At 34.6% G+C, this 64,824-nt stretch overlaps 1 protein-coding gene across 1 annotated transcript; it reads left to right on the top strand.

The window, feature by feature from the left end:
- Positions 1–27,550: 27,550 nt before the first annotated feature.
- LOC110608051 (indole-3-pyruvate monooxygenase YUCCA6) lies at positions 27,551–30,129 on the top strand. The gene is made up of 4 exons (XM_043955503.1): positions 27,551–28,606; positions 29,145–29,393; positions 29,552–29,674; positions 29,763–30,129. The coding sequence occupies exons 1-4, from the start codon at positions 27,914–27,916 to the stop codon at positions 29,985–29,987; spliced, it is 1,290 nt and encodes a 429-aa protein (XP_043811438.1). The 5' UTR covers positions 27,551–27,913; the 3' UTR covers positions 29,988–30,129.
- The last annotated feature ends 34,695 nt before the right edge of the window (positions 30,130–64,824 follow it).

The raw sequence follows: 64,824 nt of genomic DNA, 5'->3' as shown, positions 1-64,824 counted from the left end.
TGTTTAGGTTATTGTTGAGTTTTTGAGCAATGTGTATTGTATATGTATGTTTGATGTGTTGTAGTTGGGGTTTAGGATAGTTTGAGGCTCCTATGAGCTTATGGAAGTATGTATGCATGTTGTGGAAGTGTTGGTTTTGAGTTGAATGGTTTGGGAGGCTAAATGTGTATTGTGGAGGCTGAGTTCTGCCCTTTGGAAGAACTCAGGTTCGGCAGCCGAAGGGACTTTCGGCCGCCGAACTTGCCTGTGGAGGCAAGCCTTTGGCTGCCGAACCCTGCCCCCGAAAGTGGACTTTCGGCTCTGGAAGGGAGTTTCGGCCGTCGAAGGTGCCGCCGAACATGCATGAGTTTTGTCTATGGAAGGAACCTTCGGCCGCCGAAGGTGCCTGACTTTTGGCTCTGGAGGGACTTTCGGCCGCCGAACCTGCCGCCGAAAGTGCCCTGTTTAGCCTTCCTTTGCATGTTTTCTATGATTGTTTTAAGGTGTTTTAGGGGGTTTTGGGGAGTATTTTAGAGTCATGTTCATGTATGTTTGGTCCCTCATTTGAGTCCACCTGTGTAGGTTCGGACCCGAGGAATCGAGGACCCCAGCAGTGAGATAGCTGCTTCAGTGTCTTGTCAGAGCTAGCCTGAGGTGAGTGGAATGACTCTTTATGTTTCAAAGTAAATAATGAAAGTTTTAGCATGAATCACGCATCATGATTGCCATGAGTTATATTAGGTTGTTTGCATTATAGTTCACGAATATGTTGTATTGCATATCATGTTGATGATGTGGATGAACATTGAATGATCCATTAGCCCTTGTATGGTATGATATGATATGATATGATGATGATACAGTATGGAAGTCCAAGAAGACCCATTCTACGTCCATGGCACTATGTAAGAGAAAGTTCAGGAAGGCCCATTCTACGTCCCTGGCACCTTGGAATGTTATGATATGTTATGTAAGAGAAAGACCAGGACCCATTCTACGTTCTGGCACTATGGAATATGTAGAGGGCTATTGGTGACAAGTTCATCCTTGATGTGACTTGTTTGTGATGTGATGCATTCCATGATAGCATGTATTTTAAATGTTTTATTATTCTGCTCACTGGGCTCTAGTAGCTCACCCCGTTCCCTTAATCCCCCAGGTTTACAGGTACGGGCTAGATCCGAATGTCAGCAAGAGTAAAGTCAAGTTTTATGTAATAGCTAGATGTGGACATGAAAATAATGTAATGTGATGTATAATTCAGTAATGTAATGAAATGATGTTTATTGAGGTTTAGAGTGGTGCTTGACCCTAGTATATTGTTAATCCCCTTTTGAGTACATGATCTTTTAATGAAATGAGTTAATGATATTTATGTAAACCAAACTTATCATATGTTATGTCACCCCATTGGAGTATTTGATGAGGGCTTCAGTGTGGGGTTTAATGTTTATGCTTATGAGTTGTGCATGCACAGGTTAAGTTTAGTAAATGAATGAGAAAGTTCAAAATTTTTATGTATATGTTGATCATGTATGGGATTAAACAGGTGTACAGGTTGTATGTTAGGTTTGCTACGAGTCCCGGCGGCCTTAAGCCGATATGGATTCTAGCGCCGGTAGCGGTCTGAATTTTCGGGTCGTTACAGCCCTAGTCCCTCATATCTATTAGCCCACATAGAATAACAAACCCCGTAATGCCCGAGATTGTGTCCAAATCGTGCCAAATGAAATTAAATGGCCGCCTGATGAAAGAAAAGGTGTAGCACCTCCGTACGTATGACCAACGCGAAAATGACAAGGAAGGTACAAGCGCAAAACAGCGGTTATATGTCAGAAAAAGACAAAAAGAGAAAAGGTAATAAAAGGAAACTAAGGGAGAAAATAAACCAAGTTTACCAAAATATACTTTGAGCTTGACTCATTATTGGATCTCAGACATCCATTGGCATCGTTTGTGAGAACGAAGGGGATCTTATCGTCACTGAAGTTCTTATTCTCATTCACTCATTGAGATCCACATGGCCAATCACGGCAAGAACCATACAAGAATCCCCCAAATGACCTGATCTCGACTCAAGAAGGTCTACAGTTTTCATTCTCTAGCCCAACAACTCTAGTAAATTAGCCTAGGGATGAGCATTCAGTTGGTTCGGTTCAAAACCAAACCGAATTGAATAAATAAAAAATTGAATTGATTTTGGTCAGAAACTGAATTGAACCGAACCAGTTTGATTTAGTTCAGTTTGATCGGTTTGAATTTTTAATAAATTTTTTTATTTTTTACACTTTATTTTTAGTATTTTAAAATTTAATTGGAATATTTTAAGCTTAATATGATCTATTCTCTCTATGTTATTGAAAATAATATACTATTATTACTAATCGGTTCGCTTCGATTTTTTTGATTTTTTCTGATCAAAATCGAACCGAACCGAAATAACTGAAATTTTTAAAATTAAAAACCAAACCAAACCGAATCGAAATGAATAAAAAATCAAATCAAATTTTCAAATTAATTCAGTTCGATCGATTTTTTTGTTTGAACCGAATACTGCTCATCCCTAAATCAGTCACCCATATTGCTTAAACCTTCACCAAGCTCAACCGAGACTGTGCCCGAAACCTCCCTATCTGACCAAGAACTTTAGAGCATGGCTCTCCAGTTTCAGAACACTGTTTATTGGCTAGGCCAGATGCTACAGCAGAGAGGGTTCAGTAACCCGTTGAGTAGACAACCTATAACCGAAGGGATCAATCTCAACGAGCCCCAACCCATATTGACCTATCAAATCAACTAGCAAAGCAGTAGGAGGAAAGAAGGTAGAGACAGGGAAGCAAGTTGGAGAAATGAGCCAACAACCTGAGCGAAAGGAAGGATAGCGAGGGAATTCATTGAGAATGATGGGCCAAGAGCTACTCTTCTAAGCCCGCAGAAGAGTCAGAGAGTGAAGAATTAGAAAGAAACTACCGCTTGGAGAGGAGGCTTAGAAGGGAACTGATCGAACCCAATTTAGGCACATTTTTCATGTTATTGTTAATGATATATTACACATTTTCTACCTAATTTTATGGTTTTGATCTTATTTTGCAGAAAATGGTAGAAAATGTAAAGTTGGTGAAAAATGGCCTAAAAACCCTCAAAATATGGTTTGGCCAAAGATACTTGGTCAAACTACCCTCAAGAAATGGCTAAGGAAGCAATTCAATTCAATGGAAGAAAAGCCAAGAAGACAAGCTGGGGTGCCAAAAGCTATTTGATCAAACAACAGCTCAAACAACCTTTTGGAAATGAAGTGTCTTATTGTTTGACCTACTATTTGCTCAAACAGCTGGTCAAATAGACTTCACAACAGGAAATGAGAAGGAAAATAACAGTGCAAAGTTGCTGTTTGGCCGGCTGTTTGATCAAATAGCTGATCAAACAGTTTTTTCAATAGTGCAGAAACAACTCAGAACTGGCTGTTTGACCGACTATTTAATCAAACAGTTGGTCAAACAGTTTATCAGCAAAAAACAGCAGAAACGCGGGAAAAGCCAAAATCTGAATTTTCAGAGTTCTAACCTATCTCAATCACATCAAGACACATCAGCAACTTATCAAACACCCCCTCAACAGCAACCCTGGCCGCCGGCAGCCCCCTAAGTACACTGGAATACAATTTCAGAAGGAATTAAAGTCCCAATTGGAGAAGAATTCCATCCAATCAAGGGATGACCTAGTATTTCCATTCAGCTATAAATATATAGCCTTCCAGCAGCTAAAAGGAGACATGAGAGAGAGGAGAAATCGAAGAGGGACAGCAACCACAATAGCTGGCTGAAGCTGCCCTAGCAGTCCAAGTTTACTTTTCTTTGTTTTCTTTCTTTAATTCAATGTTAGTTTCAGCCATGAGTGGCTGAAACCCTAATTTCTAGTTAAAAAATTGGTAAAATTTCAGTTTGTTAAATGGATTGGGAGATCTAAACCTAATATGCTCATATTTTATTTATCAATATTTATGCAATTTCATGCTTAATTCTATTGTTACCTTGCTGTTTAGATCAATAAGGCCCATTGATTCTTGATTGCAAAGTGATAATTTGTTAGTTTAGGTAGTTTCAGTCCGTAATTACTTCAATTATTCAAACACAAGTAACTCTCAGTGTAAAACTAAGGAAATTACATAATTTAGCTCAAGATCACCATACATTTGGTTAGCTAGAATTAGGTCTCTCTATTTCTTATTGCAATTAACAGTTGTATGAATCAAAAGGCCCAAGGATGTTCCTTGGCAACTTATTAATTAGCGAACATTTCCTAATTAATCTATGCTTAAGGAGGGATATGGTGGTGAGAAGCGTCTTCCACCCCCATAACTAATTTATGGAACCAAATAACAGAACCTAAGTGTCAATGATCAATCCTAACAACTGAAATGGATCCAATGCTTCAACTAGACTCTCCTCATTGTTGAATTTCGTTTACTTTATTATTTGCTTTACTTTATTGCTTTTAATTCTAGTTTAGTTCATCAAACTTCAAAACCCCCCTTTTATTTTTATTTTCAGTTTATTTACTTGGTCATTGATAGAAGAATAGGTAAGTATCAATTCCCTATGGATACGATCCTTTTACCACTATCTATAATTGTAAAATTGTGGATAACCAAAAAGATTATTTTTGACTGGCCTCGACAACTGCACAGTAAAAAATTGATGCTGTTACCGAGGAATTGATCAAATTAACTTATTTTTCTTTGATGACTAGGGCTGGACATAAGGAAAACCTACTTTACGATCCAAAAATTGAGTGCACATTAAGGCAACTAAGAAGGCAAGCCAATTCGAGGAACCAAGCCTCAAGATAAACTTCATCAACAGCAGCCACCAACCTAGAGGCAGCCATAAACACTGCTGCACAACACACTGCTACTGAAGGAAACATTGCTGCAGTTGCTATAAAACATCCAGAAACAACTACTCAAATAGAGACAGCAACTGCTGTCAAGACTGCCATTGCCTAGACAGATTCAGAAGTTGCTATAGAAACAAAACCAACTCTTGCAGAAATAGAACAGCCTGCATACCAAGCTACTGAACCAGAAATTGAAACTGCTGCAACAATTAAATAAAAAACACCTACTGCAAATCACACTGCTGAAACTGTGATCTGCACTGCTAAATTTGACAAAACAACTGTTGAAATAGCTGCTGAACCAATTGCAACGGCTGCTGAATTTGCTACTACAACAGAAATAAATATGCAACCTGCTGCACCAATTAGAAGACTAGCTGAACCTGGTGTATTTGCTGAAATTGAACCTAAAAATCAAGCCATAAGGGTACCAATGTAACAAGAAAGAACATTAAGGGAATTGGCAACACCTATTGGTGATCAAGCACCTCGTTGTATCACCTATCCACCCTTGACAGCACCCTTTGAGCTAAAAACAGGTTTGATACACCTCCTACCTAAATTCAGAGATTTGGAGAATAAAGATCCCCATAAAAACTTGAAAGAATTTCACATTGTATGCTCAACCATGAGGCCACAAGGCATATATGAAGAACATGTGAAGTTGAGAGCATTCCCTTTCTCTTTAGATGATTATGCAAAGATTGGCTATTTTACCTACCACCCGGTTCAATAACTTCATGGGCTGGTATGGTGAAGGCCTTTTTGAACAAGTATTTTCCAACTTCTAAAGCTATTGGCATAAGAAGAGAGATTAGTGACTAAACAAAAAGAAACTGAAGAATTGTATGAGTATTGGGAGAGATTTAATAGGTTATGCATAAGCTGCCTGCAACATGACATATCAAACAAATCACTCATAGAATACTTCTATGGAGGTTTGTTACTGATAGAGCATAACTTAGACCATATTATCATGATGTTATTGATGTTAATTTACATTTTTTCTGCCTAATTTTGTGGTTTTGATCTTGTTCTGTAGAAAATGGTGTAAAGAGATAATCTGATGAAAATGCTCTTAAAACTGCCTAAAATGGAACAAAGGAGAGCAACCATGCCAAGTTGCAACTAAAGAGGAGGCAAACAAGGAAAATAATTTGAAATTTAAATTTCAAATCTCTAAGAGCATTCAAAATTCAAGATTTAGCTAAATAAGGAAAGTGCCGAATAAGGAAAGTTGCAAACAAGGAAAGTGCAGAGCAGTTTGAAATTCAAATCTTCAAGAAGCCTTTTCCTTATTGAGGAAGCCAAATCTCAAGAAGATGCACTTGCCTCTCAAGCATTCAAAATTCAAATTTCAAAATTCAAAAGAAGGCTCCACCTAATAAGGCAAGTTAGGGCAACACTCCTTGCACATGAAGACCTAGCCACGCGCCTCTCTCCCTTCACAAGCACTTGGGCGGAAGCCACTCTAGGGCAGCCTCTTGGGCAGCAACTTAACAACTTGGGCAGAAAGTAAGACCTAGGTCAGCACCTTAACTCTATAAATACATATCTTCAATGTAACGACCCGAAAATCGGACCGCTACCGGCGCTAGGATCCAGGTCGGCTTAAGGCCGCTGGGACCCGTAGCAAGCCTGACATGCAACCTGTAAACCTGTTTAATCCCATACATGATCAACAACATACATAAAAATTAAAACTTTTCTTTCATTCAAACACCAAACTCAACTTGTGCATGCACTGAACATAGACATAATCATAAACATCGACCCCTCTGTGGGATCTCAACAATGCCCCAATGGCATATACAACATATGTTGAGTTGGTTTACAAAAACATCATAAAAGATCTAGGATCATGCATTAAAAGGGATACCTTACACATAGGTCAAGCACAACCTCTAATCCTCAATATCATTACATTACATAACTATCCATAACTTTACATTTTATCATGTCCACATTCTATCTATTACATACAATGACTTCAATACTCTTGCTGACCTCCTGGTCTACCCTGTACCTGCAAACCTAGGGAAATTTGGGAGAGGGGTGAGCTACTAGAGCCCAATGAGCAGAATAATAAAGCATTTAAAACACATGCTATCATGAAATGCATCACATCACAACTAATCATATCAAGGATGAACTTGTCACCATTTAGCCCTCTACATATTCCAATCATGCCAGGGGCGTAGTGCAGGCCACACCTGGTCTTTCTCTTATACATAACATAACATACATAACCAATGGTGCCAGGGGCGTAGTGCAGGCCACATCCGGTCTTTCTCTTACATAGTGACAGGGGCGTAGTGCAGGCCACACCTGGACTTCCATATCATAGCATCACGTCATAACATATGAGGGCTAATGGATCATTCAACATTCATCCACAACAACAACATATTATGCAATGCAACATATTCGTGATTTCTAATGCAAACAACCTAAAATATCACATGGCATCCGTGATGCATGAACATGCTCAAAATTTATTTATTTACTTGAAACATAAAGAGATTATTCTACTCACCTCTGGCTAGGTCTGACACTGACTGAAGCAGCTGACTCACTGCTGAGGTCCTCGGTTCCTCGGGTCCGAACCTACATAGGTGGACTCAAATGAGGGACCAAACAACTAGAACATAACTCTAAAAACATCCCCCAAAAACCCCCTAAAACACCTCAAATTAATCATGCAAAAACATGCAAAGGAAGGCTGAACAGGGCACTTTCGGCGGCAGGTTCGGCGGTCGAAAGTCCCTCCAGAGCCGAAAGTCAGGCAGGTTCAGAGGCACCTTCGGCGGCCGAAAATCCCAGACAGAGGCGAAACTCGTGTATGTTCGGCGGCACTTTCAGCGGTCGAAACTCCCAGACAGAGACGAAAGTCTCCTTTCGGGGGCAGGCTTCGGCAGCCGAAAGGCTGCCTCCCCAGCCATGTTCGGCAGCCGAAAGTCCTTCGGCTGCCGAACCTGGTTTATGCCAAAGGGCAGAAACTTGGCTCCTCTATGCACATTTGCCTCCAAAACTTCCAAACATGTATAAACCTATTCTACAACACTCATACACAAGCATACAAGCTCCTAGGGGCTTCAAACCATCTAAAACCCCATCTACAACACATCAAACATGCATTGGCAAGCCACATTGTCCAAAAACACAACATTAACTCAAAAACCTAACTATAAGCTAAACATGCATTCTACCCCATAGATCTTCATAAAACTTACTTAAAACATGCATTGAGCTTAAGATTGGCTCTTACCTCGTGAAGATCGAGAGAGAGACGACCTGAACTTGGAGATGGGAGATTCACAATTTCCTTGGGTCTCCAAGCTCAAAACTTGCTCAAAACTTGAAAATCTTCAAAACAAAGCAAAAACTTGTGAAAATCTTGAAAGATCTGAAGGAAAGGACTCAAGATTGGTGAGGGGTGGCGGAGAGCTCACCTTGGCCGACAATGGGGAGAAAAGCTCGCCCATTTCGGCTAAGGAACCCTTTTATAGTGGCTGGCCAGGCCACGTTCGGGGGCCGAACGTGCCTCCGCATGCATGCCATGTTCGGCGGCCGAACTTGAGGTTCGGCAGCCGAACTTGGACTTCCCTCACTTATGCCTTCGGGGGCCTAAGGCACACCCGAAATGCATGCATGTTCGGCGGTCGAATCTTGAGGTTCGGCGGCCGAACCTGAGTTTTCCTCCAAGGTTGTTTTCATGCAAAAACTCATTTCCTTTTCACTTAAAACCATGAAAAACATTAAAACATTTTATGAAAACATGTTTCTACCCTACTAGAGGCTTCCGACATCCGAGATTCCACCAGACGGTAAGAATTCTGATACCGGAGTCTAGCCGGGTATTACATTCTCCCCCCCTTAAAAACATTCGTCCTCGAATGTTCCTCAACTAGCACATGCAAGGCATACAACACATCATACACATAAAACACATGGAACATATAAGAAACTAACCTTAGAAAAGATAAGGGTATTGCTGGAGCATGGACTCCCGTGTCTCCCAAGTGCATTCTTCCAAATTATGGTGGTTCCACAGGACTTTCACCATCGGGATTTCCTTGTTTCTTAGCTTTCTGATCTGGGTGTCTAGGATCCGTACTGGCTGTTCAACATTGGTGAGATCCTCTTGGACCTCCACATCAGGCTCACTAAGAACCTTGCTCGGATCTGACACAAACTTCCTCAACATTGAAACATGGAAAACCGGATGGATTCTTTCCATTGAAGCAGGTAAATCCAGCTTGTACGACACATTCCCAATCTTTTGCAAGACTTCAAAGGGTCCGATGTATTGCGGGGCTAGTTTACCTTTCTTTCCGAACCGAACCACTCCTTTCATTGGAGACACCTTGAGCAATACTAGATCCCCCTCCTGAAACTCTACTTGCCGTCTGCGGATGTCTGCATAACTCTTCTGTCTGCTTGCAGCAGTCTTGATTCTTTCTCTGATTATGGGTACCACTCTGCTGGTAATCTCTACTAGCTCAGGCCCTGCCAAGGCCTTTTCTCCAACCTCTTCCCAGCAAACAGGTGATCTGCACTTCCTTCCATATAAAGCTTCATATGGAGCCATCCCGATGCTATCATGATGGCTGTTATTGTAGGCAAACTCCACCAAAGGTGGATGCTGCCTCCAAGAACCGCCAAAGTCCAGCACACACATTCTAAGCATATCCTCTATTGTCTGGATGGTCCTCTCTGATTGTCCGTCCGTCTGTGGATGGAAAGCAGTGCTAAAATCCAACCTGGTACCCATGGCATTCTGCAGACTCCGCCAAAACCTGGAGGTGAACTGGGGCCCTCTATCGGACACTATAGAAACAGGGACCCCATGCAGCCTGACGATCTCATCAACATACACCTGCGCCAACTTGTCCACAGAATAGCCACTCCTGACAGGGATGAAGTGAGCAGATTTGGTGAGTCTATCCACAATCACCCATATGGAGTCCAATCTGTTGGACGTCGCCGGTAACCCCACTACGAAGTCCATAGCTATATTCTCCCATTTCCACTCTGGAATAGGTAGCGGGTTAAGCATTCCAGCCAGCTTCTGATGTTCCAGCTTCACCCTCTGACACACTTCGCAGGCTGACACAAACTGTGCCACTTCTTTCTTCATCGCTGGCCACCAATAAACTTTCTTCAGATCTTGATACATCTTGGTGGCTCCGGGGTGAACGTTGTATCTTGCATTATGAGCCTCCCTCATAATGTCTCCTTTTAGCCCTATGTCATCTGGTACACACAATCGACTCCCATAGCGGAGGATCCCCTTACTGTCAAATCTGAATTCATTGTCCTTGCCCGACTGAACAGTCCTTGCAATCTTCACTAACTCTGGGTCCTCATGCTGTTTCTGAGCCACCTACTCCAGAAACACAGGTGTCACTCTCATCTGAGCCACTAAAGTACCTGTACCAGACAACTCCAACTGTAGACCTTCATCAACAAGCTTGTAAAACTCCTTCACCACTGGTCTCCTCTCTGCCATGATGTGGGATAGACTACCTAGTGACTTCCGGCTTAGGGCGTCTGCCACGACGTTCGCCTTACCCGGATGATACTGAATCTTGCAATCATAGTCACTCAGCAGCTCTACCCACCTTCTATGTCTCAAGTTCAAATCTCTTTGACTCAGGATGTACTGCAGGCTCTTATGATCCATAAAGATCTCACATTTTACCCCATAGAGGTAGTGCCTCCACATCTTGAGTGCAAAGATTACTGCTGCCATCTCTAGGTCATGCGTGGGGTAATTTAACTCGTGCTTCTTTAGCTGCCTAGAAGCATAAGAAATTACCCTTTCATTCTGCATTAGTACACAACCCAGTCCCATATGGGACGCATCACAAAAGACTGTAAAGTCTTCACCACTAGATGGCAGGGCTAACACTGGTGCTGAAGTCAACCTCTTCTTAAGCTCTTCAAAACTCTCTTCACACTGGTCGGTCCACACAAACTTCTGATTCTTCCTGGTTAGTCTGGTCAGAGGAGCTGCAACTTTTGAGAAGTCCTGGACGAACCTCCTGTAGTAACCTGCCAAACCCAAGAAACTCCTGATCTCCGTCACTGAAGTGGGTCTAGGCCAGTTAGCCACAGCTTCTACCTTCTTGGGGTCCACCTCTATTCCATTCTCTGACACTACATGCCCCAAGAACGAGATGCTCCTCAGCCAGAACTCACACTTGGAGAACTTGGCATATAAGCCATGTTCCCTCAAGGTCTACAGAACCAACCTCAGATGATGGGCATGCTCCTCTGCATTCTTGGAATACACTAAGATATCATCTATGAAGACAATAACAAAGTGATCCAGGTATTGGCTAAACACTCTGTTCATGAGATCCATGAATGCTGCAGGGGCGTTGGTTAACCCGAACGGCATTACAAGGAACTCAAAATGCCCATATCTGGTCCTGAAGGCTGTCTTCGGCACATCTTCTTCCCTTATCCTTAGCTGATGGTACCCCGATCTCAGATCTATTTTGGAGAAACAACCTGCTCCGGCTAGCTGGTCAAATAGATCGTCGATCATAGGCAACGGGTACTTATTCTTGGTAGTGACTTTGTTCAACTGCCTGTAGTCGATACAAAGTCTAAGGGATCCATCCTTCTTTCTCACAAACAAGACTGGTGCACCCCAAGGTGAGGTGCTCGGTCGGATGAAGCCCTTTTCTACTAGTTCTTGCAACTGTTCCTTCAATTCCTTCAACTCAGCTGGAGCCATCCTGTAGGGAGGGATAGAGATCGGTCGGGTTCCAGGCATCAGTTCTATCTCGAACTCTATCTCCCTAGCAGGTGGTAAACTTGGCAGCTCGTCTGGGAACACATCCAAAAACTCTCTGACCACCGGCACCGAGGCAGGCTCTCTAACCTGACTGCTAAGCTCTCTCACATGAGCCAAATACCCCTGACATCCCTTCCTAAGCAACCTACGAGCCTGAAGAGCTGATATCAGACCTCTAGGTGTACCCCTCCTATCTCCTCTGAAGACTACCTCTGACCCATCCTGACCTCTGAACCTGACTACCTTGTCCCTGCAGTCCAAGGTAGCACCATGGGTAGATAACCAGTCCATCCCTAGAATGATGTCAAAATCTGTCAAGTCTAGAACCACAAGGTCGGCGGACAAGCATCTTCCCTCAACAAACACAGGACTACACTGGCAGACTGACTCTGCCACTGATGGATCACATTTGGGTCCACTGACCCAGAGAGGACACTCTAACCCAGAGATCATCAACCCCAACCTCTCAACAGCTCTCGGAGCAATAAAAGAATGAGATGCACCAGGGTCCATCAAGGCATACACATCTGAACAACCAATGACTAAGTTACCTGCCACTACGGTGTTAGATGCATCTGCCTCCTACTGTGTCATTGTGAAGATCCGTGCTGGAGCTGATGGACCTTCACCTCTGAAACCCGCTGAAGAAGAGGCTGCCCCTCTCCCTCTACCTCTGCCACTGGCCTGAGTCGTGGCTGGAGCTGCTGGCTGCGCTACACTACCTGAAGCTGTCTGCTGGGACTGTGCCACCGGGGCTGCTCTTGGACATTCTCGAGACATATGCCCCTCCTGACCACATCTGTAACAGGCTGTTGTCCCAAATCGACATACTCCCCTGTGTGGCTTACCACACCTTGCACAAACTGCATTATCAGCACCAGAGCTTGAGCCACCTCCAAATCCCAGACTGGACTTAACCTTGTTCCAGAACTTGTTCTTCTTCGACTTCCTAGGGCCTCTGTCCCACTTTCTACTACCTGAAGCTGCTGCACTCAGAGAAGAAGAGCCTGGGGTCTTAGAACCAGAAGGTTGTGCCACTGACTGCTTAACTGTCCCCTGAATGATGGCACTGGCCTCCATTTTCCGGGCCATATCCACTATGGCATGGAAGCTCTCCCTATCTGCTGACTGGATCAAGGAGGAATACCTGGAGTGAAGTTTCATGATATACCTCCTTGACTTCTTCTGGTCTGTGTTAAGAGTTTGCCCTGCAAACGGCAACAGCTCCAAGAATCTGTCCGTGAACTCCTCTATACTTATCTCATCGGTCTGCCTCAACTGCTCAAACTCTATCATCTTCAGCTCCCTTGAACTATCGGGAAAAGCCCATCCTGCAAACTCGTTTGCAAACTCCTCCCAAGACATGCTGTCCACTCTCGGGTTCACATAATTCTTGAACCACTCTCGTGCCTTTTTGCATTTTAATGTGAACCCAGCCATCTGAATGGCTCTACTGTCATCTGCCCCTATCTCATCTGTAATTGTTTTGACCCTCTCAAGGTACACAAACGGGTCATCTCCGGTTTCAAACTGGGGAGCACCCAGCTTCATATAGTCGGTCATCTTGACCTTGCTCCCACCATATGAGCTAGGCTTAAGCATATGGGTTGCTGGAACTGTGGGTTCTGCTGATGGTGGAGGAGGTGCAACATTTTCTGAGGTAGAGTTTGCTGGATTTGGATAGTAAGGTGGGGGTGGATACATTGGGTATTGTGAATATGGTGGGTAGTAGGGTGGGTATGGCATCTGAGTGGGATAAGGGGTGAAGCTAGGGTAATCCGACGTACCTCCCATCGAATACCCGGGATTTTGTGAGAAGTGTGGGTAGTGGGGTGGCTGAACAAATCCCGAGACCTGAGTGCCTCCTTGGGACTCTCCCATTCCCTCTTCTGACATACTAACTCCCAGACTGCCATCCCTCCTCTGCTCTACATCCATATCATCCCCCATGTCCTCTAACATTCCTCCCTGAACTGTTCCCCTCACTGATCTGCTTCTACCCAGATCCAGAGACCTTCTAGGGTCTCTTACTGCTCTTTCTCTGTTAGACCTACTAGACATTGCCCTAGGCAATGTAGGAGGATGGGCGCTCGTGCCCTCATCCTCAGGTGGCACTCCAGTCAATCGTGCAGATCGACGAGTTCCTCTCATCCTGTTTTCTGAAAAACAGTACACATCACATAAACGTTAGCATCATATGGTTCATGTGGGCACACATGAACCCGCATCACATACATATCATTCACATCATAGCATTAATGCACATGTATATAATCATGGCATTTCACATCATCATACAAGACAGGACTCCATATCCTATCCTAGTGGACATGACCTTTCCTATTGTGCTTGACCTTCTATAACATCTATGAGCCCGACACTCTAGGTCCGACCATATGAACCTAGGGCTCTGATACCATTCTGTAACGACCCAAAAATCGGACCGCTACCGGCGCTAGGATCCAGATCCGCTTAAGGCCGCCGGGACCCGTAGCAAGCCTGACATGCAACCTGTAAACCTATTTAATCCCATACATGATCAACAACATACATAAAAATTAAAACTTTTCTTTGATTCAAACACCAAACTCAACCTGTGCATACACTGAACATAGACATAATCATAAACATCGACCCCTCTGTGGGATCTCAATAATGCCCCAATGGCATATACAACATATGTTGAGTTGGTTTACATAAATATCATAAAAGATCTAGGATCATACATTAAAAGGGATACCTTACACATAGGTCAAGCACAACCTCTAATCCTCAATATCATTACATTACATAACTATCCATCACTTTACATTTTATCATGTCCACATTCTATCTATTACATACAATGACTTCAATACTCTTGCTGACCTCCTGGTCTACCCTGTATCTGCAAACCTAGGGAAATTTGGGAGAGGGGTGAGCTACTAGAGCCCAGTGAGCAGAATAATAAAGCATTTAAAACACATGCTATCATGAAATGCATCACATCACAACTAATCATATCAAGGATGAACTTGTCACCATTTAGCCCTCTACATATTCCAATCATGCCAGGGGCGTAGTGCAGGCCACACCTAGTCTTTCTCTTATACATAACATAACATACATAAGCAATGGTGCCGGGGGCGTAGTGCAGGCCACATCCGGTCTTTCTCTTACATAGTGCCAGGGGCGTAGTGCAGGCCACACCTGGACTTCCATATCATAGCATCACATCATAACATATGAGGGCTAATGGATCATTCAACATTCATCCACAACAACAACATATTATGCAATGCAACATATTCGTGATTTCTAATGCAAACAACCTAAAATATCACATGGCATCCGTGATGCATGAACATGCTCAAAATTTATTTATTTACTTGAAACATAAAGAGATTATTCTACTCACCTCTGGCTAGGTCTGACACTGACTGAAGCAGCTGACTCACTGCTGAGGTCCTCAGTTCCTCGGGTCCGAACCTACACAGGTGGACTCAAATGAGGGACCAAACAACTAGAACATAACTCTAAAAACATCCCCCAAAAACCCCCTAAAACACTTCAAAGTAATCATGCAAAAACATGCAAAGGAAGGCTGAACAGGGCACTTTCGGCGGCAGGTTCGGCGGCCGAAAGTCCCTCTAGAGCCGAAAGTCAGGCAGGTTCGGCGGCACCTTCGGCGGCCGAAAGTCCCAGACAGAGGCGAAACTCGTGCATGTTCGGCGGCACTTTCAGCGGTCGAAACTCCCAAACAGAGACGAAAGTCTCCTTTCGGGGGCAGGCTTCGGCAGCCGAAAGGCTGCCTCCCCAGCCATGTTCGGCAGCCGAAAGTCCTTCGGCTGCCTAACCTGGTTTATGCCAAAGGGCAGAAACTTGGCTCCTCTATGAACATTTGCCTCCAAAACTTCCAAACATGTATAAACCTATTCTACAACACTCATACACAAGCATACAAGCTTCTAGGGGCTTCAAACCATCTAAAACCCCATCTACAACACATCAAACATGCATTGGTAAGCCACATTGTCCAAAAACACAACATTAACTCAAAAACCTAACTATAAGCTAAACATGCATTCTACCCCATAGATCTTCATAAAACTTACTTAAAACATGCATTGAGCTTAAGATCGGCTCTTACCTCGTGAAGATCGAGAGAGAGACGACCTGAACTCGGAGATGGGAGATTCACAACTTCCTTGGGTCTCCAAGCTCAAAACTTGCTCAAAACTTAAAAATCTTCAAAACAAAGCAAAAACTTGTGAAAATCTTGAAAGATCTGAAGGAAAGGACTCAAGATTGGTGAGGGGTGGCGGAGAGCTCACCTTGGCCGACAATGGGGAGAAAAGCTCGCCCATTTCGGCTAAGGAACCCTTTTATAGTGGCTGGCCAGGCCACGTTCGGGGGCTGAACGTGCCACCGCATGCATGCCATGTTCGGCGGCCGAACCTGGACTTCCCTCACTTATGCCTTCGTGGGCCTAAGGCACACCCGAAATGCATGCATGTTCGGCGACCGAATCTTGAGGTTCGGCGGCCGAACCTAAGTTTTCCTCCAAGGTTGTTTTCATGCAAAAACTCATTTCCTTTTCACTTAAAACCATGAAAAACATTAAAACATTTTATGAAAACATGTTTCTACCCTACTAGAGGCTTCCGACATCCGAGATTCCACCGGACGGTAGGAATTCCGATACCGGAGTCTAGCCGGGTATTACATTCAAGGCTGCCGCACCTCTCCACGCTCTCTCTTCTCTCCAAGGTTCGGCTGGCGCTCTCCTCTCCATTCTCCAAGAGCTTCATCTCTTCTCTTCTTCTACCTTTCTTCTTTATTTTTTGTTTCGTTTCAGCCATGAGTGGTGATAGAGTATAATTTAGCCCATTTTATCATGATATTATTGATGTTAATTTACATGTTTTCTGCTTAATTTAGTGCTTTTGATATTATTTTGCAGAAAATAGTGTAAAGAGATATTTTGGAGAAAATACCCTTAAAACTGCCTTAAATGAAGCAAAGGAGAGCAAGCCTGCCAAGTTGAAATCAAGTGAAGCTAAATAAGGAAAGTTCTAAATAAGGAAAGTGGCAAATAAGGAAAGAACATTCAGCCAAAGCAATTTGAAATTCAAATTTCAAATCTCCAAATAGCCATCTCCTTATTCAAGAAGCCAAATCTCAAGTTGCCATAAATGAAGAGCCAAATAAGGAAAGTATTTTGAATTTCAAATCTTCAAGATTCATATTCAAATTTTGAATTTCAAAATCCAGCTTATTAAGGAAGCTAAATCCAAAGATCACATGCTTGCCACCTTATGCCTTGCACATTCAAAATTCAAATTGCAAAGGAAGGCTCCACCTCCCTTATTTGTGCATGGGCGGCAAGGAAGGTGTGAAGAGGCAGCTTGGGCAGCTTGGGCAGCACCTTGAAAACACTTGGGCAGCAAGCAAGGACCAAAGGACCCACTCCTTGCAATTGAAGACAAGCCACACGCCCACTCCTTCACACATGTGCATGGGCGGCAAGGTAAGTGCAAGTAAAGACCAAGGGCATTTTAGGCAGCCTCTTAAAGATTCATGGACAGCAAAGAAACCCTAGACAACAACTTAAGAACCTTATAAATTCATCCTTAAGGGCTGCCGCACAAAGGGGTGAACACATCTTCACCATTCGGCCAAGGCAAGGAACATATGGCCATGACACGAACGACTTCTATCAACTAATAAACGAGATAGAAAGGCTGATCAAGAGAGGCAATCTCTAGAATTTTGTAAAAAAACCAGAAGGAAAAATGCAACAACAAGGAGCAACAACAAGGAGCAACCGGGGACAGGCCCAGGAGGCAAATTGGAGCGCCAATAAATGACGGCCCTAGTGGAACGATTAACATGATCGTAGGAGGGACTGGAGGCCGTATGAGTTGGAGGGGGAAGAAGAGGGGTAGAAATGAAAATGAAAACAGTGTAGAGGTGATGCGTTGCTGAGCACACCCTAATAACCATCTCTTTCTCCCTAGAAGATGCACAAGGGTACAGATGCCCACGATGATGCCCTAGTCATCGAAGCAGTCATCCATAACTTTCTGGTCCATAAGATACTAGTTGATGACGGTAGCAAAGTGAACCTATTGCACTATCGAGTCTTTCAATAGATGAAAATACCCGAGGAGCAGCTTGTTAGAGATTAAGCCTCAGTCAAAGGGATAGGGGGAACTGTTAGTGTATTTGCCCTAGGCCATTATCATGGACTTTTTTGTATGTCATTTTTATAACAAAAGAGGTTTTATTATCATTATTATTATTTGTTTGCATGTTACATAATAATGATTAACATCCCTAGTTACTTGTTATTATGTTGATAATAATAAAATATAACTAGTATGATTATTGATTGATAGTCATGAGATGATTATGTATATGTTGATATAATTCAATAATCATAGATGCTTGTTAGAGAACAAAGTATTGGATGGACCCGCATTGAGATTACTGCATGGGATATTGTTATAAGTGAATCTCAAAGTAGTTATGTCTTAATCTTTTGACTTGAGATTGTCATAGTTTCCAACATAAAGACTGTTATGTTTTGACATAACCAAACATTATCTTTAATCGGACAATCATAAAGGTTTGAGCATAATAGAAATTATGTAGAGGATATTGAACAATCAAGATAGAATTTGTCCCTCTGTTTGAGAGAGACATCTTCTGGACCCTTCGATAAGTGAGACTGAGAAATGCATGGCCATGCTCAAATGAATTGATAGTGTGATCAATATCATTTGATTTTATCAGTCTACTTAGAGATCGAGAAATCACAAGTTTGAACATTATAAGTTTGACATTGACCATGACTTATGTTCAAACTAGATATCGTGTGACAAAGGGATTAATACATGTTATATTTATTAGGTTTTATCAGACTATATATCCTCATATTAGTTGGGTAGTCATAATGTCTTGCTAGAGGCCGCTTATGATTTATGGACCTTGTGGGACTGGGCCTATTGCTAATTAATGTGAGTTTATTAGGTCACACACAAAATAACGTTGTTTTGTGTTATATTAATGGGCTAAAAGCCCATTAATATAATTAATAATAATAAATATATTATTATTAATATTAATTATTTATTATTATAAGATAATAATATTTAAAAGATTTACAGTCTATCTGTAACAGTTACAAATAAAAGATTTTTAGGTTATCCTTATCAAAACAAACTATCACGTAAGATATTTGAGTATCTGCAAGATTGTGATAGTTGGTTATGAACATAACTCTTTTACGAAAAGAATTGTGGGAAAACAAAAAGACTGAAAATAAATAAAAACTTCTTTTGTGAATTGTGGGAGTAATGTTTTAGTGAAATCATTTTTGAGTTGCAGATTAGGGAGCACATAGCTTATCCATCTTTGAGAGAGCTAGCACTTTAGAAGGATAAAAGACGTTCGTGTGGATACCATTGAGGGTGTTTATTTCAAAAGCAGTACCATCAGTTCGGAATAGTATCTTCTCGTCGAGTCTAATAGGTTAGTCTCTTATTCTTCTTTTTGAAATAAACAAAGCACTCGGATCCTTTGAAGGAAACTAGAGATTTTTATTTTTTCGCTACGTATTTTGGGTTGCAGTAATCTCTGGATTTTCCAACAAGAACCCCAGTAGCAGTAGAAGGTAAAGTGAAGGTAAAGTGAAAGTAGCCCTCACTCTAGGGGAGCCCCTCAGTCACGGACTCACTACGCAGTATTTCTAGTAGTGAAGTTACCTTTGAGCTATAATGTTATTCTCGGAAGACCAATGCTGTATGAGTTTGAAGCAGTGACCAACATTTGGTATCTGACCATAAAGTTTTCAATGGAGTCAGGGGTTAGAGTTGTCCGAAGAAGGCAGGAAGATGCCAGAGCTGTATACCTCGCCACGGTAGAAGAACAATACACCCAGCCGAAAGTAGTAAACCCTAAAGTTGGACCCTTATTGAATGCGACTAGATGTGCTAAAAGGAGTAGATGGAGACCTATCAATTAAAATGGAAAAACTAATAGTCATTACACATTACATCACCTACTGAACCCAAGATAAAGCAAAACCCATATGCTGCAAAAGCGTCAATGGAAAAAATCCCAATATTACCAAATTATAGGCTTTATGCATATCTAATTTTAAAGCTACAGAGTGCAACTTACTGTTCGAAGATTTGAGATAGTGAAAAATCTCATGAGCAATCATAATATTTTCCTAAATATCGTGATGGGAACAAAGGCATTTTAATCTTAAAAAAAAAGGAAATACATCCATGGCTTAAATCTATTCACAATGATTTTGGAAATAATTTTATAAATAAAGTTGTAGAGACTGATAGGATGAAACTTGTGAAATACTAATAGAATTATGACACATAGGGATAAGAACAATATTAGTCTTGTTCATTTCAGAGCATGTAACCTAATTCATAAAAGTGGTGAATCATATTATATAATTATATAAAGACAGGCCAACAATATCCCAATTTTATTGATAAAATAAACCATAAAAGCCATTAGGACCTAGAGCTTTATCGCCACTAATTGAAACACAATTGCTTTAACCTCAACATCAATTATAGGTAATAATAAAGCCTTATTATTATTTGTGTGACCAAAGATGGAATAAGGGAAACAACTTTATCACTACAATGTAAACATCCTGCAATATAAATTTATTAAAAATAACCTTTCATATACAGATAAAGAGCAGAATCCTAATCAACCTAATAACCAACTTAGTCTAAAGATGAGCAATACAATTATACTAATGTTGTTGGATAGCATACAAATGAAAGAATTATGTGTTTTTATCCCCTTATGCAATCATTATATACGAGAATGTTGTTTCCAATATATTTTCTCTTAATGCCATAAAATATGAAGTTGATCTAGCAAATGAATCTAAATAGCTGTATTTGCAGCACCAAAAGAGCTAATATAAATCACTTCCAACTATTGTTGAAGCTAAGTCATCTTACAGTGATCATTATGAAAAGACTACTGATGCCAAGCACTAAGATGGGATTTATAAATGCTGCAGTTTACACAAATAAAAATATTGTAGAACCTCGAAAAGGTGTCTTCCCTGCTTTCAAGATCACTTTAGAATATTAGGGATGCATTAGCCATTTAACTTCAAATCAAAACAAAAATTTATGCTTACCAAAGCTAGCATCATCAAGATCAGAGGATAGTGATCCCACTGCAACAAAAACTCATGAATAACATTAGCTCATAGAAAGCCTTCCTGCCAGTCAATAGATATTAAAGCCTAATTCATAAGTTATTGGATTGCTTGACTCCAGGGGCGGAGGGAAGGTACGGCAAGGGGCACGTGCTGTACCGGCGACTGGAAAATGCTTTGAAGAGAGATGAAGGTGCCGCAGCGGCGCAGCCGGTGCCCTACCAAAGGAAAGCTCCTGGCTCCGCCACTGCTTGACCCCCAAATATTTATTAAACGGTATACAACGAGATTAAAATACTTAAATCCAGCCACCTAAAAAGATCACACTAGACAACCACATAATTTATCGTCTGAATCTTTGATTGTATTAAAATCACTAATACAATACCAGAGCAACGTCAAGTTATTCTATAACAAATATTTAAACCCCAAATAGGATATAGCCATATACAAAAATGGCGTACCATTTTATTTTAATATTAACTATTTGTATAAGATAGTCAATAAAACAATGAGAGGCAATACAAAATTTAACCAAAATAAAGTCATTCCACCATAAAGACAAATCCTCCACTTTATTAACGAAGACAAAACTAAAAGAAAATTCTCCACATTGACATTGTAAGTCTTGCATATATGCACATTACTGTTTGATTTTTTTATTAAGAACACTAGGGACAATAAACGATTAAGGAGACTTTTTTATAAAATATGCATTTTAAATAGGTATAATTATAATATCAAAATTTATATATTTTCAATGTTAAATTAAATAAAATACTTTAAATATGTAACCCTTGCTAATTGGTTAGCTTTATTAGTTATGTAGCTAAATTATTATATTAGTATTTTTTGAGCTTTAATTAAAATATAAATTTGATATTTTATAAATTTGCCAAAAAAATTAATATTATTGGGTAAAAATTAATGATAAACCGTTGCCCATCAACGTTAAAACAATCTAATCAACAGTCTTTTTTTTAATAAAAAAATTAAATAGTTTAATTCTATACATTTTCATTAAATATTTTTAAAACATTGACAAACTAATAAAATTTAAAAATTTTGATTATTTGATAGTAATTTCCCTGTGTTAATTCTAATACACTAGCAATTAGTATGATTATTTTCACTAGACATGGACATGGTATAGTTTGGATTGTGAACCGAACTAAAATTAATCGATCTGGTTAATCAATTTTAATTATTGAATTAGATCAAAATTTTAAATTAGAAGTTAGTTACAGTTCTACTTGTGAATTAGAATTAGAATTAGAGTAAAATCAAAATTGACCGGTTTAAATTGGCTAATCCAGTTTGATTTTTTATTTTTTAAATAAATTATTTTAAAAAATTATATCACTTAACATAAATGTATAAACAAGTTAAATTATCAAATAATTAAATTTTAAATTTATTTTTAATTTATAAAAAATATTAAATGTAATATTCTTTTATTTTTATATTATAGGTATATTATTTTATTTTTTATATTATGTAATAGATACATTTTATAATTTATTTATTTAATAAAATATATACTAGTGATATTTAGGATTTATATTTATTTCCTTACATTTTATTTAAATTTTTTACTTTAAAATTTTTTTTAATCAAAATTGAATTAAGCGTTTATAATTTGAATCGTAAAAAAAATTAAAACTGTGACCACTTTAAAATTAAATCGAATTAAATTAAAATCATTTTGAATCATTTTAAATCAGACTAATTTCGATTTGATTAAAAAAATGTCTAATCTTCCCTATGATTACCACCTTGACAATTAAATCACATTTTCCTTGAAGCATCAATAAGTTAGTTGCATATGAAAGTCAAATTCAAAGTTTTATTAGTTGAATTTCAAATAGTTGACTCGTAAGAGATTCTGTCCAATTGAAATTTAAGGGCACATAATAATTACCCAAATCAAAATGCACATGAATGGAAATCTCTCACATTTTCACTTGGAACCCTTTTTCTCACTTTTAACTATTTTTCCATGATTACAAAATGTCTCATGACTCTTCTGCTCCCTAACCCTAATTTCTATTTTGTGGATATTCATACTCCATAAGCCACAAGTTTGTCCCCCTCCAAATCATAATTACAATTTGACTTGGCCATACTGCAGATTAAATCGGTTGCATATTGAATTATTTATTTATAAGAAAAAAAAATTAAATAATTTTTTAATATCATGTTTTTTTTTATTATATATAATTTGATTTAGAATTTTTATTTTTCTCTTATATGACTCATTTGATTATCATATTTGGAGATTTCTTTTAAGAAGTTTATATATATATTTATATAATTTTCGTAGTTTTTTCTACATTTAAATTATTTATAAAAATATAAATTTATTAGTATCTATAGATCTTTAATTTACATATTTTTTAAATATAAATTTTATTTAAATTAATTTTAGAATTCACAAAAATATAAAATTTTTAATCCTATTTATACTTAAATTATATTTAATTAATGTTACTGTAATTAAATTTATTAAAAATAAAATTGTTAAAAAATATTTTCTTTCTTAAAAACACGTTTCACTTTATTGATTAATTTAACTTTAGTTAACTTTTATATAAAAAGACAAATTTAATATTAAAATTTATTTAATGAAAATTGATGAATATCTAATTAAATATAAAGTATGTTATGATGATATTATATAATATTATAAAAAATAATAAAAAATTATATATAAAAAATTGAATCACATATATAATGAGTATAAATGAAATACTAAAAAATGGTGTATATAAATATCAACCATAATAAATGAATAAATTTAATTACAAATTAAAAATCAATTTATTTAAGTTTTATTATTTTAATTAAGTTTAGTGTTTATATAATTTTAATATTCTTAATCTATACTTAGTTTCACTTAATTAATGTTGTGATTATAATAAAAAAAATAAATCACATATTTATGTTTTTCTCTTTTTTTTTTTGAAAGAGGTATTTATGTTTTTCTAAATCATTACTTTTTTCAAATTTACATGAATTTTTTAATAAAATATTAAAATAAAATTTACTTTTTTAATTTAATAATTTTTAATATAAAATTAAAAATAATAATAACATAATTTTTTAAGAAAATTTTATTTTCAAAAAAAAAATTGAATAATTTTTATTATAATTCAAAATAATATTTTATGATATATGCGTTAGTTATATGCATTACGATTAATCTGTTGGTTCACATTATATTTTTATTTATTTTTAAGTATTTAATACATTTTAATAAAAATATTTATTTATTTTTAATATTTATTTAATTAAATCTTTCCATAAAGATAAAATGTATGATACTATATTATTATGCAATCAAAATTATAATGTGATTACAATTATGATATTTCTGTAATATGGTTATAATTATGATATTTCTGTACTTATAAACTTAATTTGGTGGTAAGTGTATCTGAGTAAATTTGAAAGATCTCAGGTTCTACTCCTTCAATCTCTAATTTTCATTTAAAAAAAATTATGATATTTCTATTGCATTTAAGTAGTATCTCTAAATATTTATCAATATTTTTATTATTATTGAAAAACAATTAGAATTATTGAGACGGATACATGTTTTTTTTTTTTTTTTCAAAAAAAACAACTTGTTTTATAATTTAAAATATGTGAAATATTTAGAAATTCATATGAAAAATAATATGTCTATAAATTACTCAAATGATAGTTGTACAAATGAGTGTATTTATAGATTATTTAAATGATAGTTGTATAAATGATACTTTGACTTGAAATCAATAAGTAATCTTGTATAGAGACGTCTGTATGTTTTGATTTATTTTATGCAAAATGAGAACTCAATCATAAAATTAGTAAATCGGTTAGTGAACTTATAATTTTATTTTTCTATTAATATATTATTTCTTTAATTAATAATTTGTAATATAATATTGTAATTTATATATTTTTCTATATATAATAAACATATACAAAAATACAAGGAGAATGGTCAAGATATAAAATTAATAGATATTATTACTTATAAGTAATTATATTAATAACAATATATAATATTCTTACTCCCAATAATATTTCAGTGAATATCTTTATGTTGAAGATATTTTTTTTTTTTTTTGAAATAGGGGTGGGAGAGTCGAACCTTAGATCTTTCAAGGTTACAGGATGCACTTTCCACCAGACTAAGTCTTGGAGTGCTATGTTGAAGATATTATCTTTGTTCCTTTTCATTTAGAAAAATAATTTTACTAATTTTAAATTCAACAAATTTAAAACTTATTTGAAAAATATTCAAAAAATCATACTTCAATTTGAATTTAATAAGTATATTCTCTTTTTTTTTTTTGTATTTAATTTTAATTTAGTTAAAGATTCTTAATACCTTAAAGGAAGAATTTTTTTAAAATAAAATTTTACCATGTTTATTAATTTTTTTGATCAATTAAAATTTAAAAAATAAAGGCTGGTCAATTTTTCTAATTTATAAGATACAACAATTAAGAAATAAAAATAAAATACTATAAACTGATATTTGTATGATGCATATGTAAAAAAAAATTATTTTAAATAAAAAACTTTAATTAAGATAAAATATAATTACGTTAATTTGGTGTTCTAGCAATAATAACTAAATTTAATTAATTACTAATTATTAATATATTATAATAATATTATGTCATACAAAAATTAGTGAAAATCACATATGAAAAGTCAAATTATGAATTTGTATAATGATGATAAATAATATACGTTCTAAAAACTATTAATAAGAAAATACACAATAACCTTTTTGTAAAATTAGTCTCCTAATTTATTTAATATTTATTTTTGATGACCCCGGGTTCACCACTCCGATACAGGACCAAATCCAAGATGACAACTCTAATTCAAGGGTCAAAATGCCTCTTCAATAAGCCGACCTGGACCACACGGTCTTGAGGTTGGGTCTCCCTTGAGCCTTAGTCTCCCTACACCTAGCTCGGTTCTGAGGCTCAGTGTGATAAGGGACAGCCGACCCATACATTCAGCAGAATTATTTATACGCATGCCAGAGAGAGAATTAAATGACCGTTTAGCATAGAGCAGGCGTCTGGCATTTTCGTACGTACGTATCTATATGACAGAAATAGGTGGTCCAATAATAACGAGACCGTTACATGTCACTAGAAAACAAAAAGAAAAGAATAAAGGGAGAGAAGCACCCTCCTCTCAGATCAAACTGACCCAACCATTATAAATTCTATTTTCTATAGATCTCAGAGTATTAATTTTTATTGTCAATAGTATTTTAATTTATTAATATTGGAGTAGTTTGGATTTGAGAGATTTCGAATTTTTAAATATTATATTATTTTAAAATTTATTTAGATATTTAATAAAAAATATAAAAATTTAATTAAAAAATATAAAATTATAATTATCTAATTTTTGAGTAAAAGTATAAAAATTTAACTAGATTTATTTTTTTAAAAAAAAAACTGAAACCTTTAAGATGAAAATCATGAGAAACCGATTCTTAAGTTAAACTATGATACGGATTAGAAGCAGCCCATGGCGGGTGTGCTTACAACTTCCATATCCAATAGGAAACACGCTACCTAATCTTCTATATTAATTCTACCTGTGATCATTCTAGGATTTCTTCTCCTTCTAACATAAGGTTTTATGGTAATAACAAAATTTTGTTGGGATTAAAAATTTTGAACTTATATTTGAGAAATAGCGACAGCTTTTAAAATTAGAAGTTCCAAAAACTTTCAATTTCAATTCATCAAATTGGTAAATTGAGAATTTTTTTTAAAAAAAAAATTTCAAATACTTAAAATTTTTTAAAATCATGAAAGCCTTATCTTATAAAATTATAACTTAAAAAATTTCAACTTACTTTATCTCCTCTCAAGCATAGTGTCATTCTTGTCTATTAGTAATTCACACCTCCAACCACATCTCCAAGCTTGTGTTGTGACCAGCACAGTGACCTTCTTGCAAGGCTACGTTGTTTCAAGTAGGCTTCCTATACGTACGTTTATTTAATTTTTGGATTTGGTTTCTTTCTTTTTATTTGCCAAGATAATCTTTCATATCTGTTTTACAGTTTATATAATATTAGTAGTTTTTCTATAATACTGTTTCTCATTAGATCTCAATTTTTGTTAAAAAAAATGCAACCAGTCATATTATTATACCTAATTCTTATTGGTTGGTTTATTATTTATTATTTTTTTATAAAAGGATGGAGATTAAATAGATTTATTTACGATTAAAATTCAAGGGTATTACTATTTTTTAGTATTAATTTTATATGTAAATAATATTTATATGTTATTTCTCTCCTTGTATGTATTGTAACACCTTAATTCTCTTCTATTTTTTTATAGAAAAATTTATTTGGACCCACATTGAGGTGTCTTGGATTCAAGGACCATGAATTATTTAAGAATTTCCCATTCCTTAAATAAATTCTTCTCTTAAACAAAAGGAAAATAGATATATTGGACATATCACCACCTCTCTCTTTCACACACGTACACACAAAAGCTAGCATTCATTGTTGAATGCTGAATTTAGCCCTGCTGTAACTCTTAGCTCTTCTTGGTCATCTTCTAGTTTATTGCCCACCATATATTGATCACAACGGCAGATGTTAAAGTAAACAAAAAAAAAAAGATATCTAGAAAAACTAATTTGGATTAGTGGATAAGACCCCCTTAATCCTCTCCAATATTTAAGGTAAAATTCCCATCAAGTGAGACCTAATCTCCCTCTAGATAAGGGAGAAAATTTACCCACTAAATCTGAGCCTAATCCTTCAACTTGGTTACTGATCTCCACTATAAACAGGCTGTTTGGTTGAATGGGTTCTCTACAGTTTTGTTCTTTTTCTTGAACTCTATCACTTATAAAGTTTCAAGTTGAAGCTATACAAGTATTTGATTCTCTTAGTTCTTTTCATTTATATGCATAGATAGATATTGGGTTGTAATAGCAGCAGCAGCAGAAGCAGCAGTGGTTGATCAGTAGTGTTCTTCTTGCAATATTCATTCATGGACTGCTTGAGAGAAATAGAAGGCAAACAAGCTCATGATCCAATATTCATTGACAAGATGAATAAATCATCAAAACGTTGTGTATGCGTCCCTGGTCCGTTGATCGTCGGGGCAGGACCCTCAGGGCTAGCCGTGGCGGCTTGCCTGAAAGAAAGAGGCGTCCCAATTACAGTCATAGAGAGATCCAACTGCGTAGCCTCTTTGTGGCAGTTAAAGACTTATGATCGCCTTCGGCTTCACTTGCCAAAGCAATTCTGCGAGCTTCCTCTCATGGGGTTTCCTACTGAATTCCCAACTTACCCTACGAAGCAACAATTTGTTGACTACTTAGAGAAATATGCAGACAAGTTTGATATTAGGCCGCGGTTCAATGAGACTGTGTCACATGCAGAATTTGATCGAGTTATTGGTTTTTGGCGAGTGAGAACTGTGGGGCCAAAGGTGGAGGAGAAGGAGTATGTATGCCGCTGGTTGGTGGTGGCCACAGGAGAGAATGCAGAGGCGGTGGTACCAAATATTGAAGGAATGGGAGAATTTGAAGGTGATATAAGGCATACAAGTTTGTATAGCAGTGGAGAAGAGTTTAGAGGAAAAAGGGTTTTGGTGGTTGGATGTGGGAATTCAGGAATGGAGGTTTGTTTGGATCTTTGCAACCATAGTGCCAAGCCTTCAGTTGTGGTCAGAGATACAGTGAGCAACTCTTCTTTAACCTTATTAATTGTCTATTTGCCTTTTCCTCTCTCTCTCTCTCTACGCAACGTTTTCTCAGTTCAATTCTACAAACTATTTTTTTTTTTTCAATATAAAATACCCATAATCTTGTTTTTAAAGTCTCTTAAAAATTTCACTCCTATAAATAAACAAATCATATTTTTTTATTTTTTGAAATTTCTAAATAACGCCAGTGAGATTTTCAAGCAAAACTCACCTCAAAACTCTAGCTGCTTGGCCTAATTAATGTACTAATTTCAGGCGGTGGATTCAAGAAAGAAAATATAGCGAGAATGTGACTGAAATATAACAAATAAACAAGCAAAAAATTTTGCTTCAACTTTCACTTTCTTGGTATTCGCAAGAATGCGAGAATCATAAATTATGAATCTTTCTTTGCTTTACCTCGAGAAGCATGGTCTCCAGAAGAGAAAAGACCTGGCGGCTAGAAGGAAGTAAAATTAGCCCATATCATGTTATTAAGATTTTAATTACAAATTTGTGAAATGTGGTGAAGGTGCATGTTCTACCAAAAGAGATGCTCGGAAAATCAACATTTGGGCTGTCGATGTGGTTGCTGAAGTGGCTGCCCATGAGGGTTGTCGACGGGCTGCTGCTGATAGTGTCGAGGATGATGCTCGGAGATACAGCAAAATTGGGATTCGAGCGGCCGCAGTTGGGTCCCCTTGAACTCAAGACCGTGTCCGGAAAGACCCCAGTGTTGGATGTTGGGACACTGGCCAGGATCAAAAGCGGAGACATTAAGGTACTTAGTATCACTTTTCACTCTTTTGCTCTCTCAGGCAGCTATGTGCTTGATGAATCCCTTCCACTCGTTACTGTTTCAAACAATTTCATAGGCTGTTTCTCTTACCCTGGACCTATTTTATTCTTTTTATTGAAAGTTTGACACTACTGGTGTAGGTATGTCCAGGTATCAAGAGACTGAAACGACATAGCGTAGAGTTTGTTAACTGGAAAACGGAGAACTTCGATGCCATTCTCTTAGCAACAGGTTACAAAAGCAATGTACCATCTTGGCTAAAGGTAACCCTTCTTATAAATTTATGGTATTGTCTCACAAAGCTTTTCTTACATGTAAGGAGTAACATGTGGGCTTGAAATGAAATGTCAGGAAGGAGACATGTTCTCGGAGAAAGATGGGTTGCCGAGAAGGCCATTTCCAAATGGATGGAAAGGTGAGCGTGGGCTATATGCAGTGGGGTTCACAAAACGTGGAATTCTTGGTGCTTCAATGGATGCCAAGAGAGTAGCTGAAGATATCGAAAGATGCTGGAAAGCAGAAGCAAAACATTGGATGGTCTTTGCTAGGTCACTTTTGCCACAATCATCATCATAGAAGTTTTGGTTTTTGAGTTCTATATAACCTTGTATATAAAGAGAAAGAGAAAGAAGAGTTGAATTCTTTTGGAGGGTTACAGGAGATTGGAGGGTCTTTTGAGGGCTGCTCCAATAGAGGAAATCAATAAAAGTAAAGGGATAAGCTGCACAATAAGGAAATTAATAAGAGGAGACAATCACAAAAAAAAAAAAAATTTCTTTTTGCAATTACATCTTGTAATCTTTTTTATCAATTAAATTTTGATTTTTTTAATTGCTCTAATTTTTTTTAGTTATCCTGGTGGAATTCTATAGTTATCCTGGTGGAATTGGCAACAAAAGCGTTAATTCTAAAATTTTCTCATATAGCAGGTGAAAAATCAGTATTAGTATTTGATTCCACAAATAAAGTATCAACTAATGTTAAAACAAATAGTTCAATATTTGAGAGTATTTATTGGAGAAAAATACAAAAGAAAAAGTACAATTTTATATTAAAAAAAACCGATTGAAATTATAAGGTATGTTTTTGTATTTTTTTTCATGATGTAAATATCCGCTAGAAGTACTTCCGACTTGATACTTTATTTTTTAGTGGACCGATTCGGTACTTTACTTTTTAAATTTTATTCCTTAATGGACAGATTCGGCATTTTGCTTCTTAAACTTTACTTCTTAGTGAATCAACTCGGCACTTTACTTTTTAATGGACCGATTTGGCACTTTACTTTTTAATGAATCGATCGATTCAGTTAAAATAAGATAATACGTGCACTTATAAAAAAATAAAGCAGTTTAGTTTGTAATTGCATCAACGTCTCTAAGAGTTTGTGGGGGACTTGAGAGACTCTATACATGTTGTACATTACCATTTTTCTCTAATTAGATATTGACTTTTTAGGAGATGGGTAGGTTTTTGCTATTCATTTGCTAAGTGATATGATTGTGCTATAAACCTTTTAATTTCATCATCTCCAAGGGATTGGGAACTTACTTTAGACAGTATATAACATTCTGATGTTATATATCTCAATTTTAGGGTAAAGAAACATGACTTCTATTGGAATACTGAATTACCATTTTCTTTTTTCTTCTCTTGCAATACAATTTTTTTCCCCTTTTTCTCCTTGCTTGTTTTCTTAAGGGCCCTTCAGGCAGTAGTTTATTGATTATAGTAGCAGCTGCAGCAGCAGCAGCACAGGACCACCAATTTGAGCAGTTGAAGATCACCAAGATCTTATTAAATGAAAAGAAATAACCATATAGATCAATGTTGCTTTAGTTTGTTCTTTTATAATTTATTTCCCTTCAGAAATGATAATGTGTGCTTTCTGTGCTTGCACCATCAACTTGTAATTGAAGTCTGTCCACTAATGCTCAATGACTCATTTGGGTGTCAAACAGTATTAAGCAAAAACCTTTCTGAAATGTCAGCTTCCAAATTCCACCACCCTTTGAAGAAGAGCAGCAGCCCAGCATAATCAAATATTTTTGAAAACTAAAGAAGGTTTAGACCTCCAAATAGAAGGTTTGGTCTCCATTTTTAAGACATATTATAAAAACGGGTCTAAAACAGTTTATTTATTTTTTCGTAATGAAAAAAAATCACTATTAAAATTATAATTTTATAAAATAAAAATAAACTTTTTATGAAAGTATATTATTATATATAACAAAAATTAATTTTTTTTTAAACTATTATCAAATTATAGTATTAGTAGTATTTTTTTCTGTATAAAAGAAATTTTATTAAAAAGGAGAAAAATTTAGCATGGTACACACCATTGTGACTCAGTCCCAAAACAAGATAACAAAAAACGAGAACAACCCAGAACAAGAACAAACAAAAACAAGAAAATATCAAAATATGAAAGCAATTCAGATCATTAGGAGATAAGTTTCTGATTTCTACAAATAATTCCCAAGAGTCAAGCCTGCTTTTAACCTCTTATTTTTTATTCCACATGGCCAAAAACTTCAAAAAATTATATCTTCAATTGTGCATTAAAATAATAATTTCATAATTGTTAATAAAATAATGTTGCCTAAATTTTAAAATATAATAGTAAAATAACAATGATTTTTACCAATTTGATAATGGAATAATTAGCAAAAGCTTTGGCTCTTTTGCTATTATTTTGCTAAGACAATGAGCAATTGCCTAGGGATATGTGAAAAAGGTATAGGCTTTCCTTTTTCAGGCTGAGTGACTTGAAATAGGCAAGCAATTTTGCCATTCTTGGAATCTTCTTAATCAAAAAGCAAATTATAGTTAGAGAGAGAGAGCAAGCAGCTCTTTTCACGCATATATCATGTAAATGGGAGACCCACATGCAGTCACTATTTTTTTTTTTTATCAAACTGAAAAATTCAATTGTTTTGACAAAAATGAAATCATTTGGATTGTTGATCTGTGACCCACTGTAAAATGTGAAACTATATGAGCCATCTCGGAAAAAGGGAAAAAAAAAAAGAAAAAGGAGAGAGAGAATCTAAATCATGGAAAATATTTTCAGAAACAAATCACCAATAATCGTTGTGAGTATAAATTTTGACTACCTATACTGTAACTATCTAACTGGTAGTCCAATAACAGATAAATTTATATATTTATTCATTAAAAATCATATTTATATAAATAAAAAATTGTGTAAATTACTTAATCTCATGATATAAAATAAAATAATATATATTTTTTTAAAATATTTTTAAAATTTAAAAAAAATTATTTTTTAATAAATTTATTCGGTACAAATTCTAATTAATCACACTAATAGGTGTTAAATACCGGATGAATAAATATATATTCAAAATTAAATAAGTAATTTAATAATTAAAAAAAATAAAAATCTACAGGTACCATCTAAGTGCTATTTAATTAGTATACTATTAGCAGATGCTTACCATGGGAAATATTCGTTGCCCCCGGAGCACCACGTGCGTAGTCATTCTAATTGATAATATCAATATATTTATTATTTTATTAGTAAAATATGTTAACTGAATTAATTTGAGAGAACGGTTTGGTTTTACCATCCAAATTATCATCCCGTCTTATTTTGACAGAACGGCTTGCGTTATAATAATAATAATAACTATATTATTCATAGTACGTTCGATTTCGATAAAATTGTTTTTATTAAAATAAATTTTAAATAAAATATATTTTAATTTATAATAATAAAATATATAAACTTTTAATAATTGTACCATAAAATTATATGCATCCAACATTTATCGATTCTGCAGTGAATATGATTACACAGTAATTTACTTGGCGTCCCACTCTAATATGGAAAGAGATGAAGTGAAATAGAAAATATAGCCCATAAATAAAATTGTAAATAAATTCAACTTTTATGAATTATTCGAGATTTAATTTAATAAAATTTTTATTTGATTCGACTTAATTTTTAAATGAGTTAAATTTGAATTTAATTTTTAAATTTATTTAATAAACAAATAAAATTTAAGTTATATAATATTCAATTTGTTAACACTCGTAAACTCTATTCATTTTTTAGTTCATGCAAATAATTCGTAAACCGTTTCATTAAATAGATTGAGATTAATATTATAAGAGAAATAAATTTAAATCCTTTATATATTTTCATGAATCAATCCTAAATTTTTTAAAATTCAGCTATACATGATTTAATTATATTTTAAAAATTTATAAATATTCGAATATTAAAATTTAAAATTCATTCTTTATAAATTTACGAACTAATTTATATATATACTTATTTAATTAAAATTATTTAATTTTAAATTTATTAATTTTAAACTAACACTCATTATATATGGAAATAAATTCAACGGTTTATAAATTATTCAAAATTAATTTCGATAAAAACTCTACTTGTTAAACTCGTTTGTTAAACAAATTAAGATTAAATTTATTAATACTAGATTCGAATTCAAAATTTCGAAATAAATAAAGTTTGAATTCAATTCAAATTTAAAAAAATTTTAACAAACGAAATTTCAACTCTTTAAAGTTCACCTCAATTTGATTCATTTATATTCCTATAATTATAATATGTTATATGGTGAAAGTATAATCAATTTTAAAATTTTATATTACAAATTAAAATTGATATACTTTACTGATAGCTTATACTTCAGGCATATATTTCTATTTATTTATCAAAAATAATTTATATTTAAAAAATATTTTATATGAAAAATATTTTTTGTAAGTATAACTTATTTTTTATTATTTAATTTAAATTTAAAAAATAAAATATATTAATAAATTTATATAGAATTTTTTTAAAAATTTTTTAAATACAGAAAATAATTTTTTTCTTTTAAAATTGAAAGTTATTTTTTAAAAAATAATTTAAAATTTTATTTTATAAAAAATATTTTTCTATAAATTTTAAAAAATATAAAATAATATTTTTAAAAAAAATTATTTCCTATAAAACAAACAAAATTTTGATGAATCATCGTCATTTTAAGAAAATCTCCCATATATAAGAAAATCTAATAAAACATAATTAAAAAATCCAATGAATTTTATTTTTTTTAAATAAACACTTAATGTTGACATTGGCATACATGCATGATCATGATGATGGCCATATAATATAATAATATAGGGCAAAAAGACATTTGCCTGAACTAAACTATAGAACTGGGAGCTGAAAATATTAAATTTTATTTTTTTTATAAAAAATATCAAGAAATTATTATTAAAAATTAATATATCTAAATAGAATTAAATAAATTGAATAGATTATACTCATACTTTTAAATTTTGATAAATAATAATTTTATTTATTTTTTTAATGATAATTTAGAAATAAATTTTTTTAAAAAACTAATAAAATTTAGCTTTGTAATCCTATTGAGCAATTTGTGCGAAACTTTTATACTATTTTTGGACCAATTAAAATTTAAAGAAAATATTATTTTAAAACATAGGATAAGTTTTAATTTTAAACTTTTGTATTGTATATGATTATTATTATTAGGGCTATTGACTATTAGTAGAAAATTAAACAATAATTTAAATTTTGTAATAGATGTCTGTAGCATATGTTATCTTATTATAATATTATTTGATTTAAAATGTATTATTTTTTATAAAATAACTTAATTAGATTAGAATAAATAAATTATTTCCCTTAACTTCAAATTAAGAAAAAAATATTAATTAAATAAAAATTATTTTCACATTTTTTTTAATTTTAAATCCAATCAAATAATACTTTAAATCTTATTTGATTTTTAAATAATTTAAATAATTTATTATCATTTAATAGGTTATCAATTTCAACAAGTTATGCAATATTGTTCAATCTTTCATCATGCTTTTGCCATCATTCTTGAAGAAGCATCTAGGCCAAGATTATTTGAAATGTAATAAAATATATATCTATTTAATTTGTAAATTTTGAATAATTTATACAAACAGTTTTTAAGAAATAAATAATAAAAAAATATTTTTAATTTTGAAAAATAAAAAAAATTATGCAACGTTGTCCAATGCACACTTATTCTATGATCTTCCATAATCATACTAAAATCTTCTTGTGAAAGGTGTATATTTCTTTTTAATTGATAAATCTTAAAATACTTCGATATGTATAATTTTGTTATAGATGCATTCAATATTTTTTTTTTCTTCCATCAATAACAACTAATAATATTTATCTAGAATCATCGCCTAACAAAATTATTTTTCCACTAAATGATTACTTTTATGTTAAAGAATATATCGTTAAAATATCTCTCAGTGATCTATTAATAGTTTCAAAATAATGTTTACGATTTATAGGTATTTCATCCCACCTGACAGTGACAAAGATGAAATGCCTCAAGAAGTAATGACAAAAGTCTATTATTAATGCACTTCCAGGCTTAGCCTGATGGTAAGTGCATCCGGTTAAACCTGATAGATCTCAGGTTCGAATCCCCCATCCCCCATTCAAAAAAAAAAAAAAAAAAGTCTATTATTAATATTAGGCATCAAGATTTATTATAAAAAAAAGTAAATTATAATTTAATTGTAAAGCTGAATTTTCATTGAAGCATTTCTCTAATTCAAGAAGAATATAATTTTTTAAATACTTTTTAAGAATCATAATTTGAGGAACATTAAGAACAGCTTGCATACGATGCTGAATATAATTTTAAAAAAATCTAAAAAAATTATCAAAAAGTTTATTTGGCTCTAAAACTTCATAAAAAATAACGATGGTTGCAAATAAATATCTCAATTGTGATGAAGTGACCCAATGTGTTGTTTCTTCTAATGTTTTGTATCCATTCTTTATCATTACTTAATAAACAATGTGCAAAACATGTAGATTGATGAGCATGATATGTAATAGCATTTACCATTTTTATTTCATAAAAAATCTTTGAAACTTTGACAACATTCATTAATATCTTTAAATAATATAATTATCCAGTATTGAAGTAAACATATGGTATTCTTCCTATGCATGGACTTTATTTTCGATGGGTCCATATTTTATTTTTTCCATTCTATACCCACTACGTCGAAACTTTAATATATATCAATAAATGCGCATCCGCAAAAAATGAATTAATTTACATCCATTTAGTTACCTTGGTCTTATTTGAATTGACTCTATTTATAATAGATTCCAAACTTTAAATTTGTCTATAAAGAATAGTTTTTTTAAAAGGCAAATAAACATATAGTTGTCCCACATCTAGTTCTATATGATAAATTAAGAATTCAAATAATTTTTATATTGCTTGCAAGAAAAATATAATGAAAATCTGAATGATTTTTTATTTTATCTGTACATTGCTTTGAAGATCTTCCAACCATATCATTACTCACTTGTTTGTATTAATGCTCTTATTCTATCAAGCCCTTTATTAATATATTTAATCAGCATACTTCCACAATAAAACTCAATATTTATATGAGGTTCATACTTGAAAACTAAATTTCTATTATCTATTGTCTATTTTTTTTTTTAAATAAAAAAAAACATTCTATATAGAAAATCCAGTTTTATCTATAGTTGTCTCATGAGAAAACTTCTTTGGGTAGTATTTAGAACAACACGCTTTATGCAACATAGAGTGTCACATTCCAAAATCTATGGATAGAAATAGAAAAACTGTTAGTTTTAAATTATACCATTCTAAAGTTAGAGTAATTAGCTTCAGGGGAGGTGCTAGTTTAACCTCGAGCTAATTAGGGGAGCTGCTAGCTTATCCATAGCCGCTTGACACACAATTCGCCTATAAATAGAGCACTAAAAGTTGTGTTTAGAGGTCCAACTTGCATTTCATATAGAGTTATACATCCAAAGGTAGAGTTAACATAAGAACGACTAATAATAGTATTTTAATATCTTTAAGCTGTAATAACTAAATCATAGAAGCCCAAATAAGAAAACAAATATATCTTAAAATAAAGCATCTAACGTGATAAGCAGGTTGGAATCAAGTTACTTTTGGGAGGTGTTTAAGGGTTTCCCGACATGTTAGCTTGAGGTGCTTATTAAAACCGACGTGCTTGCCTAAATGAAATGAATTTCTAAAGGTTAAAAATATAAGATTAGTAGGTCAATCTATGAATATTGAAAGTTTAAAAAATAAAATGAAACATGTGGAAAAGTTTAGTAGGTTAAAGTGTGAATATGAAAAGTTTAAAAATAAATTCCAAGTTTGGCTTCCATCTTTTTCTATTTTTTCATCTAAACCTACCATGTGTCACCTAGTCATACATGAAGACATGACTAAGTATGAAAGGAAAATGTGTCTTCCATTTCTCCATGCTTGCCGTACCTACACCAAAAAGAAAGGAAATTAGTTTGCCTTCTTATCTTCTATTTCCACCATATTTCTCCATAAAGAAAAAATCTTCATCCATGTAAAATCCTTTCCTAAGTGAAATAACCAGCAAAGAAACCATAGAGAAGGAGGGAAGAAGGAGAGAAGTTTAGGTGCTTAAGTGATAGAAATTGAAAATTAGGTTAGGCAAACATATTCTTTAATATTTTCAATCAATTATATGTTGTTAAATAAATTAAAACTCATGTTTTCTTATTATTTGTAAAGAACAAATTCAAAAGGAGGAAGTTACATTAAAGGGGAAAGGCAAGGAAAAAGAGTAACTAAGGTGTACCTAAAGATTTTGAAAAGAATTGTGCAAAAGGTTTGGTGTTTGTATGAAGTTCTGTTTTTCTTTTGATTTTCTCATGAATATGTAAAATTAGGGATTGGTTTTGATTGCTAGAAATGCTCTTTTGATTGTATGGATTTGTAATATGAATGTTGAAATGATGATTGGAAGGCTTAAAGCACATAGATATAATATAGAAGCTAAAAGCACAAAACTGGCAAAATAGGTTCCAACAGGACAACCTGTATTCGAAGACTCATAACTTATTGTGTAGTTATTGAAATTAAGCCTAAAATATACCAAATGAAAGATAAGACAAAAATCTAAAACTTTACAGAAGTGACCAAATTTTGAATCTATAGCTAATTATATACAAATTACTAGTGAATCTAAACTGGTCATAGGGAATTGTGCATCCGGAACAGTCTGTATCACTTAGATCATAACCAATGATTTACTCAATGAAATGAATTGAGAATAGTGCCAAATGAACCTTAAGAGGTATACCTAAAACTTTTTACAAGAAAGTTAAGCTTGAATCTGTATGCAAATATATGCATATGATATGTTTTATTAGATTAAAAACAGATACCAAAACTGTACTGGTTAGAACCTGATTGGGCAGTTTGCAAAGAAAAAATCATAACTTAAGTTAGGAAGGTCAGAATTAGATGTAATATATCTTGTTAGAAAGCTAAGACATAAATACACAAAGTTCATGAGAAAGGTGAGTATAATTATGTCTATAAGACACTTAGAAATGTAATACAATCTCAGACAGAAACAAACCTAAATCTAAACGTTGACCTAAAAGGGATTGGCATGCTAGCTTTACGGCCAAATTACGCACGTGCTAGCTTGACATGCCTGCTTTATGCACGTGCTATCTTAATATATTAAAAATTTATACACATGTTCTTGATGAAATAGTAATATGTTCATGACTGAATATTATGCTCATGAGTGAATATGGTCTATTATACACATATGTATGCCTTTAAGGACCCGTTTTATCGACATACTTGCTTGTCTCAACATGTTAAGCATTTAAATGAATAATTTTAGTACTAATAAATATTTAATATGTAAATATGTATTCTTGGCCCTAATAAACCTCGGTGGGAGTCATAGATAGAATAAGGGTATGGCATGCCATATACAGTTTAGCAGTACTGTGCCCTAATGGGCTACATGATATGATATTTTTGGCACACTATGTATCATACAGTTTCTCGGCTTTTGAGCCATACAGGCACAGCATTCGGCCCCCAGTCCATACAGTTTGACACTTTGTGCTATATAGATACAGTTTTCTCTTATCTACTAGTTGATCCTACGAAGAGTTTATAGAGGCTAAGATTTAATTATATAACTTGTTAATACCTTACAAGTATGCAAACAAAATGGTTACCAAAATATGAATGACCTTACAGTTATAAAATTGCATGAATTAATTTGTCCACTTTTCACCCACTGACACATAAAATTTTCACTCGTTTTATAAAATGACTTCGTTGTAACTATTATGAGTATTCTTATTTGTACTTGAATAAATATATATTATTATTCACCTACTGGGCATAAGCTCAGCGCATTGGATTTTTTCATGCGCAGGTAATGGATAAAGGAAGCAATAACCAAAAGGGTCGGGTTGTGCATCAGCACAGAGATATCATCATAACCAGTTATTCACAACTTTTATACAAGAGATTGTTTATCTTTGGCATGTACATTAGTAGTTTACCAAGAGTCTGTAAATGAGTGTTGAAAATAGTAAGAATATGAACAAATGTGTTTACTATTTTAAGTTATTTTGTTTTATTTATGGATTTAATAATGTGAAATGAGCAAACATTGAGATTTTATGACTATTTTTCCATAAGGGTAATTGCTGATAAGCAGGGGGAACTCTTGCAGTTTCTCCCTTTAAAATTGTTTTTAAATCAACATGTATTTAAACAAACTAAAGAACAATTTATAATGTAAAAGCTAACTTAAGTCCACATATATAATTGCATATAGTATAGTATGTGGCATTATTTATTGAGCTATTTTATAGACGGGTAAGGGGCGTTACATAGAGACTGTGGATTTATATCACCACATGGACCATAAATCATGAACTAAAATAGTCTCGTCACCTATGTGATCATGTTCTGTATATAGTTAAGGAAATATCACAGAATCAATTTTCATAGTTAAATTAAGCTGGCTTTATTTTTGCAACCATGTTAAACAATAAACATGTGGTAAACCTCACTTTTGAAATTCTATATATGTTGTATAAAAAGAAATTCATTAGTCTAAAATGTCCACATTTTTTTATATCGTCCATCAAATAATCAAGTTTAACTTTAAATACTCAAACAAGTATATTTGGTCTCTGTTCTAGTCTTTGACCTAAAATATTTAATATATATTTTATTTCAATCTATGTTGGAATATATGTAAAAAAAAATAAATAAGTTTGAGTTTTCATAAAATTTATATATGGCTATTGCATCATAATAATATTCTAACATGTATTTTGGGCTTTTGTATAACTCAATGGTAAAATCATTGATTTACCAATGTTATTTCCATTGCAATCATCCAAGAAAGGCTTCCCTTATTTCACAATAAATTTTTTTATTGGAGTTGGTTTCGTCTAATAAAATTTAAATATTCTTCTACAATAAACTATTTAAATAATCTCCATCCATTTAAAACTATTATTACTTATCATAATCTTCCTTGTAAATGATATACATAATATTCTCATATAGTTACAAATTTTCATCTAATAAATTTTGATGAATCAATCTTTACCTATTCAATATATCTATTCTATATATATCTTCTCTATGAGGAAACAAAAGAGGATATTGCATAGATATAATTGGGATTCAATATATTAATATGTTTCAACTTTTTATTTTTGTACTCAACAATCATGATTTTTGTCCTCAACAATCATGATTTTTGTCATACATACCAAAATCACCAACCGAACTTGTATACTATAAACTATAAACTGAAACTTGGTCGTTTATCAACCAGCCTTAGATTTACATGCATCAAGTTATTTTCATGAAAGCTATCTTTTGCCATTCTAAATTATTAAACAATTATGTTATTAGAGTTTAATATATCAATTAAAATTTTCACTATTAATAGCAAAATCACATGAAAATAGTGATAATTAATTATATAATTCATGATTAGTGTCATCTATATATAATTGAGTAAAATTTGATATTTTTGTCCTTCATCAATGGCATGGTAAGTTTGACCGCCTATTTTAAAAATATAAGGACAATTTATTTTGCTAATATCTTGGTCAAGTTTACCACTCGTAGAAGTGAAAGCAAACATGGAATTATGCAATTAAACATTTTCTTTAAATTTAGCACCAATTAGTCAGTGTTTAGGATTGAAAAGAAAAGTTATTTTTTTAAATAATTTTTTTAAACAGTATATAAAAAATAATTAATAATTAAAATTATTATTAATTATGAAAATTTTATATAAAATGTCAGCTAGACACTTTTTAAAGATAATTAATAGTTAAAATTATTTTATTTTATTTTTTTAAATTAGATGTATATAAATATAAAAAAATAAATATTTTAAAAAATTTTAAAATATTTAAAATATTTATTGACAAATCTTCCCGAATGCCCCAAATGCTAAAAACATGTGAAAAATATTTAATTAAAAATATTTTCTATGAAACAAATAAAACCTAAAATATATAGTTTTTTTACAATATTTTATTTATATTCTTCAACATACCTACTAGTGTTATGAAATTTCAACATACTATTATTATTATTGAAATTCTAAATTTTTTTAACTCACAATTTAATAAAATAATTAATAAAGATTACAAAAATATATAATTCCATTATAACAATTTTATGTAATTTTTCTTAAATAATTATTTGTTTAAATATTTTTTTCATATTTATATTCATTTAAAAATAAAAATAATTTTAAAACAATAAATTTATCTATTTTTAATAATAATTTTAATTAATAATTTTTTTATATACTTTTAAAAACCTATTTTTCTTTTTTTTTTATAAATAATACCTTGCATGCTGAAAGATTTCTGCATGCAATTTTATAATTTAAGTGTCAAACAAGTTCAAAATTTATTTAATTTTTTTGTAAAATTGACTTGTTCGACATTTAATTAAAATGTAAAGTGTCGAACATGTCAATTTCGACAGTTTTGCTATTGAATCTATTAGTTCGACAATATGACTGTCGAACAAAAATTTAAAATGCTATGGATCCGAAAATATTTCTAGAGCAAATATGATTTTTATTTTTTTTGTGCATGACTTGAAAAAAAAAGCTCCACATGTTTCACTTACATGCAAAAACTTATATATAGATTTATGCATCAGTTTAATTTAGATTTTGTTTATGCATTTTTATTTGGGAGGGGAGAATTTTGTGTGCATTTTTACTAAGGGGAAAAAAGTATAATAATAAGAATCCATTAGCTAAGCAGTGCATTTTATTTAAAAGGACTATCAAAATCAATTACGAAATACCTACTTCATATAAAACAAACTAAATTGAAATAAAAAACATAAATAAATTTTCATAAACATAAATAAATTTTCATATAATAAGCATATAATTAAGAGAAACTAAATTAATATATTCAAAATGTAAATAATGCCCAAGGAACCAAAAAAAATAGGAAACAATAAAAGGTAAAATAATAATTAAGATAAAATATATATATAAAAAGTTAAATATATTGAAATATCAAAATGCATATGAGCTAAAATAAAATTTAAAGGCAGCAAGAGATAAAGTTCAAAAATAACGAGGCTTTAAATTGGATCCAAAATTGGACACTAAAATAGTGCTAAAAGCATATTATCATTTGTTCGGTCACTAACAAATGTTTTAATAATTTTCAAAGTTTTTATCGATTTTTGTATATTCGTTTTAGCCTTCTTAAATTTAGAGAACAGAAAATTATAAGATACTTGTAAGGTCTGAAGTTGCCTTTGGCTTTCATTATACTTAAATATATCATGCAGAAAAAGTTTGAGCATAATTGTCCTTGAGTACCACCAGATTTCTATAATTATAGTCTTGAATCTTCCATCATAAATAGTAGCCACATACTTAGCATCCTTAATGCTCACATTACTTATCCCATCCCAGTCCTATCTAATAATCTTAGTACCTTAGTATTATGATGCAAAAATAACACATTTACAAAAAAATATCTATTATCCTTGATTTCAGTCTAATAATTAATGTACTAGAGGCAACCCAACTCATTAAAACCAGAGGGTTAAAAGATTTTCTAGTTATACTCTAAGCATTATTTTCTAAAAGTAAAAGAAAAAAATAAAAATAAAAAGTGAACAAAAAAAATTACAATATAAAATAGTGAAAACCAAGGCAGAAAAAGGTATTTAATAGTTTTTTCCCTATTTCTATTTGATTATTAAAAATTTATTTTTGACCATTTCACCAAAAGTTTTTTAAAACTTAATCACAGAGAGTTCCAACTATGTAAATCTCAATCTATATTTTTTTAAAAATATTTTCCTTATCTTATCACTACTTTTTCACACAATTTCTACCTTGCTTTCTATTTTTACTATATCCTTTTCTATTTAAATACACGTTTTGTACAAATCTAAGAGGTGCATGCACTATATTTTTTTTAAAGTCAAATAAAATCATAATAGCTTAGAACAAAAAAGCATTCTATTTTAGTCAAAATAAACACTAAAGTGGATAATCATAAAAAATAAAAGAAGAAAAAAGTTATGTCATGTGTGTAAAAAGTAAGTATACTTATAAAAAAATAGCTCAGAAGATGCTTTTTCTCCTATTAAAAAAGAAAGAAAAAAGTTATTAAATGTGAAATGAATTTTAACAAAAAGATTAAATAAAACACAATAAAAAATTTAATGGTATCATGAATTAAATGAGATACTTGAAAAACTTAGATAAAATGAAGCTTTATAAAAGCTTGATATGATTGCAATTGCAATTGCAATCTAGAAGCATTAAAAGAAAATGAGACAAATTCAAAGTAGAAAAACTACATATAAAAATAACGGGAAAGAGAAAGTAACCTAACAAATAAAAAGTAGTATGAAGATAATTAAAGTTAACTCTCCATAAATAGTATTAAGTAACTCGTATATATAGTGAGAGAAAAATATTATATTGTTAGAAGATTTATACCCTAGAAAGCAATCTATCTGAAGATTTTTGCCATTGAATTAACAAAATCTAGTTGATTCTGTTCATATATTAGAAAAGAAAATCTTGAGGATTACAAAAGGCAAAAAAATCCTAAAAAAGCTATGTAAAAATAATAATTACACTTTGAAAACAACGCATAAAGTAAAGAAATATTGTTCTTAAAAAGAAAAACTAACAGTTGAAATTTCTAGCATGCATTTACAAGCATCTTCTCCCTTCACAAAATCTTTAAAGAAAAATTTGGAACCCTTTTCTTTACTTATTTCCATTTGAATACTTGTTGAATAAATTTAAAATTATTAGGATATGTTTCTATAATTGCAATTTTAGAGATTTAACTAAACTTGATTGAATATTAAGAAAAAAACTAAACACACTAGCTTACATGGACCTATAAATTTAGTTTCTTAATATGAAGGTGATTGCAACTCTAAAATACTTTTGTAATTTGAAATTAATCCTTAAATATAAGACAGTGCATGCAGATTCAAAGCTGAAAATAAAATTTCTCATTTGGATGAATATTATCCATTTAAACTTGAAGCATTCATATATTTTCTTAATTTGTATCTTGTTTGATTTACATTTTGAGAACAATTATTGAAGCTTACTTAATAGTATTTCAATTAGGTGTATATTTGAAGTTAAGGAGAATTCTTTTATTTGGTTGATAAAGTTGAAACATCCATGTAATTTTGGAATCACATCTGAAGAATAATTATTGAAGTCCCTTTTGCATTTAAGAAGCTTAGGTAAAAATATACATATGTTTCTGAAATTACATTTCAAAAACTGCTAGTAAAAAATTTCTTAACAACCATTAAAGTCCCTTTTTTTTCACTTAAGAAGGTTAGGTGGAAGCATCCATGTATTTCTGATATTATATTTCAAAAATAATCATCAAAGAACTTTTGTGTTTTTGCTTCAATTACTATGTAATATATTGTGTCCCTTTTCCATTCTACTATGTCCATTTTTCATTGAAAATAAAATATCAAAGTTTTAATGATTTTAGAAACAACATGGAATAAAATTGAAGTATTCATGTATTTCTTTAATTTCACTTTGGTAATAATCATTTTGTGTTTGCTTGATTAATTCATCCAATCCCCACTTTAAATGTTTTGCATTCTCAAGAACAACCATGGAAGAAAAACATAAGGAGATAGAAAAGGAACAAATGAGCAAAATAAAAAATAATATAAAAGTAGAAAGAACAACACCGTATTGCTAAGAAAAAAAAGGCAAAAGAAAATAACATGGATAGAGAATATGATCAACTAATTCAAATACATAGGTCAAATGTGTAATTTAATTTACTAATCCTATCGGGATATCCATGTCAGATAACAAATCTACTTGCCCATATTATTGTCCTCTTTCATGTCATACTCATTTTAAAGTACTTGTGAAGCGAGCTTATCACTATAGTTCTATGGTTCATGCTTTTGAGCACATATACTTCAATTGCTTGTCTGACAAAGAGCAAATGATTGTATGTTCATGTAATCACAAAAGGACCCATTAATATAGGTACTATATGGACTTTTATGATACATGCAGACTTCTTATTATTTGGATAATTTCAGTGACTACCTACACATTTTTGTACTTATAAATAATGTGTATATCTATCAATCTTTCATGTCATTTTAGGAATTCTCTCTTATAAAGTACTTGTGAAGCGAGCTTATCACTATAGTTCTATGGTTCATGTTTTTGAGTATATATACTTCAACTTCTTGTTTGAAAAAGAGCAAATGATTGTATGTTCATGTAATCACAAAAGGACCAATTCATATAGGTAATATATGGACTTTTGTGATATATGCAGACTTCTTATTATTTTAATAATTTGAGTGACTACCTACACATTTTTGTGCTTATGAATAATGTGTATATCTTTCTGATTGACATAATTATTTTTGATATTGTATAATACATATGATTTATCATAAAATAATGACACTATTAGTTCACATGAGCACTAAGATTGATATGATTATGTTAGGGACAATATGCTTCAATTGCATTGACTTCAATTTTTGAAATTCTTTATTAGTTTATGATGTAGAATCTAGATTAATAATATAATCTAAAGCCCTGTCATATAACAATTATCAAATTCACATATCAAGATCAATTTAATATTTTTTACTATATTCTTGAATAATTAATAAATAAAAACGTATATAATCAAATAGAAGAAACAAGAATAAATTGCTACAAAATATACTAATCTCGATAAGATATTGATTTTTTATGCAAAATAAAAAAAATAAAATTCTAACTTGTATTTTATTTAATGAAACTAATAATGTTCTATGATAGCAAAGGGTGGTTGGCCCTTTTAGGCTCCATTTGGCAATACTTTTAAAAAGTTAAAATTGAGTTTTCAAATTAATAAGTCACTTTTTGCGTGTTTAGATAAAATTACGAAAGATCTTCTAATAATTAGAAACTGTTTTAGAAAAATCCATCTCATCTTGACTTCCTATAACACTCTTCTAAAAAAAATAATAGAAGCCCTTATATCATTTTAATCGCACTTTTGAAATTTCAAGTTTATCCAAATAGTTTTATATTAAAAATAAAAAATGTCATTTATATCCTAAATAAAATATAACAACCTTTCATATCATCTTTCATTTATCATTATTTTTCTTATCTAATATATAGATTATAAGTTGTAAAAGTTATGTGTAGATAAATTATATGTAATTTATAATTTATAACTATTTTATTTTTATTGAAAAAGTTTCATTTTTTGGTATTAATATTATATTTAAAGACATCATAATCTTATTAAATTGGAACATAGTATAATTTTTAATATTGTTGGATGATTTATATTTATTTGTAATGTTTAATTTTTAGCTAGTTTACTTTATTTTTTTATTAAAAATATCATTAAAATAATTAGAAGATATTATATTAAGTAATGAGATATTTTCATTTATTTTAATATCTAAGTTAATGTAATAGTTATTATCCTATTATATTAGGTTTAGATATATTCAATCCAAATAGAATAAAAAAAACTCTTTTATATTACACTTCCTAAATATTGAATCGAAATTCTAACTTTTTCTTTTTTTTCATCGCCTGCATAAAAGGTAAAATAAAAGTTATACCAAGCAAGTCTTTAATTCCTAATGGAAAAAGGTTTTCAAAGTAAAACAACCAAATCTTCTCATTGTAATATTAAAAAAAGATAATATTATTTGCAAGACTAAGCTCTTTCTCCAAGTAAGGATTGATTAAAACACATATCTAATGCCCATAAAATTATTTTAAACTAATCAATAAAATACCTGTAGGAAAAATAAGATTCTTCATTATCTAAAAATAAATAAATAAATACTTATATCACGTAGTTCACGGATAATCATGAATAACAAACTATGTATTTGTTTTTACCGTTTAAGGATTATTTGGAATCGAAGTGATTTTCTATAAATATGAGTATCGGTCTTGAATTAAAATCCTACCTAATTGTCCATCCATCAATTAATTGTCTGCCCTTTGTTCCTCACAAATGTAGAATAATCTCCAAATACACGTAAAAGAGAGAACTTGTACAAAGAAAAACATATACAAGATTTTCATTCCATATATCTTTTTTCTATTCTTGATATTGTGTTTTAATTTAGCTAAAAAAAACCATTTTTCTTATCTCTTTATTTGGATATCTACTCACAAAAGGAATTCTCTATCCAACGAAAAAATGAAAAAAAAAAAACTTTTCAAAAATTTCATGGGTTAGTGGGCACAAACCGCTCAGACACCCATGATAAATAGTTACATAGTTGAAGGTCGATAGTTTAGCCGTACAATTAATTCACTACTTTAAATTTAATTTTTAGTCTATTTAAATTTAAAAATAAATGTAGGTTTTTCTAAATAAGTTATTAAATTTTATTTCAGGCTTAATCAATGATAGATCATATTTCTTTAGACTTTCAATTTCGCGCTAAATCATGGTTGGACTATTCCCTTCAATAACAAAAGAAGATAACACAAAATTGAGCTCAGATATATTCAACCACAAACTATCACAAGACCATGGAGGTATATTGTGTGCCCATAGGCGATGGAGGGCATGTGGACTACTCTTGAATCCTTTATACTCCAATCAAGTTTACATATACTCCATTTTGTGGGCCTTTATACACTTCTAAATTGGGCTTTATCTTCAAATGCATCAATTTCTTCCTTGACAGCTTGTTGTGGTAAGTGCTAAAGCGATGGTTCAATTTTCTTTGCGCGAGCCCTCATAATTTGTTATGTGGTGTGTGTGTCCATTTCAATTTCATTGCATGAACCATGTCTGCATCAGTTTAGTGATCCTTTCCATCTTCATTCCATCGGTAATTATTGTACAATGAAAAAGGTGGTGAAGATTTAGTTACTGAAATTTATTATCGGTCAAAGAAAAGTTGAAAAGGGTTTATGTACATTTATGAATTTGTTTATAAAAGATATCACCACTATTAAAAAATTAATTAATAATACCTTTTTCCTATTTTAATTGATGACCAATTTATTTAATGAAATTGAAACTTAGGACTTAATTATTATACAAACTTTAGATAGAGACTAACTTGTAGATTTCACTAAAACTTATATATATATATCTATATATATATGTTGCATCTTCCATTCTAATATGACTCTTTCTGCATTATGTTACACATAAGTTAATAAAATGTAAATCTTTGTATTTTTAAATATGGACTTTGTATAGCCTAACTATATAAATCCTTGTCTTGTTTTTATTTTTTTATTTTTTATTTTTATTTTCTTTTATATGTTTAAATTTTCACATTGAAAAATATTTCTTCTAAATACTCTTAAAAATAATTTAAGATAATGTTTAATTTTATTGAAGTTATTATTACTAAATTTTTATTTTCTTTTATATGTTTAAATTTTCACATTTAAAAAATATTTCTTCTAAAATACTCTTAAAAATAATTTAAGATAATGTTTAATTTTATTGAAGTTATTATTACTAAAATATATCAATTTTAAATTTAAATTTAATACTACTCTATTCTATGGTTTAGACAATAGTATTTTAGCAGTGAAAATAAAATTATTATTTTAATACTATTATGTGCAATAGTTTAGAAATAATTTAAAATCATCGCAAAGAAAATTTATTTATTTATTTTTATAACATATAATAAAATATTTTAATAAATAGCTTGTTTTTGTTTAATAAGTTTACAATTTTAGTAACATTTTTATCTATTATGAAAGAATAAGTAAACTATTGCTTTATGTTATGGTAAATATAATTATTCTTAAACCATTACAATTAATTTATTGTTGTAATTTAAATATATATCATCATTGTCACATTTATTATGTAGTAAAACGATTAAAGTAGTCTAAAATAATTAATTAAAATACTATTAATAATAATTTTTTAAAAGTAAATTATACTTTAGTATTTAAATTTTAGTATAATTAAGAGACTGATTTCTATAATTTTAAATTGAATATTTAAATTTTTTAATAATCCGTTAATCCAATTTAGAGATATTTTCATTCATAATTTTATTAGTCAATAGATTAAAAAGAGAATAAATATTTCAAATATCTAAAATATTTTCATAAATACTTAAATTATTGCCGGGCTGGGACAGCAGCCTACTTCAGATGCGGGCAAGAGGGGCACATGGCTCGGGAGTGTTCTAGGGCAGCTTTTGGAGCATAGTCTCAGCAGACGGCTTCTGGCAGTGTGGCTCAACCAGCAGCTCCAGCCATGACTCAGGCCAGTGGTAGAGGCAGAGGAAGAGGGGCAGCCTCTTCTTCAGCGGGTTTCCGAGGTGAAGGTCCATCAGCTCCAGAACGGATCTTCACAATGACACAGCAGGAGGCAGATGCATCTAACACCGTGGTGGCAGGTAACTTAATCATTGGTTGTTCAGATGTGTATGCCTTGATGGACCCTGGTGCATCTCATTCTTTTATCGCTCCGAGAGCCGTGGGGAGGTTGGGTCTGATGACTTCTGGGTTAGAGTGTCCTCTCTGGGTCAGTGGACCCAAGTGTGATCCATCAGTGGCAGAGTCAGTCTGCCAGTGTAGTCCTGTGTTTGTTGAGGGAAGATGCCTGTCCGCCGACCTAGTGGTTCTAGATTTGATAGATTTTTACGTCATTCTAGGGATGGACTGGCTATCTACCCATGGTGCTACCTTGGACTACAGGGACAAGGTAGTCAGGTTCAGAGGTCAGGATGGGTCTGAGGTTGTCTTCAGAGGAGACAGGAGGGGTACACCTAGAGGTCTGATATCAGCTCTTCAGGCTCGCAGGTTGCTTAGGAGGGGATGTCAGGGGTATTTGGCTCTTGTGAGAGAGCTTAGCAGTAAGGTTAGAGAGCCCGCCTCGGTGCCAGTGGTTAGAGAGTTCTTAGATGTGTTCCCAGACGAGCTGCCAGGTTTACCACCTGCTAGGGAGATAGAGTTCGAGATAGAACTGATGCCTGGAACCCGACCGATCTCTATCCCTCCCTACAGGATGGCGCCAGCAGAATTGAAGGAGTTGAAGGAGCAGTTACAGGAGCTGGTAGACAAGGGCTTCATCCGACTGAGTACCTCACCCTGGGGTGCTCCAGTTTTGTTTGTGAAAAAGAAGGATGGATCTCTTAGGCTTTGTATCGACTACAGGCAGTTGAACAAAGTCACTACCAAGAACAAGTACCCATTGCCAAGGATCGACGATCTATTCGACCAGCTAGCAGGAGCGGGTTGTTTCTCCAAAATAGATCTGAGGTCCGGGTATCATCAGTTGAGGATCAGGGAAGAGGACGTGCCAAAGACAGCTTTCAGGACCAGATATGGGCATTTTGAGTTCCTTGTGATGCCGTTCGGGTTAACCAACGCCCCTGCAGCATTCATGGATCTCATGAACAGAGTGTTTAGCCAGTACCTGGATCACTTTGTTATTGTCTTCATAGATGATATCTTAGTGTATTCCAGGAATGCAGAGGACCATGCCCATCATCTGAGGTTGGTTCTGCAGACCTTGAGGGAACATGGCTTGTATGCCAAGTTCTCCAAGTGTGAGTTCTGGCTGAGGAGCATTTCATTCTTGGGGCATGTGGTGTCAGAAAATGGTATAGAGGTAGACCCCAAGAAGGTAGAAGCTGTGGCTAACTGGCCTAGACCCACTTCAGTGACAGAGATTAGAAGTTTCTTGGGTTTGGCAGGTTACTACAGGAGGTTCGTCCAGGACTTCTCGAAAATAGCAGCTCCTCTGACCAGACTGACCAGGAAGAATCAGAAGTTTGTGTGGACCGACCAGTGCGAAGAGAGTTTTGAAGAGCTTAAGAAGAGGTTGACTTCAGCACCGGTGTTAGCTCTGCCATCTAGTGATGCAGACTTTACAGTCTTTTGTGATGCGTCCCGTGTGGGACTGGGTTGTGTACTAATGCAGAATGAGAAGGTGATTGCTTATGCTTCTAGGCAGCTAAAGAAGCATGAGTTGAATTACCCCACACACGACCTTGAGATGGCAGCAGTTATCTTTGCACTCAAGATGTGGAGGCATTACCTCTATGGGGTAAAATGTGAGATCTTCACAGATCATAAGAGCCTGCAGTACATCCTGAGTCAAAGAGATTTGAACTTGAGACAGAGGAGATGGGTAGAGCTGCTGAGTGACTATGATTGCAAGATTCAGTATCATCTGGGTAAGGCGAATGTCGTGGCAGACGCCCTAAGCCGGAAGTCACTAGGCAGTCTATCCCACATCGCGGCAGAGAGGAGACCAGTGGTGAAGGAGTTTTACAAGCTCATTGAGGAAGGTCTACAGTTGGAGTTGTCTGGTACAGGTGCTTTAGTTGCTCAGATGAAAGTGACACCTGTGTTTCTGGAGCAAGTGGCTCAGAAACAGCATGAGGACCCAGAGTTAGTGAAGATTGCCAGGACTGTTCAGTCAGGCAAAGACAGCGAGTTCAGATTCGACAACAAGGGGATCCTCCGCTATGGGAGTCGTTTATGTGTACCAGATGACATAAGGCTAAAAGGAGACATTATGAGAGAGGCTCATAATGCAAGATACAGCATTCACCCCGGAGCCACCAAAATGTATCAGGATCTGAAGAAAGTTTATTGGTGGCCAGCTATGAAGAGAGAAGTGGCACAGTTTGTGTCAGCCTGCGAAGTTTGTCAGAGGGTGAAGCTGGAACATCAGAAGCCGGCTGGAATGCTTAACCCGCTACCTATTCCAGAATGGAAATGGGAGAATATAGCTATGGACTTCGTAGTGGGGTTACCGGCGACGTCCAACAGATTGGACTCCATATGGGTGATTGTGGACAGACTCACCAAATCTGCTCACTTCATCCCTGTCAGGAGTGGCTATTCTGTGGACAAGTTGGCGCAGGTGTATGTTGATGAGATCGTCAGACTGCATGGGGTTCCTGTTTCTATAGTGTCAGATAGAGGACCCCAATTCACCTCCAGGTTTTGGCGGAGTCTGCAGGATGCCATGGGTACCAGGTTGGATTTCAGTACTGCCTTCCATCCACAGACAGACGGACAGTCAGAGAGGACCATCCAGACCATAGAAGATATGCTAAGAATGTGTGTGCTGGACTTTGGCGGTTCTTGGAGGCAGCATCTACCCTTGGTGGAGTTTGCCTACAACAACAGCCATCATGCTAGCATCGGGATGGCTCCATATGAAGCTTTATATGGAAGGAAGTGCAGGTCACCTGTTTGCTGGGAAGAAATTGGAGAAAAGGCCTTGGCAGGGCCTGAGCTAGTAGAGATCACCAGCAGGGTGGTACCCTTAATCAGAGAAAGAATCAAGACGGCTGCAAGCAGACAGAAGAGTTATGCAGACATCCGCAGAAGGCAAGTAGAGTTCCAGGAGGGGGATCTGGTATTGCTCAAGGTGTCTCCAATGAAAGGAGTGGTTCGGTTTGGGAAGAAAGGTAAGCTGGCTCCGCGGTACATCGGACCCTTTGAAGTCTTGCAAAAGATTGGGAATGTATCGTACAAGCTGGACTTACCTGCTTCAATGGAGAGAATCCATCCGGTTTTCCATGTTTCCATGTTGAGAAAGTTCGTGTCAGATCCGGGCAAGGTTCTTAGTGAGCCTGATGTGGAGATCCAAGAGGATCTCACCTATGTGGAACAGCCAGTACGGATCCTAGACACCCAGATCAGAAAGCTAAGAAACAAGGAAATCCCGATGGTGAAAGTCCTGTGGAACCACCACAATATGGAAGAATGCACCTGGGAGACACGGGAGTCCATGCTCCAGCAGTACCCTTATCTTTTCTAAGGTTAGTTTCTTATGAGTTCTATGTGTATGTTATGTTGTATGCCTTGCATGCGCTAGTTGAGGAACATTCGGGGACGAATGTTCTTAAGGGGGGAGAATGTAATACCCGGCTAGACTCCGGTATCGGGATTCTTACCGTCCGGTGGAATCTTGGATGTCGGAGGCCTCTAGAAGAGTAAGAACCATGTTTTTATAAAATGTTTTAATGTGTTTTATGTTTTAAGCATGAAAGAAAATGAGTTTTTGCATGAAAATAGCATTGGAGGAAAACTCAGGTTCGGCCGCCGAACATGCATGCACTTCGGGAGTGCTTTAGGCCCCCGAAGGGCATAAGTGAGGGAAGTCCAGGTTCGGCCGCCGAACCTCAAGTTCGGCCGCCGAACATGGCATGCATGCGGAGGCACATTCGGCCCCCGAACGTGGTCTGGCCAGCCACTATAAAAGGGTCCCTTAGCCGAAAACGGGCGAGCTTTTTCCCCATTTTCGGCCAAGGTGAGCTCTCCGCCGTCCCTTACCAATCTTTGATGTTTTTCCTCTAGATCTTTCAAGATTTTCATTTGTTTTAACCTTGTTTTGAAGATTTGAGCTTTTGAGCAAAGTTTTGGAGCTTGGAGGTTCAAGAACCCAATCTCTCCCAACTTCGAGTTTAGGTCGTCTCTCTCTCGATCTTTAAGAGGTAAGAGCCGATCTTAAACTCATTGCATGTTTTAAGTAAGTTTTAAGTAGATCTATGGGGTAGAATGCATGTTTAGGTTATGGTTATGTTTATGGGTATAAATGTATGTTCTTGAGCAATGTGGATGCTTGATGTGTTGTAGATGGGGTTTATGATGGTTTGAGGCCCCTAGGAACATGTATGCTTGTGTTTGTGTGTTGTAGAATAGGTTTGTTGTATGTTTAAAAGGTTTGGAGATGAAATGTGCATAGGGAGCCAAGTTTCTGCCCTTTGGCAGAAACCAGGTTCGGCAGCCGAAGGACTTTCGGCCGCCGAATATGGCTGGGGAGGCAGCCTTTCGGCTGCCGAAGCTTGCCCTCGAAAGGAGACTTTCGTCTCTGTCTGGCAGTTTCGGCCGCCGAAAGTGCCGCCGAACATGCATGAGTTTCGTCTCTGTCTGGGAGTTTCGGCCGCCGAAGGTGCCGCCGAACCTGCCTGACTTTCGGCTCTGGAGGGACTTTCGGCCGCCGAACTTGCCGCCGAAAGTGCCCTGTCCAGGCCTCCTTTGCATGTTTTTCTATGGTTGTTTCATGATGTTTTAGGAGGGTTTTTGGGGAGTAGTTTATAGTTATGTTCAGGTGTGTTTGGTCCCTCATTTGAGTCCACCTGTGTAGGTTCGGACCCGAGGAACCGAGGACCCCAGCAGTGAGTTCAGCTGCTTCGGTGTTGTCAGAGTCAGCCAGAGGTGAGTGGGACTAAACTTACTCTTTTAAAATTGAGAAATTAAATGTTTTATCATGTTTCATGCATCATGATTATGCAATAGGATGATTGCATTAGTTTTCACGAATATGCCGCACTGCATCGATTGTTGTTGATGTGGGTGAATGTTGGATGACCCAATTAGTCCATGACAGGAAGACCAGGACCCCATTCTACGGCCTGGCACAGAGTAAGGAAAGACCAGGACCCCATTCTACGGCCTGGCACGGTTATGGGACTCGAAGACCAGGAGCCCAGAGGAGGCCCTGGGACAATGGTAAGTAATATATGTTATGACAGGAAGACCAGGACCCCATGCTACGGCCTGGCACAGAGTTAGCTTGGACTAATTGGTGACAAGTTCACCCAACCCTTATGTGAATTGTCTGTGTTATGATGCATTTCATTGGAGCATAGTGTTAATATGTTTTATAGTTCTACTCACTGGGCTTTTAGCTCACCCCTCTCCCTTTTACCCCCAGGCTTGCAGGTACAAGATAGAAGAGGAGGTCGGTTAGAGTAAAAACTTGTTTATGTAATAGATAGAATGTGGACATGACAAATCGCAGAACGATGTAATGTAAAAGTACAGTATAGTTATGTAATGATGTTTATGGATGTTAGAGGTGTGCTTGACCATAAATTGTTGTTATCCCTTTTAATACATGATCTTAGAGATCTTTATGATGTTTTTGTAAACCAACTCAGCATATGTTATGTCACCCATTGGGGGCACTGATGAGATCCCACTGAGGGATCAATGTTATGATTATGTTATAGTGCATGCACAGGTTGAGTTGGCGTATGAATGGAAAGAAAAGTTTTAATTTTTATGTATGTTGTTGATCATGTATGGGATTAAGCAGGTTTTCAGGATGCATGTTAGGCTTGCTACGGGTCCCGGCGGCCTTAAGTCGACCCGGATCCTAGCGCCGGTAGCGGTCCGATTTTCGGGTCGTTACACATGATTAGCTTCTCCTCTTTCAGATGAGGTGTGCCTCTAGCCCTTTGATCAAGCATAATTTAGCCACATTTTTATTATATTTATTACTATTTATTTACACATTTTTCTAGCTTAATTTGTGTTTTTGTTATGTTTTTACAGAAAAGGAAGAAATTGGAAAGTTGGAGAAAAAGTGAAGAAAAAGCTGGAAAAGTGATTGGGTCAGTGATTTGCCCAAATCACTGCCCAGATCAAGCTAAAGCAGAAACCTGGAGGCAACAGGCAGAAGTGATATGGGCAAGTGATCTACCCAAATCACTCGCAGAAACTGGCCAAATCACTCGCAGAGACAGAGACAGAAACTGAACTGAATCCCAGAGAGCGATTGGGGCAGATTGGGCAAGTGATCTGCCCAAATCACTCGCAGAAACTGCCCAAATCACGTTGACAGCAGAAATTGACAGTAGAGGCGGGAAAACAGCAGGGAACCAAATTTCTAATTTTCAGAAGTCCAAATCCAACTCAATCACTACCAACACAATTCCAAGAGCCACGAAAGAGTTTCTCACCTAAGGAATTCTAGTTGCAATTGAATTCAACATCAAAAGAGGAATCACAAGCCAAATTAAAAAGGGATTTCAAAACCCTAGAAGGATAGAATTCTTCAGCTATAAAAGGGCAGCCTCCAAACCAGCAAGGGCATCTGATATCTCATCCTCATCAATTCTGCAGAAAATACAACAGCTTGTCTCCTTCTTTTCTTCCTTCTTTTCTTTTGTGATTTTGTCCACCATGAGTGGCTAAATCCATTCCTTTCTAGTTGAAGTTGTAAAATTCAGTTTTGTGATGAATTGGGAGATTTAAATCTCCATTGTTAAACTTCTATTTATTTTCAATATTTATGCAATTTGATCTTTCTATAATTGTTGCTTTGCTTTTAGAATCAATTTAGGCCTATTGCTTTTAATTGCTTGAGTAACAATTGGTTGAATAATTTAGGTCCGTAATTGCTTAGATTATTTAAACACACATTTAATCAAGTTGCATAATCTAAACTTGACCACGCGGTTGACAAGGTTAGAATTAGGTTTCTCTAAGTCTTAATGCAGTTAACAGTTGTTCGATGCTACAATGCCCCAAGGACGTTCCTTGGCAACTTGTTGATTAGTGTTTGATTAGCGAACGTCTCCTAATCAAACTAGAACTAAGGAGGAATTTGGATTGTGAGAAGCGTCTTCCACATCCTAAACTAATTTATTGAAATAAATAGGAGTGTTAAAAAGATCAATGATCAATTCTAAACAAACTGAAATTCATCCATGCTTCAACTAGAATCCTTTTTCCATTGAAATTCTTATCTTTTAAATTATTGCTTTCTCTTGCTATTTATTATTAATTCATCAAATCAAAACCCTCCCTCTTTTAATTACTTGTTATTTACTTGTCCAAGTCATTATTAGGAAAATTCGTAGTGTCAAATCCCTGTGGTTCGACCCTATTGCCACTATTTACAAGTTAATTGTTGATTGTTTAATAGGTTTATTTTTTACGGCTTCGACAACCGCTTATCAAAAATTGGCGCCGTTGCCGGGGATTTGATCTAACTAACGTATTTTCCTTTTATGACCAGGGCTGATCATAAAGAAGCTATTCTTTACGATCTAGAAATTGAACGCACTGCCAAGACCTTACAAGCATGGCTACGGTAAGTATGTCTTTTCTCTCTTCTCAAATTTCTAAACTAACCTCTATGGTGAGAAATTATGGTATAGGTCAAGCCCAACAATTTCAACAAGCACATGCATTTGAAGGATTCTATGGACAGCCAAGACATAATCCCTACCTTGACACATACAATACAGGTTGGGGAGACAATCTGAGCTATGGCTATACAAGGACAGACCACTACCATGACTACCAAAGAGATCTGCAATACAATCCATGTTGGGGGGACAATTCGAATTATGGCTATGCAAGGGCTGACTACTACCAAAACTATCAAGCCCAAGCAACACCTCAAAACTCCAATATGGAACTTGAAGAGATGGTGAGGAAATTGAAAATTTCTGGAAAAATTCTCCAACAGCAAGTGAATCAAGCGGTCAACTCAGTGGATGCATACATATTAAGAAGAGAGGAAGAGCTTCAAGATCTATGGGACGATGACGAAGGTTCTCAAGAAACAGACCGAGCTGTTGAGTCTGCTGCACAAATCACCACTACACTTGAATCTGAACCAGCTACTGCCCAAACAACACTTGTTGAAGCTTCTACCATCCAAGAGACAGCAACTACTGTAAAAAATTCAGACTTTGCTGCTGTCCAACCTACTGCAAATAGAGACAGCAGTTGCTGTCCACCTGCTGAAAATTCCACAATTACATCAGCAATTGCTGAACCTGCTGTCCAAAAATCAGCAAGTGCTGAATCTGCCACCATTACATCCCTTGTTGCTGTCCAAACACCAGCAACCTCAGAAATTGACACCATTGAACCAGAAGTTGTTGCACTCGCTGAACCAGCAACATATACCACTCAAACAGCTCCTGAACAGCCAGCAAAGAAGCAACAAGTGGGACAAATGGCTTCATCCTTGAGTAAGCTTGAATCACAAACACCAGCAACCTCAGAAATTGACACCACTGAACCAGAAGTTGTTGCACTCGCTGAACCAGCAACATATACCACTCAAACAGCTCCTGAACAGCCAGCAAAGAAGCAACAAGTGGGACAAATGGCTTCATCCTTGAGTAAGCTTGAATCACAAGGAAAGCTACCTTCCCAAACTGAGATAAATCCAAGGCAAAATGCTAGTGCCATCACATTGAGGAGTGGAAAAGAGCTGCAAGACAGTAGGGCTGAAAAATTGCAAAAACAAGCCATGGAAAAAAATCTGCCAGAAAGTGATCAGGGCAGTGATTTGCCCAAATCACCCAGACAATCTGCCCAAATCAGTGAGCAGACAGACTTGACAGAGAGTGATTTGACTAGTGATTTGCCCAAATCACTGGCCAAATCAGACAGCAAACAGCAGAAATCAGAGCAGACAGCAGATACACCAGATCTGAAGCCCTTGCCCAGCCACCTCAAATATGCATACTTGGAGGCTGGAAATACACTTTCAGTAATTATTTCCAACCAGCTCAGCCAAGAAGAAGAAGAAAAGCTCCTTGATGTGTTAAGGAAGCACAAAGAAGCAATTGGGTGGACCTTGGAGGACATAAAAGGCACCTCAAGACCATTTGGTGGAGGCTTATCTCACCAGAATTAAGGACAAAATGCAGCATATGGAGCACTTGCAGCAGCTGCTGGTTCAACATTTTCTGCCCACAGACCAGCCACGACAGTGATTTGACCAGTGATTTGTCCAAATCACTTGGCCTAATCACCCACATCCCAGGCAGTCCCTTTCCTTCTCCTTATTAATTTTTTCATATTTATGTTTAAACATTGAGGACAATGTTTGGGATAGGTGTGCGGGTATTTACTGCTAGGTTATATTTTTGCATTGATTACATTATATTTTTGCTTTCTTTTTTGTTTCTTTTTGCATCTTTTTGCCCCATAAACACACACCAAAATTTTTTCACACATTTTTCACTTTTTACACACACACACACAGAATTTTGACTTAGCTTTTGCTCTACTCAGCATAGATAACAATGTTAAAAAAGCTTCCTATCTCATGACCCCATTGATTTTCCACCCCTTTAAGCCTAAATTGAATCAATTATAGTGTGCTGCCTTCACTTTGGAAGTTCTTTTCTTGAATTGAATCTCTAGATTTGCATTGGTCAAGGGAAATAAAAATATAAATACATGCAAATAAAAAGTTAGTGTAACTCTCTATGAGGTGATTTGCCCAAACTGTCATGAAAAGAAAAGAAAAAGGAAAAACCAGCACAAATCACAAATCATAAACCTGTTCCAATGGCCAAATAAGCTATGAACAGAGCTAGTAGCCACTTGAACAAGTGACTAACTGAGTAACCGGGAGTGGGTATCACCAATATGCACCTTCGCGTAAAAAGGTTAGTGATTTTTTCAGGCAAGAATAAAAAAGTGCTGCTGAATAAAATAAAAAGCTCAAGAGAGGGCAAGTCACTCTTAGAGGTTGCATTGAGCTTACACAAATAGAATAAGCATGATTGAATAAAAAACCTTTCCTTTGACCATGGTAGGTGAAGGGAAACAAGGAAAAGAGAGAACAACCTTGGTACATGTACTCTATACTGTAATACTTCAATTTATGAGTCTAGGGGGGCTAATCAAGTGGTACTTAGGTTCTAAAGAAAAGGGGCTTGATTGACTAAGTTGTTTGTTGCTTGAGGACAAGCAAAAAGCTAGGTGTGGGGGTATTTGATCAAGCATAATTTAGCCACATTTTTATTATATTTATTACTGTTTATTTACACATTTTTCTAGCTTAATTTGTGTTTTTGTTATGTTTTTACAGAAAAGGAAGAAATTGGAAAGTTGGAGAAAAAGTGAAGAAAAAGCTGGAAAAGTGATTGGGTCAGTGATTTGCCCAAATCACTGCCCAGATCAAGCTGAAGCAGAAACCTGGAGGCAACAGGCAGAAGTGATATGGGCAAGTGATCTGCCCAAATCACTCGCAGAAACTGGCCAAATCACTCGCAGAGACAGAGACAGAAACTGAACTGAATCCCAGAGAGCGATTGGGGCAGATTGGGCAAGTGATCTGCCCAAATCACTCGCAGAAACTGCCCAAATCACCTTGACAGCAGAAATTGACAGTAGAGGCGGGAAAACAGCAGGGAACCAAATTTCTAATTTTCAGAAGTCCAAATCCAACTCAATCACTACCAACACAATTCCAAGAGCCACGAAAGAGTTTCTCACCTAAGGAATTCTAGTTGCAATTGAATTCAACATCAAAAGAGGAATCACAAGCCAAATTAAAAAGGGATTTCAAAACCCTAGAAGGATGGAATTCTTCAGCTATAAAAGGGCAGCCTCCAAACCAGCAAGGGCATCTGATATCTCATCCTCATCAATTCTGCAGAAAATACAACAGCTTGTCTCCTTCTTTTCTTCCTTCTTTTCTTTTGTGATTTTGTCCACCATGAGTGGCTAAATCCATTCCTTTCTAGTTGAAGTTGGAAAATTCAGTTTTGTGATGAATTGGGAGATTTAAATCTCCATTGTTAAACTTCTATTTATTTTCAATATTTATGCAATTTGATCTTTCTATAATTGTTGCTTTGCTTTTAGAATCAATTTAGGCCTATTGCTTTTAATTGCTTGAGTAACAATTGGTTGAATAATTTAGGTCCGTAATTGCTTAGATTATTTAAACACACATTTAATCAAGTTGCATAATCTAAACTTGACCACGCGGTTGGCAAGGTTAGAATTAGGTTTCTCTAAGTCTTAATGCAGTTAACAGTTGTTCGATGCTACAATGCCCCAAGGACGTTCCTTGGCAACTTGTTGATTAGTGTTTGATTAGCGAACGTCTCCTAATCAAACTAGAACTAAGGAGGAATTTGGATTGTGAGAAGCGTCTTCCACATCCTAAACTAATTTATTGAAATAAATAGGAGTGTTAAAAAGATCAATGATCAATTCTAAACAAACTGAAATTCATCCATGCTTCAACTAGAATCCTTTTTCCATTGAAATTCTTATCTTTTAAATTATTGCTTTCTCTTGCTATTTATTATTAATTCATCAAATCAAAACCCCCCTCTTTTAATTACTTGTTATTTACTTGTCCAAGTCATTATTAGGAAAATCCGTAATGTCAAATCCCTGTGGTTCGACCCTATTGCCACTATCTACAAGTTAATTGTTGATTGTTTAATAGGTTTATTTTTTACGGCTTCGACAACCGCTTATCACCCTTATGTTTGCATTTTTTAGCACTTCCAACTTCAATTGATATTTCTCCATGGGTGGCTGCAATTTGGCATTAAGTTCAGGCAAAACAAATTCTACCTTATCTGGAGGTTTGGGCAGGCATTGATCTGCATGCTCTTTTGGTTTGGGCCATTGGACTACCATTTGTTCCTCCTGGGCATGGACTGTTTGCATTGGAAGGATGAAAGGAGTTTCAGTTTCCTCCTTCTGCATAGGACCTAACTGAGGTGGAAGACTGATTTGTGTTGGAAGCTGAAAGGACGCGCCTGAGAGGATTTCAGGTACTCCTTCTTGCGCAAGATTGATCTGCAATGGAAGAATGAAAGGAGTTTCATGCGATGGAAGTTGAAGAGGTGCAACTAGAAGAGTTGCAGGACTGTCCTGCGGTCCAAGCTGAGGTGGTTCAGTTGGAGTTCCTTCTGACTGCGCAAGATTGATCTGAAGAGGTGTGATTGGCTCTCCTTTGTTCTGTGCGTGTTCGCAGTCCACCTGTTGGATGTAACAGTTAGTTTCTTTCAGTTCTGGCTCTTTTTGGCTCTCTTCCCTGCAAGGATCATTGTTTAGTATATCATCTTGATTTGTATAAAAAATATCTTTACTCAAATAATCAATGATATCTAAATCAACAACAGGTTCTGTTTGATCAGTTTGTTTGGACAAACAGTATTCTGGTTGTGTTTCTTTAGAGGCTTGTTCTTGTACTTGCCAACTTTTCTCATCATCCTCCATATCTTGAAGTTCTTGCTCTCTTCTTAACATGAGTGCATTCAATGAGATGGCCATTTGATCCATTTGTTGTTGCATACTTTGCAAAGTAACTGCCAATGTCCTCGTCTTATCTTCATCAAGGTGCATATTGGAACTTGGAGGTGCTGGTTGGGCTTGATATTCTTGATAATCCTGGTAGTTGTTAGCCTCAACGTAGCCATAGTTCGGTTGGTCTCCCTAATATGGACTGTATGTGTTATAGTATGGATCATGCCTTGGCTGTTCATAGTATCCTTCAAATGTATGCCTAGGCTGGTCATACTCATAACGTGTGTAACATTGATTAGTTGGATATCCTACGTATGCATAATTCCCACATGGTGTTGGTAGCTGAGATGCTTGAACCTGTTGCACTATGTCTATGGCAAGGTCTTTCATAAAAGATGTCAGAAAAGAAAAATCAAATCTACTTACCTCATCCATGATTCAGATGTGCAATTGAGATGTTTCAGAAGATGGTTCTGCGCAGAGTGCTCTTTTTTTTTTTTTTTTTTTGAAATTTGGTCCTGAAAGAAAAACAAATAAGTTAAATCAATTTCCCGGCAACGGCGCCAATTTTTGACTCGCGGTTGTCGAAACCGGTCAAAAATAACCTTCTTAGTTATCAACAATTTACAACTGCACATAGTGGTGAAGGATCGAATCCACAGAGAATTGATTACCTATTTATTTTTTCTCAACAAGACCAATAAAATAAACTGAAATAATGAGATAAACAAAAAATGAGATAAACTGAAAGCGGAATAAAAATAAATTGCAATAAAAGTAAAATGGGGGGTTTGAGATTGATTGTAGTAAATTAATAATGAGAAAAATAATGAAAAGTAAATAATTAAATAAAAAGTAATCAATAATGAGAAAGCTCTAGTTGAAGTATTGGATCCACTTTAATTGTTGGGATTGATTACAGACACTTTGTTCTTTTGGGTTGATTCAATAGATTAGTTATGGAGATGGAAGACGCTTCTCACCACCATTATCTCTCCTTATTATTAAATTAATTAGGGAACGTCCTCTAATTAATTACTAATTAACAAATTACCAAGGAACGTCCTTGGGCATCAAAACAATTGTCAATTGCATTAAGAGATAGAGAGATCCAATCCTAGATACCCAAACGTATGGAGATAATGCTAGATCAAATAATTTTCTTGGATTTTATCTCAAGTGTTCTCATGCAAGAATAACCCAAGCAATTACGGACTTAAATTATTCAAACTAACAAATAATTATTTTGCAATAAAAATCAACGTAGATTTCAATAACAAAATAATATGAGAATTAAATATGAAATTGCATGAATATTGAATTCCCAAAATTAAACAATATTTGATCAAGTCTCACAACCCATTAACCAACTAAAGTTTCAACCAATATTCAACTAGATTATTAAAAACAGAAAAATAAAAGGAAAAGAAAAGAACTGAAAATTGGATTCTGCCCTTCTGCCTCGCCGAAGCTCGGCGGAATTGCCGAATTGAATTCTCTCCCCCTTCGTCCACTGAAGGGCTCTTTAAATAGAGCTGGAGAGTCTTGCTAAATTGGAAATTTTGGTCTACGTGTGAGACCGTTGAAGCCGTCGGTGGGTCCACTTGGTCCACGTGAAGTCCTGTCCGTTGAGCTTGTGCATGCGTGATTGTTGGTCCATTTTGCGCTCGGCCCAAGGTGAAGGAGTGTGCGGGACTGTGTGCGTGAAGATGGTCCATTGGAGGGGAGTTGGAATGTGCAGATCCACGTGCATGAATTGATGAACGTGCGGGTCCTACGGTCCATGTGAAGAGGCGCGGTCCACGTGAGGGAGAGCTTGGTCCATACGCTGGAGCTGGGTCATGTGCTGGAGATTGATTCGGCGGGGCCCATGTGAGGAATGTGCAGTTTATGTGAAGTGCTGCGCGGACTGCTGGACTTGGAGCGAGCTTGGTGGACTGTCCAAGCTTGAATGTGTGGATCCATGGGCTGTCCATAAGCGGCCCAAGTGCTTGAATATTAAGCTTCAAAATATTTTTCTCATATTTGACTTGAATCCGGCTTGACAGGCTTGCTCTCTTTTACTTCAAATAAGACAGTTTTAGGGGGATTTTCTCCAAATTGTCCTTTTACACTATTTTCTGCAAAATAATATTATAAGCAATAAATTAAGCAGAAATCATGTAAATATTCATTAATAATATTAATATAAAATAGACTA

The sequence above is a fragment of the Manihot esculenta genome, chromosome 3 (assembly GCF_001659605.2).
Source record: "Manihot esculenta cultivar AM560-2 chromosome 3, M.esculenta_v8, whole genome shotgun sequence".
Lineage (NCBI taxonomy): Eukaryota > Viridiplantae > Streptophyta > Magnoliopsida > Malpighiales > Euphorbiaceae > Manihot > Manihot esculenta.
This window is presented reverse-complemented; position numbering and strand designations above follow the sequence as displayed.

Coding starts and splice junctions, on each gene's coding strand:
- LOC110608051 (XM_043955503.1), top strand. CDS start 27,914: ATGGACTGCTTGAGAGAAATAGAAGGCAAACAAGCTCATGATCCAATA. Junction 29,394..29,551: donor TCAAAAGCGGAGACATTAAG/GTACTTAGTATC, acceptor CTACTGGTGTAG/GTATGTCCAGGTATCAAGAG. Junction 29,675..29,762: donor ATGTACCATCTTGGCTAAAG/GTAACCCTTCTT, acceptor ATGAAATGTCAG/GAAGGAGACATGTTCTCGGA.